This window comes from Podarcis bocagei (genome assembly GCF_964188305.1).
Source record: "Podarcis bocagei genome assembly, chromosome: W".
Classification (NCBI taxonomy): domain Eukaryota; kingdom Metazoa; phylum Chordata; class Lepidosauria; order Squamata; family Lacertidae; genus Podarcis; species Podarcis bocagei.
In genome coordinates this window covers 93,183,616-93,255,704 of record NC_138131.1, presented here as the reverse complement: position 1 = coordinate 93,255,704, position 72,089 = coordinate 93,183,616, and the positions used below count along the sequence as shown (strand labels likewise).

Below are 72,089 nucleotides of genomic sequence, written 5' to 3'. Positions count from 1 at the left end.
AATTTTCAAAATTGGTAACATAATAAATTTAAAGGTATAATAAGATGGGAAACAAGATAACAAATTGCTGAACTGGCTAGAACAATGAATGCAATGCCGAGAGGATGTGAGGAGGTCCAAAAGCGAATTGTTGAAGGACGTTATGAAAGTTTCTTAATTTTTTCTTCTTTTTCTCTACTTTTCTCTATATATAAAAAATGTTTCTTGCATGTTGCTATGTAAACAAATCTGTTAACCTATGGAAAGAAACGCAATAAAAATTTCTTATAAAAAAAAAAAAAGAAGAGTGGAAATCTGCCCAAAGACTTGCTCCGACCATAACGCTTTGAAAATGGAATTGAGACTTACTCCAGCCGGTTCCTTCAGATGGAAAATGAATGACAACCTACTAAGAGATCAAGAGATTGTAAAGAAGGCCCAAAAAACTTTAAAGGACTATTTTGAAATCAATTTGAACACCTCGGTGGAAAAGAGAACAATCGGGGACGCAAGTAAAGCTGTAATGAGAGGGTTTCTGATACAACAGAATACGATCAAGAAAAAACTCTGGAATGGAAAAAAGGATAAGATATTAGAGAAGATAAGAGACGGAGAGAAAAAATTGAGATTAAAACCAAAATCAAAAGAGATTCTAAGAGAAATTAAATTCCACCACCACCAGAAATTGACAAATCAAGAAGTGGAATGGAAAATTAAACAAATGAAACAAAGATCTTTTGAATCGGCAAATAAATGTGGGAAACTGCTAGCATGGCAGTTGAAAAAGAGACAAAAATTGAACTATGTTACCAATCTAGAGGGGGGACGCGGGTGGCGCTGTGGGCTAAAGCCTCAGCGCCTAGGGCTTGCCGATCGAAAGGTCGGCGGTTCGAATCCCCGCGGCGGGGTGCGCTCCCGCTGCTCGGTCCCAGCGCCTGCCAACCTAGCAGTTCGAAAGCACCCCCGGGTGCAAGTAGATAAATAGGTACCGCTTACCAGCGGGAAGGTAAACGGCGTTCCGTGTGCTGCGCTGGCTCGCCAGATGCAGCTTTGTCACGCTGGCCACGTGACCCGGAAGTGTCTCCGGACAGCGCTGGCCCCCGGCCAATAGATGTGAGATGGGCGCACAAACCCCAGAGTCTGTCAAGACTGGCCCGTTCGGGCAGGGGTACCTTTACCTTTACCTTTACCAATCTAGAGGTTGAAGGGAAAAACATTCAGAAACCAGATGAAATTAGAAAGTGTTTCCAGAAATATTTTAAAAAACTGTACACGCAAGGACCCGAGGAAGTGTTTGAGATGGATCAATTTTTAAAAGCAAATGGCCTACCAAAACTATCTCAGGAGAAGAGATCAATCTTGAACTATAGAATAACACAACAGGAAATTGAGGATGCCATTCAAAATATGCAGCTGGGCAAATCTCCAGGCCCAGATGGACTTACCTCCAAGTATTATAAGATATTAAAAAATTATTTGACACAACCACTAATGGAGGTTTGTAATCAGATCATGGAGGGAGGGAGGGCACCGGAAACGTGGAAAGAAGCTTTCATTACATTGATACCTAAAGTGGAAACTGAAAAGAATCAGCTTAAGAACTACCGTCCCATCTCACTCCTAAATGTGGATTACAAAATATTTGCAGACATTTTGGCGAGTAGATTTAAAAAGGTATTAAATGAAGTAATTCACAAGGACCAGGCAGGCTTTCTCCCAGGCAGACATTTGTTTGACAACACTAGGAATATTATTGACATTTTGGAACTTTTACAAACTAACATCAACACTAAAGCAGTGTTAATTTTTATTGATGCGGAGAAGGCCTTTGACAACATTTCCTGGAAGTTTATGAAGAAAAACTTGGAAGGGATGGGAGTGGGACGGGGGTTTGAAAATGGTTTAGAAGCAATTTATTCAGAACAAAAAGCTAAGTTAATAGTGAACAATGTGGTGACAGAAGAGTTCCAAATTGAAAAAGGAACACGGCAGGGGTGCCCTCTCTCCCCCCTATTATTTATTTCAGTCCTGGAGGTGCTCTTGAATATGATTAGGGAGGACCGGCTGGTACAAGGAGTACGGGTCGGAGCGAAACAATATAAACTGAAAGCTTTTGCAGATGATTTGGTTTTAACATTACAGGAGCCAGAATCTAGTACAAAAAGAGTTTTAGAACTGATTCAGGAGTTTGGTCGGGTGGCGGGATTTAAGTTGAATAAACAAAAAACCAAAGTTTTGGGAAAAAACTTGACATCTTCAGAAACAGATGGGTTTCAGAGGGAAACAGAGTTAAATGTGGTTAAAAAAGTGAAATACCTGGGGGTTAACTTGACTTCCAAAAATTTGAATTTATTTAAAGATAACTATGAAAAATGTTGGTCAGAAGTTAAAAAAGACCTAGAAACTTGGTCAAGACTGAAACTTTCCTTGTTGGGCCGAATCGCAGCTATAAAGATGAACGTATTGCCAAAGATGTTGTTTTTGTTTCAAACCCTACAGATCTTGGACAGAGTGGAATGTTTTGGAAAGTGGCAGAAGGATATCTCAAAGTTTGTTTGGCAGGGCAAAAAGCCCCGAATAAAATTTAAAATACTAACTGATGCAAAAGAAAGAGGGGGGTTTGCCCTGCCAGACTTAAGGTTATATTATGAAGCTGCAGCCTTCTGCTGGATGAAAGATTGGTTGCTTTTAGAGAACACTGATGTCCTAGATCTGGAAGGTTTTAATAACTCGTTAGGATGGCATGCGTATTTGTGGTATGACAAGGTAAAAACCCATAAAATGTTCAAAAACCATATTGTCAGAAAAGCAATATTTATGGTCTGGACAAAATATAAAGACTTACTAGAAAGTAAGACCCCGAGGTGGCTATCACCAGTGGAGGCTAAGGCCCGAAAAAACCCCAATATGGAGGCCGGTTGGCTGAAATATTGGGAAATAGTAGAAAAAATTGGAGATAATTGGAGGTTGCAGAGCTATGAAAAACTAAAGAATAAGGTGCAAGATTGGTTCCATTATGCTCAAATTCAAGAGGTTTTTAAGTTGGATAAAAAAATAGGATTCCAGGTGGAAAAATCGAAACTAGAGACAGAACTGTTAGAACCAAGGACCAAGGTATTATCGAGAATGTATAACTTGCTGCTTAAATGGAACACTCAGGATGAGACAGTTAAATCAGCCATGATAAAATGGGCTCAAGACATTGGGTACAACATTATGTTTGAAGACTGGGAAAGGTTATGGACCACCGGTATGAAGTTTACGGCATGTAATGCCTTGAAAGAAAACATTATGAAAATGATATACAGGTGGTACATGACCCCAGTCAAGCTTGCTAAGATATACCATTTGTCTGATAATAAATGCTGGAAATGCAAGGAGGCTGAAGGGACATTTTTTCACCTTTGGTGGACTTGTCCAAAAGTGAAGGCCTTCTGGGAAATGATCTACAATGAGTTAAAAAAGGTGTTTAAGTACACCTTTCCTAAGAAACCAGAGGCCTTCCTCCTGGGCATTGTCGGCCAAAAGGTGTTAAAGAAGGATAGAACGTTTTTTATGTATGCAACCACAGCAGCAAGAATTCTTATCGCCAAATATTGGAAGACTCAAGATTTGCCCACACTGGAAGAGTGGCAAACGCAATTGATGGACTATATGGAGCTGGCTGAGATGACTGCCAGGATCCGAGATTTGGGAGAAGAAGCAATGGAGGAGGATTGGCAAAAATTTAAGGACTATCTGCAAAAACTTTATAAGTTATATGAATTATAAGATTTCGCATGATTTTGAAAGGCTAGCTCCAGCAACGAGATTGGACGGTTTATGAAACTAAATTATATTAATGAAAGGACTAATGTTTAAAATAACATTTGTTTTTAGAGTAAATTGATAATAAGGAATTTAAACACAAAAAGCAACTATCTGAAAGTACAAAAGGAACGCATGAAACAAGGTTATAATTTGCTGATATTTTTATTGTTAAGAATGCATGGTGAGGGAGATGTGGGGAAGTCCGGTAGAAGATTGAAAAAAGTTCTGAAATGACGATTTTTTCTTTTTTCTTTTCTCTTTGTTCTTGTTTCTTTGTATAGCTGACTGTGTCTTTATCTGGAAAAAATTGCAATAAAAAATATTATATAAAAAAATATAATAATTTACACGCCTCCTCGCTGGTAGAACATATTAAAATGTTGTCTACATAGAGCAGATAGGTAGACCAGACAGATGTACATCCTGTAAATCCTGGTGTAATATTGCAGAAAATATAGCGGGTGATTCCGCATAACCCTGGGGTAGTCTGGTCCAGGTTAGTTAACTAGGTCCCCAGGTGAAGGCGAAGAGGAATTGACTCTCAGGGGCTAGAGGGAGACTGAAGAATGCAGAGCATAGATCTGCAGCGCTGTACCATGTAGTTCCTGCCAGGAAGGGAATTTAGAAGGGAATTTGGGTTGCCCACCACTGTCTCAGGTCCTGAACAAATTGTTCATTCACCCACAAATAGCAAAGCGAAGTGTAATAAGGCTAAACAAAGCAAAACAGGTTGTTTTGGGTTCCATCTACATAGAAAGAAGAATCCTCTGTGGGCCTGAGGTGTTTGAGATGGCCTGAGCATTGCTTGCACCTGAAGCAGCTTGCACCTGAAGCAGTCCAGGCAGCTCCGTGGGACACGATTCAAGAGAAGCTCCGCAACCACTACGCGCCAAAGCCATCCAAGATTGCTGCCCGCCATGCGTTTTACCACCGGAACCAGGCAGCGGGGGAGTCAATCAACAACTACACCACCACCCTGCGACAGGCTGCAATGCACTGCAAGTTCTGAGACTTAGACGATGCCCTGATGGATCGATTCGCCTGCGGGGTCTGGGACATCTGTCTGCAACGGTGTCTCCTCGCCAAACCAGACCTCACGCTGCAGAAAGCCATTGAGGAGGCCGTGGCCTCGGAAGCTGCTGATCCTCAAGCCAGCAGCCCACGTCTTGCTAGGAAGCCAGTTCCAGTGCATCATGAAGAGGCCAGCAGTGATGAGGCATCCTCCAGTGAAGACGATGACGTGCACCAGATAAAGCGGGAGCGCAGGAAGTTCCAACAGAAGTCCAAAGGTCAATCGGAATATGCCGGCTGCAGAGGCAACCATTCCCGTGCCAAGTGTCGATTCAGAGATGCCATCTGTCGGAAGTGTTCCAGAAGGGGCCACATTGCTAAGGTCTGCCGATTGGCTCCGTCCGGCACCCCCCCTTCACTGCCTCACAAGTCCAAGTCTTCACTCCAGTCCGCCAAGGAAAGCTGTTTCGCTCTCACCAACTGCCACTGCCCGTCTGGAACCACTATTGGCCAAACCGACTCGCCTACGCGACGCAAGCTAAACGTCACGGTGCTCATTGAAGGAGCTCCATGTGACATGGAGATTGACACTGGGTCTGCCCTGTCCAGATGTTAGGATATTTCCGTTCCACCTTAAAGGGAGCAGGCTTTGGGGAGTCACAGAGTCTGCGCATGTCCTGATCACAGGATGTTTTTGTTCTAATATTCCTTTCGTTTTTGTCAGTCGGCCAGATATGCTGACACAGAACGGTTACGTTTTCTTTTGTTCTGTTAAACGCTAATAAAGTCTGTAAATTATGCTCTTCTGTGATGCAAGCTTTTGACTGTGCTTTCTGCTGAAAGAGGGTGCACCAGCCTAGGAATGCAGCCTGGCTAGGAATTTCTAAGGCTTCGTGTCCCTAACTGTTGGATCTGCGTGACTACGGGAGGCCGATGGATGTCCAGAACTCCGGCTTGGGGGCTCAGATGGACGTTATCTCCCTGGCAGTTTCCCAACAACAAGGTTATGGGCCCAGATTCACGGCACCTACAGGAGAGTAAAGCTGCAACAGACTGCGTTTGAGAGGTATGAAGGGGGGAAAAGCGAAAGGGACGGACGCTTTTCTGTTTTACCTCGCAAGGAGTCTTTCATCTCCGGCAGATTAATTGGCCTGGGAGCCGAGCCAGAAAGGCTTCATGATAAATGAGCTGCCAAGATAACGAGTCTTTGAAGGCATAGGGCTCACGGCTCAAGTAAAAAGCTGAAATGGAGTTTTCCCAAGCTGATGGGGATACTCAGTGTCCTAAGTTACATGGGCAGAATTATGAAACTTGGGCAAAATGGTGTGAATCTTTGCTGCGTCAGTTTGGGGTGTGGCATGTTGTTTCTGAAGCCCCCCCAGTTCCTCTGACAGAGAGATGGAAATCGCAGAATTCGAAAGCGATTGACGTAATTGTCCTATCCGTATCTCTTGAGGAAATTAAGACGCTGGCTGGCAACACCACTGCACGTGGAATGTGGTCTGATTTGTTGAAAGCTCACAAGCCAATAATCCCAGCCCAGAGTTTGACTGCATCGGAGGTCCTAGCTGTTTCCCAGAATGCGATTGAGTCCAGGGATGCTGAGGGCACCGGTTGCAAGCTGCAGGGGGAGCTGACCGTCACGTCATCCCAGGCAGCATTCCAGCCTCCAGGGGGAGCCAAGGAGTCGGCAGCTGAGAGCTCTGGTTCTCGTGAGAACCAAGGCCATCGCCTTTGCAGACGCCGGAAAGGCAAAGGTAAACAGAGCCACAGGCAGACACCTGCAGATGGCCAGGAGCAGAGGGAGGGTGAAGAGCCCGCGTCAGAGAAAAACAAAGCATTGCTTGCTGGCACAGCTTCACCAAAGGCTAAAGGCACGTCTGGTGGCCAGGAGCAGCAGGGGGGCAAGCTGCAAAAGCCCACACCAGTGCAAAACAAGGGTTTGCTTGCTGTAAAGACTGCTCCAACAGCCAAAGGCAGCTTTGTTGTGGATTCAGGCTGTACGCGCCACATTTCGAAGGATCGGCATCTCTTTATCTCCTTCAAGCCTCAGGAAGGTGAGATCCACCTGGCTGATGGAAGGACGTTGCAAATTGCAGGAGAAGGGACTGTGAAACTTGCAAGTTTGCACACAACCATCAGCGGTGTACTGTATGTTCCAGGAGCTGCAAGCAACTTGTTGAGTGTCCCACAGCTTACTGGGCGTGGTTTTCAGATTTCCTTCAAGAGGAGCGTCTGTGTCATCAGTAAAGGCAAAGAGGACTATTTGCATGCAAAGTTTATGGATGGATTGTTCCATATAACTTATGATGACACTGCTGTTGTATCAAATGCTGATTCTTGTTGTGTTGCACAAACTAACAAAGTTCTTCATGCAGGTTGCATTCATGATGCACATCGAAGGTTTTGTCACCTCTCTTGGAAGGCACTGGCCAAGATGCCAGAGGTGGTTGAAGGTTTGAACATCAAACCCTGTAAATTTCACATGAAATGTGTATCTTGTGCAGAGAACAAGGTGAAGGTTGCTCCAAAAGGCAAGGAGTCTAGCAGGCAGGCTTCCAAACCCTACCAGCTAGTGCATGCGGACCTGGTTGGTCCACTTGCGCCCTCTATAGGAGGAGCAAGGTACTTCATGATTCTAATTGATTCCTTTTCCAGGTACATTCATGTGTATTTGCTCGAACAGAAATCACAAGCGTTTCCGAAGTTTAAGGAATTCTGTGCTTGGTTGGAAAATGTGCACGGTAAACGTATTTCTTGCTTGTTTACTGATCGGGGCGGGGAGTTTACTTCTCAGCAGTTTGAAGCTTTCCTGACTGAGAAGGGAATCCAGCATGACATGTCAACGCCCAGATCGCCATGGATGAATGGTCTTGCGGAGAGAGCAAATCAAACATTGCTGCAAGGAATAAAAACCTTGTTGCATGATGCCAATCTCCCTGATAAGTTTTGGGGGGAAGCTTTGGGGAATTTGGTTTACAGTTATAATCGCAGATTGTCATCACCCATTGGTTGTACCCCCTATGAGAAGATGTTTGGCAAGAAACCCAACACCAAACACATGAGAATTTTTGGTTCGGACATGTGGGTACGCACACAACAAACCAACAAGCTTGGGAAGCGTGGGGCACATGGTTTGTTCATGGGGTACGAAAAAGGTGCATACAGGGTATGGATGACTGACTCTAAGTCCATTAAGTTCACAAGGAGTGTTGAGTACAATCCTAAGTGGGGGGGAAATGTGGGAATTTTCCAGAGTTACCCAGAGGAGGATGAAGGTGATGTCAAGCAAGCAGCTAAAGATGAGAAAGCTGCTGCTGATGAGGATGAGGATGAGGATGATGATGATGATGATGATGATGAGGATGATGATGATCAGAGTTCGGATTCCAGTTCAGTGGGCGGCGCTGCTGCTGCTGCTGCTGCTGGTGTCAGTGACAGTGATGACACAGCAGACTACCAGAGTGCAAAGGCCTCAGTCAGACCATCTGATGCGTCTGACAATGAACTGGAAGAACCACTGTTCACCATTGGTCACTTTTCTCCTAAGAAAGAGGAGATGAGTCCAGAAGACTTGCGTCTAGTACGTAGGTCTGAAAGGGCGACCAAGGGCAGACCTCCAAAGAGGTATGCTGATGAGTTTGCTAAGACAGCAACTGCTGTTCTTAGTAGCTCAGAGAAGGTATGGGAACCTTCAAGCTTCAAAGAGGTTCAGGAGTTAACCTCTAAAGATGCTGAGCCTTGGCTTAATGCCATGAAGGCTGAAGTTGATTCCTTGAACAGGAACCAAACTTGGGAACTGGTACCGGTAGTCCCAGGAATGAGACTAGTTGGCAGCAAATGGGTCTTCAAGGCCAAGACAGACCAGAATGGCAAGGTAGTCAGACACAAAGCCAGATTGGTTGCCAGAGGTTTTTCACAGGTACCAGGACAGGATTACCACGAGACCTACTCTCCCACAGTCAAATATGAGAGCATTCGGCTGATGCTCAAGGTCGCTGCGGAGGAGAAACTGCATGTTTCCCACCACGACATTAATACAGCTTTTTTGTACGGGATTTTGAATGAACAGCTGTACATGCTTCCACCTGATGGGATGCAGATACAGAAGGGAATGGTCTGTAAACTGCGGAAATCCTTATATGGTCTTAAGCAGAGTGCCAGGTGTTGGAACACAAAACTCACTGAGACATTGCTTTCTCTAGGTTTTCACCAGGGCAAAGCTGATCCATGTGTGTTTGTCAAAGAGGAGGGGCAAAACAAACTGTATTGTTTATGTTTTGTTGATGATCTTCTGATGTTTTGGAAGAATCAGGCTTTTTATCAAAGCACCCTAGCTCAGCTGAAGGAGCACTTTGACACGAAGGATCTTGGTGAGGTATCCAACTATCTTTCTCTGCAGGTGGAGAAGGACCAAGCAGGCAATTTTCTGGTACACCAAACACAGAAAATTGCTGATGTGTTAACCAGGTTGAATTTGGTTGATGCAAACCCAGCAGACACACCGATGGTGACAGGTTACCAGGTAGACAGTACTGCTGAAGCGTTTTCTGACACAACGCTGTACAGATGCATTCTAGGCAAGCTGAATTTCATTGCCAGATGTTCAAGACCTGACATAGCTGTAAGCTGTAATCTGCTTAGCAGACATGCCAACAATCCTACAGTTCAGGATTGGAAAGCTCTGAAGCGCATAGCCCGCTATTTGAAAGGGACTATGCACTACAGGCTGAGGTTCACCAGTCAGAAGACTGGAGGTCTTGAAATCTTTGCTGATGCAAGTTTTGGAAGTGACACCACGGATGGTACAAGCACTTCTGGAGTATGCTACATGTACAACCACTGCCTGTTTGACTGGTTGTGCAAGAAGCAGACAACAGTGAGCCTAAGTTCCTGTGAAGCAGAACTCAATGCTCTGTCATTTTCACTCATGGATTGTGAATGGTTGATGCAACTGTTTAAGGACATCAGGGTGTCTGTGAAATGTCCTATACAAGTGTATCAAGACAATAGATCGTGTTTGGCTTTGCTGAACTCCGAGAGTTGCAAGCAGAGAACCAAGTACTTGCAGATTAAGCTACATCGTGCAAGAGAGTGTATTCAGAAAGGACTGATTCAGGTGTCCTACATGGCAGGAAATGAGATTCCTGCTGATCTGTTGTCTAAGGTTGTTAAGAAAGAACAACTTAAGGTTTATGTACAAAGGTTGCAATTGGGTGAACCACAGGTACAACAGGTTACACGGAAAGGGGGAGGATGTTAGGATATTTCCGTTCCACCTTAAAGGGAGCAGGCTTTGGGGAGTCACAGAGTCTGCGCATGTCCTGATCACAGGATGTTTTTGTTCTAATATTCCTTTCGTTTTTGTCAGTCGGCCAGATATGCTGACACAGAACGGTTACGTTTTCTTTTGTTCTGTTAAACGCTAATAAAGTCTGTAAATTATGCTCTTCTGTGATGCAAGCTTTTGACTGTGCTTTCTGCTGAAAGAGGGTGCACCAGCCTAGGAATGCAGCCTGGCTAGGAATTTCTAAGGCTTCGTGTCCCTAACTGTTGGATCTGCGTGACTACGGGAGGCCGATGGATGTCCAGAACTCCGGCTTGGGGGCTCAGATGGACGTTATCTCCCTGGCAGTTTCCCAACACCATCGTGTCTTGGAGCACCATCAAAAGACTGGTACCCAGAGTGTCTAAAAGGCAACTCGACTCTCACCGTGTACACCTGAGAGACTACCAGGGAAACAACATTCCCGTGGTAGGCGTTGGCCAGTTCCAGATCACCTTCAAGGATTTTTCAGGCCTGCTCTGACTGGTGGTGGTCGAAGGTCAGCGGCCAAGCCTCCTAGGGCTAGACTGGTTTGATGGAAGTCACCAGCATCAACTGCATCTCTAACGCAGAGACTGAGGATCTGGTCAAAGACTTTGCTGAGGTTTTTGACGGCACTTGGGGCAATATACAGGTACGCCCATCTCCTTTAGCCTTGATCCACAAGTCGCCCCCATCAAGCTAAAGCCACGCCGGGTTCCCTTTGCTCTCAAGGCTAAGGTGGATGAACAATTGGACAAGCTGATCGCCCAAGGAGTTTTGGAGCCAGTTGACCACGCCAAGTGGGAAACCCCCATCATCACGCCTGTCAAGCCGGATGGGTTGGTGAGAATCTGCGCCGACTACAAGTGCACAATCAACAAGGCACTTCAGCAGCACGCTTACCCGGTTCCTATTGTTCAACACCTGCTGCGTTCCTTGGATGAGGGTAAGGTCTTTGCTAAGCTGAACCTTGCCCAAGCCCATCAACAACTGCCCGTCGATGATGCCACCGCTGAAGCCCCGACAATCGTCACCCACCGAGGGGCATTCTGTTGCCGCCGTTTGTAGTTTGGAGTAAATGTGGCTCCTGGGATCTTCCAAAGCCTTATGGAGCGTCTCCTGCAAGGGCTTCCGGGCATGGTACCATATTTTGATGATGTCTTGGTGTCCGCAGACTCACACCAGCAGCTGTTCGAGCGCCTCCACACCGTACTGACCAGGTTCCAGGAGGCCGCGCTCAAGGTAAAGAGGGAGAAGTGCCAGATCGCCGTTCGCAGGGCAGCAGTTGAAGAAAGAGCAAAAAGGGTTTTCTTGTGTGTGTGTGTTTCTTTGTGGCTGATTAGCTGTTCTCCCTGTGCAAAGGTCAGAGGGGGCAGGGTTTCTGTTGAGGCAGGTGATTAGCTGTGGGAAGAGCTTATCAGAGCTTGCAGGGCAGCAGCGCGCGCAGTTTGATCCATCGTGTAGATTTAGGGGAGCTAGTCTCAAACGTTCGTTGGGGGAGACCTAGGGTTTTTTTATGGGAGGAGTTATTTGTCCTGTCTTCACGCTTTTTATGATGGAGGACCGCTGTAGCCACCCCCAATGACACATTCTCAAGATGGAGGGGGAGGGAACAGCTGCAGTCGCCTGCGGTTCCTGCGCAATGTTTGCCATCTTGCCAAAGGTTCAGGCAGCTTTACCTGTAGCAATTGCATGTTGATTGCCCTCTTAAAAGACAAAGTCCAGCAACTGGAAGAACGTGTAGCTACGCTCCAAAGAATTAGAGAGCTGGAGCTCTTCTTGGAAGCAACAGAGCACACCGTCTCCACCAAGGAGGAGACAGGGGACTCCCCTGAGAAGGAGGCTAGTTCACCAACACAGGAGCCAGATATATGGAGAAACATGACTCAAAGAAGTAGGAGGCCCAGGGTTCGCTCTGATTGTTTAGAAATACACAATCGCTTTGAGGTCCTCTCCCCTAGCATGGAAGACGAAGAGCAGACTCCATTTGAGGATCTCTCCCTCATTACAGTCGATCAGGTATATGAAGACGAGCAGCAAAGTCAGTCCTCAGGGAATGTGCAGGCGACCTTGGAACGGACAGCTCACGGAAGAACCCCGACCAAACCTAAGAGGAGGCGTGTAGTGGTGATAGGGGATTCCCTACTGAGGGGAACAGAAGCAGTGATCTGTGGGCCTGACAAGATGTCTCGGGAAGTGTGCTGACTCCCCGGGGCTAAGATCCAAGATGTAACTGAACGACTGCAAGGAATCATAAAACCCACTGACAAATACCCCTTCCTCTTGGTTCATGTGGGAACCAATGACACTGCAAGCAATAGCCTCCAGAAGATCAAAAGAGACTACGAGGCCCTCGGCAGGAAATTGAAGCAACTAAATGCACAAATTGTCATCTCATCTGTCCTCCCAGTTGAACGACGTGGCCCAGGGAGAGAGGGAAAAATAGTGGAAGTGAACAGCTGGCTTCGCAAATGGTGTAAACAGGAACGGTTTGGATTCTTAGATCACGGACTGCAGTTTCTTGAAGATGGACTTCTGGCAAGTGATGGGCTGCACCTCACAACGGTTGGGAGAAATGTTTTTGCCAAAAAGCTCAGAAACCTCATCAGGAGGGCTTTAAACTGACTAATGTGGGGGAGGGAGACAGTGCTCCTGAAGGTAGGAGTCTATCAATTGATGAAGATGATCATCCAAATGTCATAGACCAAATGGAGCAAACAGCACGCAGACCTAGTGGTGGGAGGAAAAAATCCTTAAATAAGAGACACGGGGGAATGATTAATGGACTTCAATGTCTGTACACTAATGCGCAAAGCATGGGAAATAAACAAGATGAGCTTGAGCTCTTGGTACAGCAAACTAAATATGACATAATAGGCATCACTGAAACCTGGTGGGATAAGTCCCACGATTGGAATGTAATAATGGGGGGATACAATCTATTTCAGAGAAACAGACCAGACAAGAAAGGAGGAGGAGTGGCGTTATATGTCAGGGATGTGTATACCTGTGAAGAGATCCAAGATTTAGAAGCTCAAAGCCAAAGTGAGAGCATTTGGGTCAAAATTAAGGAAGAGAAGAATAACAGGGACCTCATTGTGGGAGTTTACTATAAATCCCCAAGCCAAACGGAGGACATAGATGATGCCTTCCTGGAACAGATGGCCAAGCATGCAAAAGGAAGGGAGATAGTAGTAATGGGGGACTTCAATTACCCACATATTTGTTGGATGTCAAACTCAGCCAAGAGCATACGGTCAAACAGATTCCTCACTGGCCTTTTTGGGGCCTTTGCTTCCATCGGTGACAACCACCTTGGGGTTTTATTTTCAAGTAAATCTTTATATCTTATCCAGACATTAAACAATGCTCTTCTGACAATATGATTTTTAAATGCTTTATGTGCTTTAACCTTGTCATACCACAAGTATGCATGCCACCCAAAAACGTTATTAAAACCTTCTAAATCCAAAATGTCTGTGTTCTCAAGAAGCAGCCATTCTTTCAGCCAGCAAAATGCCGCTGATTCATAGTAGAGTTTAAAGTCTGGCAGGGCAAATCCACCTCTATCCTTTGCATCAGTTAATATTTTAAATTTTATTCTGGGCTTCTTGCCCTGCCAGACAAATCTAGAAATGTCTCTCTGCCACTTCTTGAAACAGTCCATTTTGTCCAAAATTTGCAATGATTGAAACAAAAATAACATTCTTGGCAATACATTCATCTTTATAACAGCAATTCGACCTAACAAGGAAAGCTTCAAGTTTGACCAAATTTCTAAATCTTTTTTAACTTCCGTCCAGCATTTTTCATAGTTATCTTTAAACAAATTTCCATTTTTAGCTGTCATATTAATCCCCAAGTATTTCACTTTCTTAACCACAGTCAAACCTGTTTCATTCTGGAACTTCTCTCTTTCCAATGATGTTAAGTTTTTCTCCAAAACCTTAGTTTTTAATTTGTTCAATTTAAATCCTGCCACCTGACCAAACTCTTGAATTAATTCTAATACTCTTTTGGTACTAGACTCTGGCTCCTGTAACGTCAAAACTAGGTTACCTGCAAATGCTCTCAATTTATATTGTTTAGCTCCGACCTGTATACCTTTAACCTGCCGGTCTCTTCTGATCATATTGAGCAGAACCTCCAGGACCGATATAAAAAGCAATGGGGAAATTGGGCACCCCTGTCGTGTTCCTTTTTCTATCTTAAATTGTTCCGTAACCACATTATTTACAATTAATTTAGCCTTTTGTTCAGAATATATTGCACCTATACCATTTTCAAAACCTTGGCCTACCCCCATACCCTGCAAGTTCTTTTTCATAAAACTCCAAGATATATTATCAAAGGCTTTCTCTGCATCCACGAATATCAAAACTGCTTTAGTGTTTATATTCACTTCTAACTTTTCCAAAATGTCAATTACGTTCCTCAGATTATCAGATAAATGTCTTCCCGGCAGAAAACCCGCTTGGTCCTTATGAATCTCTTCAATCAGTACTTTTTTCAGCCTCTTAGCCAAAATATCAGCAAAAATTTTGTAATCCACATTTAATAAGGATATGGGACGGTAGTTCTTAAGTTGAGTCTTTTCAGTCTCTGTTTTCGGTATAAGTGGTTCCTCTTCATCCTGGAGAAGAGTGACTAGTGGGGTGCCACAGGGTTCTGTCTTGGGCCCGGTCTTATTCAACATCTTTATCAACGACTTGGATGATGGACTCAAGGGCATCCTGATCAAATTTGCAGATGACACCAAACTGGGAGGGGTGGCTAACACCCCAGAGGACAGGATCACACTTCAAAACGACCTTGACAGATTAGAGAACTGGGCCAAAACAAACAAGATGAACTTTAACAGGGAGAAATGTAAAGTATTGCACTTGGGCAAAAAAAAATGAGAGGCACAAATACAAGATGGGGGACACCTGGCTTGAGAGCAGTACATGTGAAAAGGATCTAGGAGTCTTGGTTGACCACAAACTTGACATGAGCCAACAGTGTGACGCGACAGCTAAAAAAGCCAATGCAATTCTGGGCTGCATCAATAGGAGTATAGCATCTAGATCAAGGGAAGTAATAGTGCCACTGTATTCTGCTCTGGTCAGACCTCACCTGGAGTACTGTGTCCAGTTCTGGGCACCACAATTCAAGAAGGACACTGACAAACTGGAACGTGTCCAGAGGAGGGCAACCAAAATGGTCAAAGGCCTGGAAACGATGCCTTATGAGGAACGGCTAAGGGAGCTGGGCATGTTTAGCCTGGAGAAGAGGAGGTTAAGGGGTGATATGATAGCCATGTTCAAATATATAAAAGGATGTCACATAGAGGAGGAATAAAGGTTGTTTTCTGCTGCTCCAGAGAAGCGGACACGGAGCAATGGATCCAAACTACAAGAAAGAAGATTCCACCTAAACATTAGGAAGAACTTCCTGACAGTAAGAGCTGTTCGACAGTGGAATTTGCTGCCAAGGAGTGTGGTGGAGTCTCCTACTTTGGAGGTCTTTAAGCAGAGGCTTGACAACCATATGTCAGGAGTGCTCTGATGGTGTTTCCTGCTTGGCAGGGGGTTGGACTCAATGGCCCTTGTGGTCTCTTTCAACTCTATGATTCTATGATTCTATGAAATTTTGGTAGCAATTTCTCCTTTGCATATATCACCAAGCCTCTCTTTTTAACTTTGTCATACGAAATAAATTCTTGTCCCAATCTCTTATTAATAAGCATTTTCCTGTGTAGCCTCATTACATGTGTTTCTTTTAAACAAATCAAGTCCAATTGTTCTTTCCTTAATACATGAAAAACAGATTTCCTCTTCCGAGGGGAATTCAGTCCATTACAATTCCAGGTTAAAAGTTGCAGAGCCATGGTAAGTTACTTAGCTTTCCCTCCAACTGCACCGAGTTGTTGTTGTTCTTCTGTCGGTGGTGTGTCTTTCCCTGGGCCCGGGAATCCAAATGACAAGTTTGCTATGTCTAGAATTCCTTTTCCTGATGCAGTCAGCTCCTCTCCTGATTCCACTTCCTTCTGTAAGTCCTCCTCGTGATCTTTCAGAAACTTGTCTTTATCATTCACTGTCCTTATTCTTATTTTCCTTCCTTTGTATTTAAAAGATAAACCTTGGGGAAATTCCCACCTGAAGAGTATTTTATTTCTTCTAAGTAGGCCGACAAGATCTTTATAATAAGCCCTTATATCCAAAATGTGTTTAGGTATATCCTTGAAGGACTCAACAAATGAGCCTTCAATTTCCAAGGTTCTTTGGTAGTGCAGATTCAAGATTTTATCTCTTTCTTCTTTTGTTCTTAAGGTGATCAAACAATCTCTTGCTCTGTTCTTTCCTTGTCTTTTGCGGAGTCTAAATGCACTCACTATCTTGAATTCATCTTTCCCCAGGTCTTGTTGCCAAAAGTCTGTGAATTCCTTTGTAAGGAAGTCTATCAAGTTGTCTTTCTCACTTTCAGGTACTGCTCTAATTCTTAGGTTTCTCTCCTTTCTTTGTAATTCAATCATAGACAGTGTCAGGTCATGATCCTCTAATTTCTTATATACCGGTGGTATCTTCTCTTGAACAGCAGTTGCAATATCCTTAGCTTCCTCTGCAATCTGTCGAGTCGAGGCCGATTCCTCTAATAGTTTTTCAATGGACTGTGTATTGGAGTTCACCTTGTTCCCCAGTTCATTAATACTTGGAGTGTTCAAATCTATTTTTGCTGAGGCCCCAGCTACTTGTTTATTTGTCTCTGCAACCTGTTTGGCTAATTTTTCCAAAGATGCATCAATTTTGCCAAGTGCCTGAGCCAATAGCTCTTCAGATGACATAGCTTTTGATTTTACTTGCGAAGCAGCAGCTCCTACTGTGCCTGCCGCTCCAGATGTTGAGGCCCTTCTCTGAAAAGTAATATCAGTCTTGTATTGTCTGCCGGATCTGGTAGTTTTATCCTGTATGCCACTCACCAGCTCTATCTTCCCTTTCCCATCTGCCATAACAAGCCCAAGGTCAGTCACACGCTTGGTGAGTTTGTTTTGCAAAGTAATTTTCCAGAGCTTGGTAACTTGATGACAAAATAGTTGTTACAACGTAGTCTCCTCTAGGGGGACACCCTTCCAACTTCACTATGCAACTGTTAAAAACAAGTATAGTTCTTAAAAGTTCCAATATCCCTCAAAAGCCAGAGTTTCAATGCTTTTAGAAAAGTTTCAGTGTCTCTAAAAAGTTACTTTATAGTCAAAGGCAGATCTATAAACACTGTATCTTTCTCAAAGTGTCAATATTCTTTACCCTTAACATGCAGACAATTCTTCCCACTGGTCGACCTTCCCTGTCATAGGCAGTCCGTTCCCAGATTTCTGAGACAGCAGAAATATATTTACACCCTCTTTTCTTGCAGGTAAAATAATGCTCGGTTCTCCCCCCTCCACTCCTGCAAACCGGAGGGGAGTCGTCTTTTTTGGTGCTGGATTTGACCTTTAAAAGTCGTCTTTCAGGGTTACAGCTTTACAGTCTCTTTACTTTAATCTATTTACAAGTCGGAAGAGGCAGACTTCCTGTTTGTGCCTTTCCCGTTTCGGTGCCAAATTAACTAAATTTTTCTTCCAATTACTTGCTTACTCCTACTCACGGGTAGTTGCTTTAGCTTCCAATTGTCCAGAAAGAAATCAGCGCTCTCCGCGCCACACACTCCCTTTCCGTTCCGGAGCCTTTAAAAAGGGGGGCGCAAACGGAGCCCGCCGAGTCTCCAAGTTCTCAGGCTTCCCCGCCTGAGATTTCTTCGGGTCCCGCTTCGCCGCAGCGGTCAGACCCTGTCCCCGTGGAGCCGATTCCCTCCGGAGCTCAGAGGGAATCCGCCATTTGTCGCTGGTGCTGACCGGAAGTCTTTTGCAGGTTTCACCTGGGACTTGGTACGACTTTTGCCTGACGCTTCAGGCTTTGCAGAGTTCCCCTTAGCTCCTTTGTGTTGACATGGCTTCTTACAATTCCGCTGAAGATGCCTAGTCTGTCCACAATTGAAACAATGGACAACGTTCAAAGCAACAGCCTGTTCTTCACTAGCAATAGCAGTGGGGGTGTCAGAACTCCGAGCTTCTCTCCCCCTGTCTTTGACATCTATTGCAGCAAGGCGATCTTTCTCATTGAGAATCACGGCGCAGATTCTCTCCGTCGTGAGTTCTGCGGCAAGTAGAGAACCAAGCTGACTTGCAACCGTTTTATAATAATAATAATAATAATAATAATAATAATAATAATAATAATAATAATAATAATAATAATAAAATTTATTTATATCCCGCCCTTCCCCAGCCGAAGCCGGGCTCAGGGCGGCTAACAACAATCAAATAATCAAACAGTAAAATAGTTACACAATCTAAAAATATTTCATTATAAAAATTAATTAAATCAAATTGAAGGCAACCAATTAAGCAAAATTATGTGCAGGTTGCCAGAGGAGGGAGTCAGGCTGCGCCCTGACCAAAGGCCTGGTGGAACAACTCTGTCTTGCAGGCCCTGCGGAAAGATGTCAGGTCCCGCAGGGCCCTAGTCTCTTGTGACAGAGCATTCCACCAGATTGGGGCCACAGCCGAGAAGGCCCTGGCTCTAGTTGAGGCCAGCCTAACCTCTCTGAGGCCTGGGACCTTGAGGATGTTATTATTGGCAGACTTTAGGTTTCTCTGTGGGGCATACCAGGAGAGGCGGTCCCGTAGGTACGAGGGTCCTAGGCCGTATAGGGCTTTAAAGGTTAAAACCAGCACTCTATAAACACTGTATCTTTCTCCTGTACTCCACCGGGAGCCAGTGCAGCTGGTATAGTACCGGGTGAATGTGATCTCGCAGCGAAGACCCCATAAGGAGTCTCGCCACGGCATTCTGCACCCGCTGGAGTTTCTGGGTCAGTCTCAAGGGCAGCCCCACGTAGAGCGAGTTACAATAATCCAGTCTGGAGGTGACCGTCGCATGGATCACAGTGGCTAGGTCAGGGCGAGAGAGATAAAGGGCCAACTGCTTAGCTTGGCGGAGATGAAAAAATGCCGCCTTTGTTATAGCTGTAATCTGCACCTCCATGGAGAGGGAGGTGTCGAAGATTACACCCAAACTCTTAACGGACGATGCTGGCACTAATTGCACCCCCGCAAGAGATGGGAGTTGCCCCCTCAATCCCATATCGCCCCATCCCAGCCAGAGGACCTCTGTCTTCGAAGGATTTCACTTCAACCGGCTCCCACGTAACCATCCAGCCACAGCTTCCAAACATCTGGTCAGTGTGTCTGGGGCCGAGTCAGGATGGCCATCCATCAACAGATAGAGTTGGGTGTCATGAGCATACTGATGGCAACCCAACCCAAAACTCCGGACAAGCTGGGCGAGGGGGCGCATAAAGATGTTAAAAAGCATCGGGGAGAGAATTGCACCCTGAGGCACTCCACACACCAAGGAGTGGCGCGATGACAATTCCCCCCCAAGCGCCACCCTCTGTCCCCGACCAGAGAGAAACGAGCGCAGCCATTGAAGGACTGTGCCCTGGATCCCCACGTCGGCAAGGCGGTGGTCCAGGAGTTCGTGATCGACCATGTCAAAGGCTGCTGACAGATCTAGAAGAATCAGCAGCCCCGACCCGCCTCGATCCAGCTGCCTGCGGAGATCATCTGTTAGGGCGACCAGAGCCGTCTTGGTCCCATGACCAGCGCAGAAGCCGGACTGGAATGGATCCAAAGCAGATGTTTCATCCAGAAACCTACCAAGCTGTTCAGCAACCGCTCTCTCAATCACCTTACCCAGGAATGGAAGATTCGAAACCGGGCGGTAATTGGATAGATCTAAAGGATCTAATGATGTTTTCTTTAAGAGCAGACACACCACTGCCTCCTTCAGTTCCCCTGGGAATATCCCAGTGCCAAGGGACAAATTGATGATATCCCCCAGGGGGGCCCGCACCTCGTCTGGACACGCTCTAATCAGCCAGGACGGGCACGGGTCAAGAGGACAGGTGGTGGGCTTTCCAGCTCGGAGGAGTCTGTCCACATCGGCTGGGGATATCCGGTCAAAGTGGTCCAATACTGGACCCGAGGACAGTCGAGGGGCCTCCAGTTCCTTTATTGTATCCAAATTGGCAGGGAGGTCATGGCGGAGCAACAGGACCTTCTCCGCAAAAAAGCTCGCAAATGCCTCGCAGCTGTGTGTCGAATTGTTATTTAAATTTGGCTGGCCTTCAAGGGACAAAAAATAAAATAAAAATAAAAATAAAAAATAAAAAACCTAAAAGAAAAAGAGAAAGTGCTTTATCCACAAGAGGAGAGCTTTCCCACAGGCACCAGACCAGCGCATGAGGAGTAATAATAATTATTAACAACAGCAACAATAATTTATTATTTATACCCAGCCACTCTGGGCGGCTTCCAGCAAAAGATTAAAATACAGTAAGGAGGAGCTCTTTCAATCTATTTTCCCCATGGCTTTGGAAGCTCACCTGATGGCCTCCTTGTAGTGCATGAGGGCCTCCTGGAGCTTCCCCTGCTGTTGCAAAACACTGGCTAAATTTGAATGCGCAGCTGCAAACTCCGGGAAGACCTGCGGGGAAGAAGCTCACTCTTAGTTTCCCTGAGAAGCATTCTAAAGAGACGGAGGCCGCTCTTTGAGGCTCAAAGGTTGTGGGCGTGAAATAAATCCTCATTTGGATTGACTTGCAAAAATTAAGGAGGAGGAGGAACCTATGGACTGCCTTTTTAGCATGCATAGGAAATACTGTTGGGAGATCAGACTGTCAAATGACCAATGCCGTATTTTAAAGAGCCCCTCTTTGATGCTCAAATGTGGCAGGGGCTGGCTGCAAAATAAATCACCGTTTGGAATGATTTGTGGTAATGATAATAATAATAATAATAATAATAATAATAATAATAATAATAATAATAATAATAATGGGCCTATGAACTGCCTTTTTCGTACGCATAGGAAATACTGTTAGAAAATAAGACTGTCAGGGGATCAAGCTCAGCCGACACAGAGAACAGCATGTGCCCAGCTTTTATTTCAATTTCTGTACCGTTCCTTAACACCTTGCATTGTTCTTCTGATGAAAAAGCAGATTTTTGGTCATTCCAGGAGGCCTAGGAATATAAAAAGGGGGACAGACCCTCTTCCTTCCAAAAGGGACTTATCGGACCATGCTTTGTCGAGCCTCAAAATGCTACTTCACTTTCACTTCTTCACCATTATTTCCGTTATTGATCAAGAAAAATTTGATCGGCGATTTTTAAAAAGACCCAGACTAGGAGTCCAGGGTATGCATGCCTAACCCTTATATGTCAATTTAATTGTTGTAATTCTCCACGCACGTACCTCAAGAGCTTTCCGGTAGAGGCGGACAGCCTCCTCGATATTCCCTTGTTCTCGCTTGATGTTCGCCAGGTTATTAAGAGAATCCGCGTGAGTCGGACATAAACGGAGAGCTGTATTGTAGCATTCCTCGGCTTCGGCAACCTTCGAAACACAAAACAGAGTTTTTACACGAATATTAGTATGTCTTTCACAGGAGCCCAAAAGGCTGCTCTGTGATGTGATGGCTGGATTGAGGTTTGATACGGCCCCTCAGCTCCTGACGGTAACTTGGTATTAGAGCGGTTCATAAAAAACTCTTTTTTTGAAAATGCCTGCTCCAAAGTTCTTCTCTTACCAACAGTAGAGATTATATAGCTATATCTGGAATGGCATGCATATCAGTTAATATCTTTTATATATATATGCCAGCTGTCCTTTGTCAACAACCAATTGTTGCTGTTTTTTATATTGAATATATGCTATATGGTAACTGTTGCACCTCATAGGTAACTCAAGCCTTCTGCACGTCACAAAAGATGTATTTTATCAAAGTCATTGTTGAACTGAAATACAATTAAGAAGTATATTAATAGTGAAATGCAATTAAGAAGAAGCATATTAACAGTAAAACCCCACAATTGTTGAGCCTTTTTTAAGGATTTGACCCCAGAGGTGCTGACCTTTTTTTAGGATTAAAGTTCTTGAGCTTTTTGGGGGGAAGTTTTGCCCTAGTAAATAAACCGCCACGAGGGCCGGATTAAATCGACCAGAGGGCCAGATTAGGCCCCTGAACTGGACTTTGGACATGCCTGGTCTAAAAGAACATTGGGAAAATTTAAAACAATTTATTGAATGTACAGCACTAATTAAAAATTTAACGAAGGTGACGTATAGGTGGTATTTGACGCCGACTAAACTTGCTAAAATATATATAACTCAAGATAAGGCACGCTGTAGCACCCTGCTTGTGGTTAACGCTTAGCTGGAATGAAATATTCAACGCAGCAACAGAGAAATTAAAATAATAATTTATTTGTCAGACAAATAAATGAGAGGCACAGTGGTATATGGTTACCAAGCTCTGGCCTGGCCTCCTGCCATTATGGCCAGCACTTATATTCCCTTAATCCAGCCCCCTTTGCTCCTCCTGTGGCTGCCTCTGTTCAATCAGCCTGGTTGAATTTCCTATTGGCTGATTGCTATAACCAATTCTAAAAGATACACCCATATCCTCCTGTCCTTATATGTCCTTATATGTCCTTATATGGAACACAAAGAGCTATATATTGTTACATCTATAAATGACAAATAAGTAGTAATATATCTTACATGTGTCTCAACAAGGAATCTTAATTACCAGCTCACCTCTTGCCTTCCTTGCCCTCCAAAACAGATGGTTAATAATTTTAAATTTTTATCTTGAACAGATGTCAGAGACCTTGGGTTCATATTCTCATGCATCATCAATGAAATATCTCCTTTTGGAGGTCTTTAAACAAAGGCCTGACAGCCATTTGTCATGAGTGCTCGATTGGCGTCTCCTGTCTGGCAGGGGGCTAGGCTGGTGGCTGACTTAATTTCAGGATAAATACAACTCTTACAACTATATGAAATAAGAATCTAGCATTTCTTAAATCTTTTGCATAATTACATTTAAGCCAGCATATTTCATACATTATCATAGATAGCTTTTTAGAAGGATAAACTTCCTCAAAGTAAAAAGGAAGGAACAGTTTACAGCCTCAAAATAAAATAGGAAAAAAGCCTCTTCCCCTGTTTACACTCCCCCCCTTCTCCAGCCAGTTGCTTTGTTTTCCATGTGCTCTTGGCCTTTTGTCCTGTGGCTCAAGTTTAACGGTTTTATTTTACTATTTACCCATTCCTAATTATGTTTGGTCTATGTAACCTTGTTCTTAACCTGTAATTCCCTTTTTACGACTTTGAGAATTGTTTTCTGCTATAAATCAAGGGGCCCCTTGTCTAGGAGGAAAACATTGCCAAGGTTCTCTAAACAGCTGGCATGAAACATTTGAAAATCTAAGCCCATTTAATTTAGGAACCTGATCAAGATATAAGCCAATATATGCCTTGATTAAAAATGCAGTCTATATTCAGATGCCACAACGCTAGAAGTGCAAGGAGAAGGAAGGGAATTTCGTCCATAGGTGGTGGATGTGCACTAAAGTCAAAGTCTACTGGGATATGATTTACAAAGAATTGAAAAAGATCTTTAAATATACTGTTATTAAAAAAACCAGAGGCTATTCTATTGGGTATTGTGGGAGAAGAAATTCCAAAAGTAGACTTATGTATGCTACCATAGCTGTAAGGACATTTTTAGCCCAGAAATGCAAGCGGCAGGAACTTCCAATTTTGGAAGAATGGCAGACAAAAACAATTGAATATGCAGAACTGGCAAAGCTGGCAGTGAAAATCCGAAATCGGCGCGACAAACTGTTTGAAAAGGACTGGAGTAAATTTATAAAAGATGTGAAAGAACATCTGAGAATGTTTGCTGGTTTGATTTAAAATATTTTGTCATGATAATTTTTGAAAGTGATTTACAAATGCTAAAGTAAATTGTTTTAAGTAGAGTAAGAAGGTAAATAGGGCGATATATGTTCAGGTAGGCAGCTGTGGTGGTCTAACGCAATTGAAATATATAAAAAATATATAAATTGTCCAGTAGCACATTGCAGACCAACTCAGTTTGGTCTTGGTAGAAGCTTTTGTATCTGAAGAAGTGGACCTGCATACAAAAAATTATACCAAGAAGAAGCCAAGTTTAGCAAGCCCTGTTTAGGGAAGCTTTTAATGTTTGACGGACTATTGTATTTTAATATTTTGTCGCCAAGAGTGGCTGGGGAAACCCAGCCAGATAGGCGGGGTATAAATTTATTATTATTATTATTATTATTATTATTATTATTATTATTATTATTATTATTATTATTATTATTATCATCATCATCAGGTGCTACTGGACAATTTTTAAAGGGTGATATAGAAATGCTAAGAGGATCGTGACTGCTTAAGAAAGCCAGGGAGTGGGAGCGGGGGAGGGGGGAGGGGAGTCGACGCTTGGTATGAGCAAAGTTGTATGTGACGATATGACAAAGGAAAAAATAAAAGAGGACTTCTTCTAGGTTCTGTACCCCAAATCCCCCCCCCAAAGAGCCCAATTTCGAGGTCACCATCATCCGGAAGGCTTTTTTCAGCAAACCCTCTGACATACAGAAAGCAAAAGGGACCGGTTTCATTTTCTTTTTTTAATTTTTATTTTATTTATAACATAGTCCACAACAACTCATACATACAAACAGACCCACCACCATTGACTAATTATCAAAATTAAACTCCTATCCCCTTACACAAAGAAAACATAACATAAAAATAAAAGACTTTATTCTGTTAAATGGCCGCCTTATTTACCTCTTGTATACTATTTCTTTTGTATGGGATTATTACAATTTTTCCTAATTATGACTTAAACCACAAAGTCTCCTGTAGAAATTAATTGAAACAAGTCCAAGTGTATATTTTGGGGCACTGTTTGGTAAAGTATTCTCTGCATTTTCCCCATTCCTTTTGGAATTCTTGTCTGGGTTGTGCCCTAATTGTCTCTGTTAATCTGGCCAATTCAGCATGGGGTAAAAGCCTAAGAAAAAGCTAAACAACTTCAATCCTAAAAAAAGTTCAACAATTTAAACCCTAAGAAAAGAGCTCAACAACTTCAATCCTTAAAAAAAGTAAACAACTTTGGTCGGCCCTTATGGCCCTTCACTTCATCAAATCTGGCCCTCTTTGAAAAAAGTTTGGACACCACTGCCTAATAGGAAAGTTTCTGTATTTTTTTTTCACAGGCCCACCAGAAATGTATAAGTGTCCCTTCTTCTTTACTGCACCTCCAGCACAGTTTTTTTGTTTTATACATTTTAGCTATTTTGGCAGGTGTTAAGTACCATCTATAAAACATCTTTTATATAGATGTTCCCCCCACCCCAAGGCAAAAGGGACCAGTTTCTTACGCTGCCTTTCTCTTTCAGCGCGTTGGCCAGGTTGCAGTAGGCGTCAGGGAAGTGGGGCTGGAGCTCAATGGCCCTCTTGTAGGTATCGATTGCCAGATCGATCAGCCCCTGTTCGTAATACACACATGCCAGGTTGCCGTGGACAACAGCGTGGTTGGGACTCAGGCTCAGGGCCCGTAGGTAGGCTGCAACGGCTCTGAAATGAGATCAAGGACTGGTTCAGTTTCATTGTCACCAGGGTGGATAAAAATCTGTTTTTTAAAAAATAAAATGCTTTGGGAGGACGATTAAGAGGATCGAGGCGGGCCGGGACTGCTGATTCTTTTAGATTTGTTAGCGGCCTTCGACATGGTCGATCACAAACTTTTGGACCACCGCCTTGCCAACGTGGGGATTCAGGGCACAGTCAGACAATGGCTGTGCTCCTTTATCTCAGGTCGGGGACAGAGGGTGGCGCTAGGGAGGGAGTTGTCGCTGCGGCACTCCTTGTTGTGTGGAGTGCCGCAGGGCACAATCCTTTCCCAGATGCTTTTCAATATCTTTATGCGCCCCCTTGCCCAGATTGTCCGGAGTTTAGGGCTGAGTTGTCGTCAATATGCTGATGACACCCAACTTTATCTGTCAATGGACTCGGCCCCAGACACACTGACCAGATGCTTGGAAGCCGTGGCTGGGTGGCTGCGTGGGAGCCAGTTGAAGTTAAATCCTTCGAAGACAGAGGTCCTCTGGCTGGGTCAGGACAACATGGGGTTGGGGGGCCAACTCCCATCTCTTGTGGGGGCGCAATTAGTGCCAGAGCCTTCTGTCAAGAGCTTGGGTGTAACCTTCGATGCCTCTCTTTCCATGGAGGCACAGGTTGCAGCCACAGCAAAGGTGGCATTTTTCCACCTCCGCCGTATTAAGGAATTGGTTCCTTACCTTTCTCGCCCTGATCTGGCCAGTGATCCATGCGATGGTCACCTCCAGGCTTGATTATTTTAACTCGCTCTATGCTTAGACTCACTCTGACACCCTATATGGGATTTGGTATATAAATTTTCCCGTGGCTTTTTTGCTGGCCCATGTAGCACCAGCATGGATAGCTGGCTTGGGTGAATAGCTGATGTTTCCTCCCTTTGTAGTCTTGATGAGGCTGCATTTTAAGCTGTATTTTAATTAACTGGGGTTTTTTTCTATTCTATTTTATTGTAATTTATATTTGGTGTTAGCCGCCCTGAGCCCGGCCCTGGCCAGTGAGAGCGGGGTAGAAATAAATAAATAAATAAATAATTCGGGGAAGAATTATTTGTTTTAAGTTTTTCATGTGTGCGAAAACTCAGTCCAAGTTTTTCTTGGGGAAAAAATGTTTCAGCACATCAGTTAAGCAACATGGATACATATGCTACCATGTTACTGTTTTAGTGAAATAAATTGCTTAAATTGTTATGAAGGAAATGTTTCTTTTCTCCTTCCAATCAAGTGCAGCAGAAAAGTTGTTCAAATAAAAAGTGTTCACTTATTAAAACTCACCATCATTTCGTCACAATCGGGCTGTATATAGCAGAACCAAATCATTTTGATATAACTGTAGAAAAGACTCTGAAGTTAGGATTCCAAAAAGGAAACCTGCCTCCGTTTGTCAATATTAAGAGGATGCCAGCAAGGCTGAACCTTCCGGTAAAAGGGGGATTTAAATCAAGTCTTATGGATTTGGGATTTAAATCAATTTGCTTTAAATAAAATCAACCCTCTAGGCATCAATGGGAGTTAGTTTGGGTATGGGTGCAACCACTAAACTGAGAATATAAGACGTAATGTGATTATACGCAAAACCAATAAAAAACATTTATATAAAAAAGAGAATATAAGCTCTATGCCTATTTGCTTACCTGTCAAATATACGCGCCTCCTTCAAGACGTTCCCCAGATTAATGTAAGCATCCAGGAAGTTGGGGTCCAGGGTCACCGCCTGAAAATATTTAAGATAATAGATTTTTGTTACTAATACAGTCATACCTCAGGTTGAAGTAGCTGCGGGTTAAGCATTTTCGGGTTGTGCTCCGTGGCGACCTAGAAGTAACAGAGCCCGTTACTTCCGGGTTCTGCAGCTTGCGCACGTGCAGACACTCAAAATGATGCCACACGCATCTACGGAAGCAGCAAATTGTGACCCGAGCATGTTCGCTTCAGGATGCGAACGGGGCCCCGGAACGGATCCCGTTCGCATCCAGAGGTACCACTGTATAACAGCATGGTTACTTTTAAATAAGTGGGTCAACTTTGACCTAGGCTGCCTCCTACCTACCTTCCTACCTTATCGATCTACCGACTTTATCTTATTATCTATCTACTTGCCTACCTATCTTATCTATCTATCTATCTATCTATCTATCTATCTATCTATCTATCTACCTACCCTATCTATCAAATCTATCTACCTACCTACCATCTAATCCAGGTGTGGCCCAACTTGGTCCTCCAACCCCCATCATCCCTACCTAACAGGACCAGTGGTCAGGGACAATGTGAGTTGTAGTCCCAAAACAGCTGGAGGGCCAGGTTTGGCCATGCCTGAATCTATCTACCTACTCAATCAATCAATCTAACTAATCTATCTATCCATCTACCAACCTTTCTTATATATGTATCTATCTAATCTACCTACCTAATCTATCTATCTAATCTAATCTAATCTAATCTAATCTAACTATCTATCATCTATCTAATCCAGTGTTTCCCAACCTTTTTTGGGCAAAGGCACACTTGTTTGATGAAAAAAATCTCGAGGCACACCACCATTACAGCCCCGTGACGTCAGCGCGCAGCGTCACTTGAGCTCCTTCTCCTGCTCGTTCAGGGCCGCAGTGGCGTAGCGTGGGTTGTCAGCACCCGGGACAATGCAAGTAATTTGCGCCCCCTAACCCGTGGATTTGCGCCCCCTAACACTAACCCCCAGATGTTGCGCCCGGTGTGGCCGGCCCCCCCTGCACCCCCCACGCTAGGCCACTGATCCATAGCTAAAAGCAGAAGTCGACAAATGTGTCCTGTTTTTTGCTCTTCAAAATGTGGCAACCCGAAGACCCCCAGGGACCGTCCAACCAGCCTAGGAAGTGTGCTCTGGTCGCGGGGGAGGAGACACGAGGCATTGCCATCCACACCTGGAATTGAGGAGGAGCTGGAAAGGTCCTTTGGTTTCACACCCAGGACCCATTTTTTCTCTCTTCTTTTGAGAAAGGGGTGGGAAACGGGATTTGGAGGGCGCATGTGTGCGTGTAGCTGAGCTCCAGTTGCTCTGGGCATTTCTGGACGGGGCCGGTAGCGTCTCTCCTAACCCCTCCCCACCCCGGTCTCCAGCCCCCCCCCCCGCCCAAAGGCTTCCCCCTACCTGGCCAAAGTTCCACCCGAAGCTGGAGATGCGGTTCGCGCTGCCCACGAAGAGGACGCCGAACTCGGAGAGGACGTATTCCTTGCGCTCAGCGCAGCGGCGCAGCTAGCCGCTCAGGGGCCCGGGGCGGCGCGCGCGTCCTGCAGCCAGGGGCGAGTGCCATGGGGGCGAGCCATGGCAGGGCGCGCTGCGTGGAGCCTCGCTGCAGCCTCCCCCTCAGCTGTAGGGAGGCTGAGGCGGTGGGCAGAGGCCAGAGCGGAGCTTGCGGGCAGTTCGCCCGCAGACGCATGGCTCAGGCACGCTGCAGGCACCGAGGTGTGGCGCCCAGTGCCCCCCGCCTCGCCTAGCTACCAGTGGCATAGGAAGGGGTCTGCGGTGGGTGCGGGGCTGAAAGGACAGACAAGGCTCCAGCAACCACCCCCACCGCCAAGTCCGCCGGTCCTGCAATCCCTTGCACGCTGACTTGGAAGTACAGTGGTACCTCGGGTTACATACGCTTCAGGTTACAGACTCCGCTAACCCAGAAATAGTACCTCGGGAGGGGCAGAGAGCTGCGAGTGCGCCCCCCGCAGATGTTGCGCCCAGTGCGGCCGGCCCCCCCTGCACCCCCCACGCTACGCCACTGCAGGGCCGGGTCGCCGCCGTGAGGGAAGGGCGCCGGGGCGCTGCTGCTGCTGCTGCTGCCGCCGCCGCTCCCGGCAGGCATGGGCCCAGCTGAGGCGGCGGCGGCTGTTGTGGTGGTGGCGGCGATAGCGGGCGGAGGAGGGAGCGGCGGCGGGGCCGAGGTAGCCGGCGGCGGCGGGGGAGGCGGCGGCGGTGGAGCAGGAGGGCGGCCGAGGCCGGTGAGGGAGTAGGGTTGCCCGGGGCTTGAGGAGCAGTCGCCGGGAGTTGCTGCTGCTGTTGCTGCTGCTGCCCGGACATGCCGGCCACCTCCTTGTCCGCTGTCTCGCGCTCCTCCCTTTTGCGCGCGCTGCCCCACCGCTGCCCCATTGGCCGGGTCCTGTCAGCTGATCCTGTGTTATTTCCTATGTGTGTGTGTGAGGGGAGAATGGAGAGAGAAACCTCGGCACCACCACCGCGGAGCCGCCCCCGGCTCGACGCGGATCCTCGCCGCCGCCGCCCCGCCTCTCGCCGCCCGACTCGCCCGCCTCCCTCCCACGGCACACCAGGCAATCTCTCGCGGCACACTAGTGTGCCGCGGAACACCGGTTGGGAAACACTGATCTAATCTATCTATGCAAGGAATATCAACTGTACGAGAAATGGTACCAACTAATGGTACTAACAGGACACCGGAGGCCCATTGCAGCTGAAAAAATGCCTCCAGTTTTAATATAAAAAAGAATGGGAAACGTTTATTGCATATTGACAAAAGCAGTGCACACAGGTTAATACATTAGCAGGATTAATTTTTTTAAAAAACCCCACCTGTAATGGTTAAATTTAAAGTAGAATCATAGAATCATACAGCTGGAATAGACCACAAGGGCCATCGAGTCCAACCCTCTGCCAAGCAGGAAACACCATCAGAGCACTCCTGACATATGGTTGTCAAGCCTCTGCTAACTGGGACTTTTCTCTTGCTTTTCTTTTGTGCAAATACCCCCTTCCCCCTGTACCTACCTACCTCTCGACCCTCCCAAGGCCTGCTACCTGAAAGCCATCGAGACCCAACCCAACTTTGCTGTGGCATGGAGTAACCTCGGCTGTGTGTTCAATGCGCAAGGGGAAATCTGGCTGGCGATTCATCACTTTGAGAAGGTAACTGTTACAGAGTTTCTGGGCTCTAGATGGGAAGGCCTGGAAAAATAATGATAATGATAACAATCCAATATAAGCCCCATTAATTGGGCTAGTAGCGTTCTCTCTTCTTCTGTTAAATAATGTTTTATTAATTTTTCATTAATCACAATCCATTAGAAGCCCCATTAATTGGGTTAGTAGCGTTCTCTCTTCTTCTTTTAAAGAATTTATTATTTTCATTCATAGCAATCTGATTTAAGCCCTATTAATTGGGCAAGTGGCATTCTCTTTGTAAATTATTTTTTCATTAATTTTTTCATTAATAACAATCCCATATGAGCCCCATTAATTGGGCTAGTGACATTCTCTTTTTAAATTATTTTTTATTAATTTTTTTATTAATAACAATCAAATATAAGCCACATTAATTGGGCTAGTAGCATTCTCTCTTCTTTTAAATATTTTTTTATCATTTCTTTCATGAATAACCTGATCTAAGCCCCATTAATTGGGCAAGTAGCATTCTCTTTTGAAATATTTTTTTACTAATTTTTTTCATTCATAACAATCCAATTTAAGCCCCATTGGGCTAGTTGCATTCTTGCTGCCGTCGTTGCAGACATAAGAAGTCTTATACCTAGTGAGAAGGCTTCTGGCTTTTTTGACAAATGTATTTTCAAACATTTTCTTTAAATTCATCATATATTATTTCCCAGAAAGCCTTGACCAATGTCACATAATAACAGATGCATATTAGTATATCGCTGCTTCGCAAGATGTTGCAGGGCTGAATGAAGTGGTTTGTAATAACACTGTCAAAATTGGATGCAATTTTTAAATATATACAGTGGTACCTCGTTTTACATAGACTTCAGGTTATACACTCCGCTAACCCAGAAATCGTGCTTCAGGTTAAGAACTTTGCTTCAGGATGAGAACAGAAATCGTGCTCTGGCGGCTCAATGGTAGCAGGAGGCCCCATTAGCTAAAGTTCAGGTTAAGAACAATTTCAGGTTAGCAAAGAAGGAAAACTACCCAAGACTTTCTTTTCAATGACGAAAAACTGTAATCTAATTGATGTTTGGAGACTTAGACATCCACTGGAGAAACAGTTTACATTTTATTCGGAACCAAATCAGTCAATGTCAAGAATAGATCAAATTTGGGTCTCGAATGAACTAACTCCAAGAATTCGGCAAATTGAAATTCAGCCAAGAGTAATTTCAGACCACAGTCCAATAAAATTGGAAATTAAAGGTTATGAAGAAAGATCATTTAGATGGAGAATTAACGATTACCTCTTGGGTGATCAAAAAATCATACAAGAGGCGCAAAAGAAGTTGATGGAATATTTTATGGACAATGCCAATAAGTCAGGTAAATGGCTCGCGTGGCAAATTAAGAAAAGAAAGGAACAAAACATAATCAACAAAATTATTGTGGATGGAGAAGAGATTGAGAACCCGAAAGGCATTAGAAAAGGATTCTTGGACTTTTATAATCATTTGTACAGCAACAGAGAAAAGAACAATTTGAAGAGAATAGAAAGATATTTAAAAGAAAAAAAGGTGCAAAAGATCCCGACAGAAAAGAAAGACAGACTGAATGCCCCAATTGAGAATGAGGAAATAATAGAGGTCATAAAAGAATTGAAAAAAGGAAAGGCTCCAGGACCAGATGGATTTACAGCCAGTTATTACAAAGAATTGAGGCACACCCTGACGGTACCACTGAAAGAAGTTATGAATAATATTTTGAAGGAAAAAGATATTCTGGAAACTTGGAAAGAAGCCTTCATCATACTTATTCCCAAGCAAGATTCTGATTTAACACACGATCTCATTGTTAAACACAGACTATAAGATTTTTGCTGGAATATTAGCAAAAAGATTAAAAAAGGTATTGAGAGAATTTATTCACGATGATCAAGCAGGGTTTCTTCCAGGCAGGCAGATGAAACATAATGTGAGAAATATAATAAATGTTTTGTAATATCTGTCTGCTAGGAATGAGAAACAAGCTATACTAATGTTTGTAGATGCGGAGAAGGCATTTGATAATACAGTGGTGCCTCGCAAGACGAAATTAATTCATTCCGCAAGTTTTTTCTTCTTGCGAGTTTTTCGTCTTGCGAAGCACCGTTTCCCATAGGAATGCATTGAAAATCAATTAATGCGTTCCTATGGAAACCGCTTTCAAGGCTGGCGGTGCGGAGAAGGGCTTTTCTCCCCACCGCAAGCCTTCAGGACAGATACGGGAACAGAGGGGAAGGGGCGCAGCGCTTCTCCTCTGTTCCCGGGGCTTGCGGTGGGAGGAGGGTTTTTCCTCCCCACCGCCAACATTCAGAACAGCATTCTGAATGTTGGCGGTGGGAAGGAAAACCCTCCTCCCACCGCAAGTCTTCAGGACAGCCACCCGAAGGCTGGCGCGGGGAGAAGGTCTCTCCGCCCCACCGCCAGCCTTCGGAGAGCCTTCCGAAGCCTGGCGGCGGGAGGAGGTCTCTCCGCCCCACCGCCAGGCTTCGGAGCAGCCTTCTGAAGGCTGGCGGTGGGGCGGAGAGACCTTCTCCCGCCGCCAGGCTTCGGAGCAGCCTTCTGAAGGCTGGCGGTGGGGCAGAGAGACCTCCTCCCGCCGCCAGGCTTCGGAGCATCCTTCCGAAGCCTGGCGGCGGGAGGAGGTTTCTCCACCCCACCGCCAGGCTTCAGAGCAGCCTTCCAAAGGCTGGCGGCGGGAGGAGGTCTCCACACCACCGCCAGCCTTCGGAGGAGGTCCGAGGACAGTGGGGAAGACGTGCTGCGCTTCCCCGCTGTCCCGGAGATTTCCCTATGGGCTTTCGTCTTGCGAAGGAAGCCCATAGGGAAATTCGTTTTGCGAAGCGCCTCCAAAACGGAAAACCCTTTCGTCTAGCGGGTTTTCCGTCTTGCGAGGCATTCGTCTTGCGAGGCACCACTGTATATCATGGGAATTTGTGTTAAAAAATTTAGAATTTATGGAAGTGGGGAACGATTTCTATAATGGAATAAGGGCGATTTATACAGAGCAAAGAGCTAAATTGATTGTGAATAATGTAATAACAGAAGAAGTGAAGATATGGAAGGGTATAAGACAGGGTTGTCCTCTCTCGCCACTGTTATTCATAATGGTTCTGGAAGTCCTCTTGAGTGCAATTAGACGAAATGAATTAATAAAAGGGGTGACAGTAGGTCAAAACGAATATAAAGTTAAAGCCTTTGCTGATGACCTGGTAATAACGATAGAAGATCCTTTAAAGAGTTTAAATGTGGAGATGGAATTTGGCAAGGTGGCCGGGTTTATATTAAATGTGGGAACCAGTTGACGGAAACCAGCCGTCATTTTGGGGTGCAAGGCAAAGAAAAAACACACACAAAGGCAAATGTCTCCATGGACGGAGGGCAAAAAAGCTCCTTCCTCTCTCTCCTCCGATTTTATTATCCTTTGTTCTCTCCAGCCGCATGGCAGCATTCCAATGTCTCACGTTACCTCATCCGGTCAAGCTTTAACCCACCCACAAACCATATAGGGTTACAGTGCCCAGAGGGGAGAACCTAACTCCTTATAGGGTCAATACATTCTAATACATTGTAAGCTCAGAGTGCTGGTCACCGAGGTCAGCAAGGCACCAGGTGGCACTACAAGCCTTTTCCATGACTTCCTGGCTCCCACATGCCCTCTTTCTTTATTTATTTAATCAGAGTCATATATGTCAGTACCAATACGGTTATATCGAGCGCGATAGGCGACTCTTGTGAGACCGGAAGCGGGCCGCGGACTGGAGAACCATGCAGTACATACAGAAATTAAAGAAGGAATACATTGTATACAGCAACACAAAATAATGCAAATAACTACTATAATGATCACTAAAATCAATAAATGTCGAAGCCAACTTCCATCCGGAAGCCAAGAATATAACCATGCCCATGGATCAACGGAAGGAGGGGGGGCAAACGGATTGTGGGCTACCATGGTTTCCATATGGTCGATTGTCGCAGATATGCTGACATTATTATCAGGAATAAACATGCAACAGTGAGAATGAACAAGCGCACAAACTCCTCCTTTTGAAGCTAAAATCACATTCAAAGTATAACGATTCTGTAAAACCACTTCTCTCATTGCAGACACCTCCTGGTTGAGTTCCTTCAAAGCTTTTATGGTATCATTGAATAATCCTTCAGTCCAATTTGCTAGCCGATGGAGGTCCCTATAGTTCATTGCTGCACCCACCGAGGGCAGCAAGGCCCGAGAGACCTGGGTACCGATATATTGATTTATGGGTGAATTTACCTCCCGACGATTTCGTAGTCTAAGAGAAGATGGTAACTTATCAACCTTATACAACAACGGAACCACGAGACCCAATGTACATGTGCCTGTGAGGTTTCGAGGAATGGCTTTGTATGCTTTTTCGCCACAAAGCAACCATAACTCTCTTTGGAGTAAATAGCTGATATTACTACTCTGTTGGGACCAATTAAAGGCTTCAGTAAATAAGGAACTGATATGAAATTGCTCATCTGTGGCATTTGCTAAGCCAGGGATAGAAGAATTCAGACTCCAATTTGCATGGTAGGTTTCTTTCCTAGTTTTTAGCCATGCACTGCTATCGCTTCTAAAGCACTGAGATTGGTCACTGTATGTTCCTGTAAGAGAACAAGAGCTATTAAACATGAATTTCAATGTATATTGACAGTTTGGATATATGCCCCATGATTCTTTCCCCTCTTTAATTTGAAAACAAATGGGGGCAGGCTCATGGAGGGTCAATTGTACTGGAGGCCAAAAAGTTTGCTTAGGGGATATAATATCAGTAAATTGAAAAGATCCATTGACAGGCACGCCATGAAGCATTATGCCTGAATGACTGGCAAAGGGCGGCATGTGCATACATAACCAACATTTAGAAGCATGCAATAAACTGGTAAACTTAATCATATCTTGTACAAAAATATTATTCCTCCATATCTTATGATAATTTTCTCCCCTAAAAGTCTTATTCAACAATGCTGTTCTTATAGTTCGAGAGTGGCTGAGCCGTGGATACTGCCAGCCAGAGTAGGATTCAGGCGACAGCTGCTTGCCAGCCGATAAGGTGAAATATGGTGGCTGCAACTGGATTGTGTCGTCTGCTTCTCATCCTTGTATAATGATGCAGCAAAAGATGGCAAGGCAAATGGTTAGGAAGGCACTTCTGTAGTTGAAGGGACTCGCCATGGCCGCACGCATCGAGCTGGAACCCACAAAGGCTTGTCCTCGACGTCCACTGCCACGTACCCTCGTCCCCACGTGATCAGCGGAACAGGTCCATGCCACGCGGGATCAGGCAAGCGTCGGTACACCACCAAGGGGCGGGGGAGTGCCTCCTCCTTCCTAAAATGCAATTCCGCGGGAGTATGGGTCCTATTATGTGGATATAAAAGATGGTTAAGTACAAAAAGAACTTGGTGAACAGCCGAAGGGATATCTGCCGTTGGTATGCTTCGGCCGCCAAGCTGTTTAAGCAATAGTGTTTTGAACGTCAGGTGTGCTCTTTCCACTATAGCTTGACCTGTGGAGTTAAAGGGTATGCCATGAGTTAATTTCACATTCCACAACATACAAAATTCCGAAAATGTTTTAGAAATATATGCTGGACCATTATCAGTTTTGATACGCGCAGGTTTACCCATGACTGAGAAACAGCGGATAGTGTGCTGAATGACATGCCGAGCTGTTTCCCCCCTCATGGGCGTAGCCCATATGAATCCAGAGTGGGTGTCCACCGTGAGGTGAACCTTGGAGAGTGGAGCCAACACAGGTGTGTGTGTGACATCCATCTGCCAACACGCCAATGCAGACGTGCCCCTAGGATTGACAGCATCAAAAGGAATGGCCAGCTGAGATTTAGAACAAGAAGCACATTGGGAAACTATATCCCTTGCTTGGGCCAAAGGAATAGAAAAATGCTTTGCCAATGCTTTCGCAGGAAGGTGAAAGGTGTTATGACCTAGTATAGGGTCAGAAAAGAGAGAAAAGGTAGAAATGTCCCTCAGAGCCACATCTGCTCTTGCATTGCCCTCTGCTAAATACCCTGGGTGTGATGTGTGGGAGCGAAGATGTGCAACATAATAAGATAACTCTCTGTGCTGAAGTAAGGCCTGCAGGCCAAGAAACAAGGAAAACAAGTCAGAATCCAAGGAAGGAGTTATATAAGATATTGGTAAACTAGCAAAAAGGCGATATACATACTGAGTATCCACAATAAGATTGAAAGGTTGAGTAGGAAAGGATTGAAAGGCAAGAATCACAGCTGCTAGCTCAGCTCACTGGGCAGAAGACTGTGGAGGGGTATATAAACATTTCCATTTTCCTCCCTCCTCCCATGTCACCACCCCCCTACTTCTTGTTCTATCCATGAAGAGGGTTAGTGCAGAGGGGAGAGGTGTGAGAGACAAGGGGGTAGCCAAACATAGGTGACCTGTGTCAGAAATGTCAAACGGTCATCCTTTGGAGGGTTAAAAATGATGACACCTATAAAATCAGCTAAAGCAATTTGCACGTGAACGTCCTTTGATAACAATGTCTGATGTGGATTCAATTACTGAATAAATGTTCTTCGGTGGGGTATGTGGTAGATGTAACCATTCTATAATGCAGATAGTCTTCTTCTTGTTCCGCCTGAGCATATAAAATTCCTGTTGGCAACGATGTAGCAAATACGGCCAGGTGCAGCTCGTGTGCAGCACCTCTAGGTGGCGCATGTGGAAAGGTTTCAATGCTTCACCCACAAAATGTTGACAAAGTGTAGGGGAGTTCCGCATGCCTTGAGGACAATCCACTGATAACGTTGCGAATCGTGATATACTGGCAATGTAAAAGCAAACTGTTCCTTGTCTGCTGGAGCCAGTGGGATGAAGATGGTTCAATGTGGCCGAAAGTCAATTGTTCAGAGATAAGCTGTTCAGAAACAGGATGGTGCCATTGCTGCGGATTTTTCTTTTGGTGGAGGCCACCGTTCTACCCACATTGAGGTATCGGTGATCCTGGTTCGCCACGCTGGAAACGTTGTATCGGTGGCTACAGGCTGGTTTTCATTGAGCGCTGCTGCTAGCAGATGAATCTTGTGGGTGGCTGTATCACCAGACTGACAAATGCGAAGCATGGCTGCTGTGTCTGTGGCAGGATTGTGTATTATCGGTCTTAACGCAACCTTACAATCCTCTTTGGCATATTCAAAGGCCAATTGTTTGATAATTATTTGTTTGGCTTCAGGATTTTCAATTTGTCTACTCACTGCTGTAATCAGCCTGTCCATAAAGGAAGAATATGATTCTCTTGCCTCTTGCCTGATTGAACCCCACCTTGATTGAATACTGGTGGGTTCTGGGATTTTTCTCATTGCTTGTTGAGCAGCAAGAGCAGTATCCCTCAATAAAATCTGCAGCAGTGTGGCTTGTACTGAAGCCTGAGCAAAGGGCCCACGGCCCATCATAGCATCCATCACATCTGCGAGGGTAATATTAGGATTATTCCCTCTTGCTTGTTGCAGTAAGGCAGGAGCATAACCATGACAGGCGATTTCCCATTCATGAGCAAATAATACACCAGCTGATGGAGGTAAAACTGTACGTGCCAAAAGCTTGATGTCATCTGGAACCAACAGCTGGGCTAATGTGGCTTCCAAAAGAGCCTGTGTGAATGGTGCTTGCAGTCCATTTGTCCTGACTGACAATTGGAGCTCTTTCAAGATTTTAAAGTCAAAAGGTTGGTGCTGGGCTTGAGTTCCTGCTGGAGCACCAGCAGGGGGCACAATAACAGGGAATGCCATGGTATCCTGAGATAAGGAACAGGCAAGGGCTGCACGTTGAAAGGGGGTAGCTGGTTCTGCTGCTGAAAGAGCAGGGTCATTTCCAGCCAGACCACGATATTTTTGCAGGATTGGGTCCTCTAGTGAGGAACTATAATCTGGAGGCTTGGGTTCTGGAGCTGCTGGCAGGGCAAGGATTGGAACAAACTCTAACACAGCAGACTGGATTAAAGAAGCTGGAGGTTGTGATGGCAATGCAGCCAGGGAGATATTTTTTGGTGATAAAGAGCCCATAGCGTAATGAACCTTGCACCATGCATTTAAAATCCGAGTACTGATGCTGGGGAGCTCATGAAAATGTTCACCAATCTTGTCCCAAAGTTTCAGTTCCCAAGTCCCATTTGCAATTACACCCAAGTCCCAGGGAGAATGTTCATCAATGGCCAGAATGAGCTGTATCAAATCACCCTCGGGAACTTCCAGTTTGTTGGAGGAGAGGAGAAATTTTAAGTCTTTTAAAAATTTCTGTTGGGGAGTAGTCAAAGAGCTGCCCATTTTTCAAAAATCAATATAATAGAAGGGATCGAACTCACCGGGATCTTTTTTAAAGATGTAGAGCGCTTTGCAATCCTTGCCGGACGTAGTGAGTCGATGATAACCACTGCTTGGATCAAAAATCCTCTCAGTTTCTTTTAAAATCCTCTTAGTCTGCCTCAGACTGTTTGCTTCCAGTTGCTTCTTTTTTCCCTTTTAAAAACCTCAGCCGTATCCTTTTATTCTGCCTCAGAGAGGGCACCACTTGTGGGAACCAGTTGACGGAAACCAGCCGTCATTTTGGGGTGCAAGGCAAAGAAAAAACACACACAAAGGCAAATGTCTCCATGGACGGAGGGCAAAAAAGCTCCTTCCTCTCTCTCCTCCGATTTTATTATCCTTTGTTCTCTCCAGCCGCATGGCTGCATTCCAATGTCTCACGTTACCTCATCCGGTCAAGCTTTAACCCACCCACAAACCATATAGGGTTACAGTGCCCAGAGGGGGGAACCTAACTCCTTATAGGGTCAATACATTCTAATACATTGTAAGCTCAGAGTGCTGGTCACCGAGGTCAGCAAGGCACCAGGTGGCACTACAAGCCTTTTCCATGACTTCCTGGCTCCCACAATTAAATAAGAAAAAAACCAAAGTAATGATTAAGAATATGGACCAAAGTGCAATAGAAGTAATGCAACGAGAATCAGGGATTGAAGTGGCGAAGAAGGTAAAATATCTGGGAATATGGTTAACTCCAAGAAATATTGATTTATTTCAAAACAACTATATACCGGTGTGGAACAGAATCAAAAAAGTTTTGTAAGTTTGGGGAAGGATGAAACTTTCTTTTTGGGGTAGAATCTCAACGATCAAAATGAGTGTGCTTCCAAAGATGTTATTTTTGTTCCAAATGATTCCTATAATTAGGGGGACAACGACTTTCAAAGAGTGGCAAATTCAAGATATATCTGGCAGGGCAAAAAGCCAAGAATACAATGTAAGTTATTGACAGATGCAAAGGAAAGAGGAGGCTTTGCGCTGCCAGATTTGAAATTATATTATGAAGCGTCTTGTCTCTGCTGGTTAAGGGAATGGATAAAATTAAAAAACAATAAACTGTTAGAGTTAGAAGGATTTGATAATAGATTTGGGTGGCACGTGTATTTGTGGTTGGAGAAGAAGAAAAGTCACAAGGGTTTTGAGAATCACATTTTCAGGAGCTCCATAATAGAAATATGGGATAGGTGTAAAAATATATTAGAACCCAAAGTTCCACACTGGTTGTCTCCATTAGAGGTTATGAGTGTAAAGAAAATCAATATGAGAGGGAATTGGATCACTTACGGAGAGCTAATAATTAAAGAAGGGGGGAAATGGAAAATGAAGCCATATGAACAAGTAAAAGAACATGTGTTTGATTGGTTGCATTATTTTCAGGTAAATGAAATGTTTAAAAAGGATTTAAAAGAGTGGATATACGGAAAAAGAATCGAAATTTCAAATAGAGATGATAAACAATGATTATAAGATATTGTCAAAAATGTATAAAATGTTGTTGGATTGGCAAACGATGGACGAGGAGGTAAAGTCGGTTATGATACATTGGGCCAGAGACTTTGGTTATAATATACAATTGGCTGACTGGGAAAAATATTATGAAAATGGAAAAAGGAAAATATTATGAAAATGGTATATAGATGGTACATAACACCGGTTAAGTTAGCAAAAATGTTCAAAACATGTAATAAGTGTTGGAAATGTAAAGAAAAAGAAGGATCTTTTTTCCATATGTGGTGGGAATGTAAGAAGGTAAAGGGTTTCTGGGAAATGATATATAATGAGTTGAAGAAGATGCTTAAATACACATTTGTAAGGAAACCAGAAGCCTTTTTGTTAGGAATAACTGGAAGAGAGATAAATAGAAAGGATTACAAACTTTTCCAATACGCAGTAACAGCGGCAAGAATATTAATGGCCCAAAAATGGAAACAAGAGGAGCTACCGACCCTTGAAGAGTGGAGAATGAAACTTATGGACTATGCAGAACTGGATAAACTGACTGGGAAGATTAGATATCAATGGGATCACAAGTTCATCGAGGACTCGGGAAAGTTTACAGATTATCGGAAAAGCATATGTGACGAACAGACAACGCTAGTGGGATTTAAAGAGGCTTTGTGAAAGTTAAAGATGTATTGTAAAAAAGAAATAGAACTGAAAGGATAATATTAAATGGCAATATAAATTTAGAGAATGCATAAAAATAGAAAATATGGATTGGTGGAAAAGCTTGTGGAAGTCCAAAAAGTTGAAATTTGTGAATACTGTTTGGGATGGCGAATTTGTAAATAGGAAAATTTAATAAAAATTATTATTATTATTTAAAAAAAGAACAATTTCAGGTTAAGAACAGACCTCCGGAACGAATTAAGTACTTAACCCAAGCTACCACTGTATAATATTTTTTTAGTTTTCACAAAAAACCAAATCATTAAATTAAATAATATTTTTTAAAAAAACAACTGTATACACAATCAATGTTAATCCCACATTATGGGATTATTTGACTTGCCTCCCCTGGTTCCTTTGTATTATCATCATTCATTATCATCACTGGAGAGCCAGTGTGGTGTAGTGGTTAAGAGCGGTAGACTCATAATCTGGGGAACCGGGTTCGCGTCTCCACTCCTCCACATGCAGCTGCTGGGTGACCTTGGGCCAGTCACACTTCTCTGACGTCTCTCAGCCCCACTCACCTCACAGAGTGTTTGTTGTGGGGAAGGAAGGGAAAGGAGAATGTTAGCCGCTTTGAGATTCCTTAAAGGGAGTGAAAGGCGGGATATCAAATCCAAACTCTTCTTCTTCTTCAATAAAATCATCATCACTAATTTAAGGTTATCAGATTTTTTTTCAATGAGTCCGGGGATACTTTTCAACTTAAATGGATTTTGTATGGGGACTGATTTGTAAATCCGGGGACTGTCCTTACTCCAGAGGAGGGCAACCAAAATGGTCAAAGGCCTGGAAACGATGCCTTATGAGGAACGGCTAAGGGAGCTGGGCATGTTTAGCCTGGAGAAGAGGAGGTTAAGGGGTGATATGATAGCCATGTTCAAATATAGAAAAGTATGTCACATAGAGGAGGGAGAAAGGTTGTTTTCTGCTGCTCCAGAGAAGCGGACACGGAGCAATGGATCCAAACTACAAGAAAGAAGATTCCACCTAAACATTAGGAAGAACTTCCTGACAGTAAGAGCTGTTTGACAGTGGAATTTGCTGCCAAGGAGTGTGGTGGAGTCTCCTACTTTGGAGGTCTTTAAGCAGAGGCTTGACAACCATATGTCAGGAGTGCTCTGATGGTGTTTCCTGCTTGGCAGGGGGTTGGACTCGATGGCCCTTGTGGTCTATTCCAGCTGTATGATTCTATGATTCTACTTTAAATTTAACCATTACAGGTGGGTTTTTTTAAAAAAATTAATCCTGCTAATGTATTAACCTGTGTGCACTGCTTTTGTCAATATGCAATAAACGTTTCCCATTCTTTTTTATATTAAAACTGGAGGCATTTTTTCAGCTGCAATGGGCCTCCGGTGTCCTGTTAGTACATTAGTTGGTACCATTTCTCGTACAGTTGATATTCCTTGCATAGATAGATTAGATAGATGATAGATAGTTAGATTAGATTAGATTAGATTAGATTAGATTAGATTAGATAGATTAGGTAGGTAGATTAGATAGATACATATATAAGAAAGGTTGGTAGATGGATAGATAGATTAGTTAGATTGATTGATTGAGTAGGTAGATAGATTCAGGCATGGCCAAACCTGGCCCTCCAGCTGTTTTGGGACTACAACTCACATTGTCCCTGACCACTGGTCCTGTTAGGTAGGGATGATGGGGGTTGGAGGGCCAAGTTGGGCCACACCTGGATTAGATGGTAGGTAGGTAGATAGATTTGATAGATAGGGTAGGTAGATAGATAGATAGATAGATAGATAGATAGATAAGATAGGTAGGCAAGTAGATAGATAATAAGATAAAGTCGGTAGATCGATAAGGTAGGAAGGTAGGTAGGAGGCAGCCTAGGTCAAAGTTGACCCACTTATTTAAAAGTAACCATGCTGTTATACAGTGGTACCTCTGGATGCGAACGGGATCCGTTCCGGGGCCCCGTTCGCATCCTGAAGCGAACATGCTCGGGTCACAATTTGCTGCTTCCGTAGATGCGTGTGGCATCATTTTGAGTGTCTGCACGTGCGCAAGCTGCAGAACCCGGAAGTAACGGGCTCTGTTACTTCTAGGTCGCCACGGAGCACAACCCGAAAATGCTTAACCCGCAGCTACTTCAACCTGAGGTATGACTGTATTAGTAACAAAAATCTATTATCTTAAATATTTTCAGGCGGTGACCCTGGACCCCAACTTCCTGGATGCTTACATTAATCTGGGGAACGTCTTGAAGGAGGCGCGTATATTTGACAGGTAAGCAAATAGGCATAGAGCTTATATTCTCTTTTTTATATAAATGTTTTTTATTGGTTTTGCGTATAATCACATTACGTCTTATATTCTCAGTTTAGTGGTTGCACCCATACCCAAACTAACTCCCATTGTTGCCTAGAGGGTTGATTTTATTTAAAGCAAACTGATTTAAATCCCAAATCCATAAGACTTGATTTAAATCCCCCTTTTACCGCAAGGTTCAGCCTTGCTGGCATCCTCTTAATATTGACAATCGGAGGCAGGTTTCCTTTTTGGAATCCTAACTTCAGAGTCTTTTCTACAGTTATATCAAAATGATTTGGTTCTGCTATATACAGCCCGATTGTGACGAAATGATGGTGAGTTTTAATAAGTGAACACTTTTTATTTGAACAACTTTTCTGCTGTACTTGATTGGAAGGAGAAAAGAAACATTTCCTTCATAACAATTTAAGCAATTTATTTCACTAAAACAGTAAAATGGTAGCATATGTGTCAGGGGTTCGGAAGCAGAGACGCAGAGAAGGGAGGAGACAGAGAGCGAGGGGGAGGAATACGAAGGAAAGATGAGTGGGGATGACGAACCGAGATCGCCGAGCTTATCCAGTGAGTCCGAGGATTCCCAGAAGGGAGCGCCAGCAGTCAGAGCAAGGGGGGAAAGCAGGGGGACACCCCAGGAAGAAGGGTCCAGAGAGGAATCAGAGAGCAGCAGTTGGAGATCGGGACCCACGTACCCAGCCGGGAGCAGCGGGGAGAAAGGGGACCAGATATCGGGTTCCGGAGGCTTTCAGAAGGAGGGAGGGCATGAGTCAGGAGTAGTCACGCCCACCTCGGGGAGCGACGAAACGATCAAGAGGAAGGTTGAGAGTTGGGCGCGCGCGCCAAGTTCAAATGTAGCGGAAGCTGGCGCAGTAAGCAGCCCAGAGAGTGAACCAGGTCCCAAAGCCCGCCGCAAGGAGGCGGAAGGGTCAGGGGGGTCCGCGTCAGAAGAGAGTAGGAAAGAAGAGACCCCGGGGGGCAGAAGGACCCAGAGACGGAAGGAAAGGCGCAGGAGGTGGAGCAAGGCTAGGGTATTAAGCTGGTGTGCTAGAGGCGGAGACTCAGACGGGTCTTCGCCGGTCTGACCTAGAAGAAGTAGGGCTGCATATTGCAGTTTGGAAATGGAAGCTGTAATCCAATAAAGACTCTTTTAACCTGAACGCTGGCTAACGTGGTCCTATGTGAGCTGGGACTGAGTGGCAGCCCTGACAGTAAGACCCGTCACTTTTAAGCTTCGGACACCTGATACCTCGCAGAGGAGGCAGAAGCAGCGAGAGGAGGAAATTGGTGTTTGGGAGCGAGCTCACAACGGTTGGCAGAGATGACGGAAGCAGAGAAAATTTCAGCGCTGCAACAGGCAGTGACCCAATTGAACGCGGAGGTACAGGCATCCAAGAAAAGGGAGGAGGATGCGGCAGCCGCCTACAGAGATCTCCACGCCAGGTTTGAAGCATTGGTTAAGCATGGGCAGCCAGGACCCAGACCGGAGGGGGTTGGGTTGGCACGGAGAGCAGGAGGGCTTGTGGCTCACTTCGATGGGAATTTACAACAGTACCCCAATTTTCGAGCAGACGTAATGTGCGCACTGCAACTGCTGGCGAAAGACTTTAGGGATGAGGAAGAGAAAGTGGGGTTTATACTATCCCATTTGCATGGGGATGCTAAAGCGTGGCTACGCAATTTGTGGAGGGATAAAGATCCGGCGCTTCAGAATGCAGATGCCTTTATCAAAGCGATGGATGCGTGCTTTTTATCTACCATTGACGTGGATCTTGCCCGACGGGAGATTCATGGACTGAAACAAGGGAGGGCGAGCGTACGCCAGTATCACGCCCGCTTTTTTGCGCTGGTCAGTGCCTTGGAATGGGACCGGGATTCGCCCCCAGTCAGAGACCTCTTCTGGGAGGGATTAAGCAGTGCTGTTAAAGACGAAATTGCGAGGGGGGAGAGGCCCCGGAGCACGCAGGAGGTGGTCCAAAGGGCGCTGACTGTGGGGGTGAGGCTGGAAGAACGTCCATGGTGCAGAGACGAAGGACGTGGAGGGCGCGAAGCAGCGAGAAGTTTCTCTTTCGTTCCCAGGGACGCTACGCGTGCGCAATCTACACCTCCGCCAGGAGGGGGAGTGGAACCTATGGAGGTGGGAGGAGCCAGGGCTCAGTCAGCTACCAGAGCCCCTGCACCGGCGGCAGTCAAGACTAAACCTCCTAGAGGGACCAGGAAGTGTTATATATGCGACAGCTCTCAACACTTGGCGAAAGAGTGTCCCCAGAGGAGCTCCAAGCACACTGCAGCCTCCGCAACGGTGAAAGCGGCCACGCAACACAGCGAACACCAGCAGGGAAACGACGATGTCTGGCTGGAGACAGAGGCACTGGGGCCCAGCCAGACGCATCACTGAAGCAGTCCCCAGCGATCTTGCAACCCACAGACCCCCTCCCACCCAAACCAGTAGTGCAACTCACAGCATCTCTCCAGCTGCCCGATGGCGTCACTATCGAAGTCCCGCTTTCTGTGGATTCTGGAAGCAACGCAGACTTTATAGCACAGGATTTTGTGGAGCAGCACGCTATACAGCTATTGCCGGCCACTCTGCCCCTGCAAGTCGTCACAGTGGATGGCAGAGAGTTGCTGGGGGGGCAGGTGGTGAAGCAAACGCCGCCAATGGTGATGCGCCTTGGCAACCACAGGGAAGTCATCAGTTTTAACGTCACACGACTGTCGGACACACCCATTGTGTTGGGCATGAGTTGGCTGGACAGGCACAGTCCGACACTGGCTTGGTACCAGCGACAGCTGATCTTCGGCTCCTCTTACTGCGCAGAACACTGCATCCTGCCCGGACAGGAGGGAGAGGAGGAGGAATCACAACTGCAGTTGGGAACGTTGCAAGCAGTCCCCCACAAATACGCGGACTTTCTGGAGGTCTTCTGCGAGAAGGAGGCAGACAAGTTACCACCGCACAGGCAATATGACTGCAAGATTGACCTCCTACCAGGGGCGACGCTACCGAAGGGGAGGCTGTATTCCATGTCTGAGGATGAACTACAGGAACTCAAACAGTTCATAGATCACAATTTGGAGCGCGGTTTCATCCGGGAGTCCAGGGCAGTAGGGGGCAGTCCTGTTTTCTTTGTGAAGAAGAAGGACACGCCCCAAAAGAGGCTGGTGGTGGATTTTCGCCTCTTGAACAAGATGACCAAGCCCTCTGATTTCCCCATGCCCAGGATTGACGACCTACTGGCGACGGTGCGCAAGGGACGCGTGTTTACCAAGTTGGACCTGCGAGGGGCGTACAATCTCATCCGCATGAGGGAGGGCGATGAGTGGAAGACAGCCATGTTCACGCCTCTGGGCACCTACGAGTACAGAGTGATGCCGTTTGGATTGCAAAACGGTTCTCACTGTTTTCAAGCTTTCATGCATCATGTGTTGGCGGGACTCCTCTACAAGAAGTGCGTCTGCTTTCTGGATGACATCCTGATATTCTCCGAGTCGCAGCAAGCGCATGACCAAGACGTTCGGGAGGTGCTGGAGAGGTTGCAGCAGCATAGACTGTACGCCAAACTGGAGAAGTGCCAGTTCGACACGACGGAGGTGGATTTCTTGGGTTACAAGTTGTCGGACAAGGGGCTAGCCATGGACAGCACCAAGGTGCGAGCGGTGTTGGATTGGAAGAGCCCGCGCAACCGGAAGGAGGTGCAGCGGTTTGTCGGCTTCGCCAACTTCTATCGCAAGTTTATCAAAGGGTTCGCGATGCAGACGGCGGCTATTACGGACACGCTAAGCTCCAAGAAAAAGAAATTCATCTGGACGGAGCAGGCAGAGCAGTCTTTTCAGGCACTCAAGCGTCTCTTCGCGTCGGAAGAGCAACTGCTGCATATCGACCCCAGCAGACCGATGCGGGTAGAGACAGACGCGTCCGATAGAGCAGTGGGAGCTGTCCTGCTGCAGAGGGACCCACAGGGGGTCTGGAGACCGGGAGCGTTCTACTCCAGAAAGCTCAGCAAGTCGGAGCAGAACTACACCATCTGGGACAGGGAGTTGCTTGCCATTCATGCAGCATTCAAAGCATGGAGGCACTTCCTGATCGGCGCCAAGCACACGGTGCAGGTCTGCACGGACCACAAGAATCTGGAGCACTGGCGCACGGCGAAGTTCCTGAACCAGAGGCAGATACGTTGGGCGGAGTTCTTTGCTGACTTCGATTTCCGAATAGAGTACGTCCCAGGCGACACCAACATCATGGCGGATGCACTGTCCCGAAAACCGCAATACCTCGAAGAGGCGACGCCAGCGGCAGCCATGCACATCTTCGCGCCAACAGCGTGGGCGTGCGCTTCAGCCACAGTAGACCTGGAGGCGGTGCGGCGGGCGTTGCAGGACGACTCATTCGCGCAGGCGAAGATGGCCGAGGTGCACAAGGGCACGGCGAAGAGCGACGAGTTCCAGATACGGGACGGCTTGCTCTTACGTAAAGGGGCCATCTACGTGCCTGGAGATGACCTTCGCGCCAAGGTACTGCAGCAGTTGCACGACGCACCCACGGCCGGGCACTTTGGCACGGAAAAAACGGTGGAATTAGTCGCAAGGGACTTTTGGTGGCCCAGACTGAGAGGGGAAGTCGCGGACTACGTCGCGAGGTGCGACACCTGCCAGAGGGCCAAGCCGGTGCACAAACCACCGGCGGGACTGCTCGAACCGCTGCAAACGCCGTTTGAACCGTGGGAGAGGGTGGCCCTGGACTTTGTCACGGATCTACCCAGCTCGAGAGGCAAGACGGCTGTACTAGTGGTGGTGGACTTGTTCACCAAGATGGCACACTTCATACCGTGTGCGAAGGTGGCCACGGCAGAACAAACAGCCAAACTGTTCATAGATCACGTGTTCAAAGTGCACGGGCTGCCGCGGTCTATACTGTCCGACCGCGGTCGCCAGTTCATCTCGAATTTCTGGCAGAAGCTGATGGGCTTCCTGAACGTCAAAATCAACCTGACATCAGCGAGACACCCGCAGACCAACGGGCAAGCGGAGAGGGTCAATGCCATCATGCAGCAGTACCTGAGATGCTATGCCAATCAACAGCCTGCGACGTGGGTGGATTACCTGCCGCTCGCCGAGTTCGCCTACAACAACACGAAGCACGTGTCCACAGGGGTGACACCGTTCTTCGCCAACAATGGGAGGAATCCCAGAACCTTCCCGGGACTGGACAGAGTGGGGGAAGGGGAACCGCAGACGGCGGACGCTTTCGCGTCTGAGTTGCAGGAGGTCCACGATCAACTCCGACGGCAGCTGGAGCTAGCGAAGCACGCATACAAGGTGCAAGCGGACAAGCACAGGCGGGTTGGCGAAGAGATCCGAGTGGGAGACTGGGTCTGGTTGGCAGCCCACGCAGTGCCGACCAGATCGTTAGCCAAAAAGAAGTTGGGGCACAAGCAACTTGGTCCATACCAAGTCGAAGCGCAGATCAACCCAGTAGCTTTCAGGCTGGTGCTCCCGGAGGGTTCCAGGATGCATCCGGTGTTCCACAGGTCGGTGCTCACTCCCTACAGGACACCTCACAGGTTCCAGGAACCAGGAACAGCACCGAGTCCGTCTCAGGAGCGGTCGGAGGCGGGAAGATTGCCACAGCAGGACCCCATCAACGAAGTCACGGAGATTTTGGACTCCAGATGGGGGGAAGACGGAGTGGAATACCTCCTAGCCAGAGAGGGCACCCGGGCTAGTGCTAATAGCTGGGTGCCAGACTACGCTTTGGAGGAACCCCTGCTCAAGGACGAGTTTCATGCCCTTTTCCCACACAGACCCATGCCAGCAGGCTTCTTCGACGACTGGTTGTTCACGCCCACACTTTCCTCCAGCACGTTCCATGGCTTCGACTCGGACGGGGAGCCCGCACAGCGCACACATTCCCCAGAGGGGTCACCGGAGGGTTCGGCGTCCGACACCTCGTATTGGTGGGACGATCGGCCAGAGGAGCAGTGGCGCCGGAGGTGGCTGGAGATGCCAGGTCAAGCGACCGACGCAGAGACTGACATGGACGTGTGCGGGGAGGATCTCGGTTTCGAGCACGGCGGCACTGAAATGGAGGCGGAGCAGCTCACCGTTGACGAACGCGAGGAGGAAGACTCGGAGGTCTTCAGTTGGCGGCCAGCAACGAGGAGCGAACTGTATCCGGCATTCACTCCTGTGATGATGGAGCACCCTGCAACCACCCTTGAAAGTGGGGAGGGGGGAAGGGGGGGCTTCGAGGGGGGGATGGATGTCAGGGGTTCAGAAGCAGAGACGCAGAGAAGGGAGGAGACAGAGAGCGAGGGGGAGGAATACGAAGGAAAGATGAGTGGGGATGACGAACCGAGATCGCCGAGCTTATCCAGTGAGTCCGAGGATTCCCAGAAGGGAGCGCCAGCAGTCAGAGCAAGGGGGGAAAGCAGGGGGACACCCCAGGAAGAAGGGTCCAGAGAGGAATCAGAGAGCAGCAGTTGGAGATCGGGACCCACGTACCCAGCCGGGAGCAGCGGGGAGAAAGGGGACCAGATATCGGGTTCCGGAGGCTTTCAGAAGGAGGGAGGGCATGAGTCAGGAGTAGTCACGCCCACCTCGGGGAGCGACGAAACGATCAAGAGGAAGGTTGAGAGTTGGGCGCGCGCGCCAAGTTCAAATGTAGCGGAAGCTGGCGCAGTAAGCAGCCCAGAGAGTGAACCAGGTCCCAAAGCCCGCCGCAAGGAGGCGGAAGGGTCAGGGGGGTCCGCGTCAGAAGAGAGTAGGAAAGAAGAGACCCCGGGGGGCAGAAGGACCCAGAGACGGAAGGAAAGGCGCAGGAGGTGGAGCAAGGCTAGGGTATTAAGCTGGTGTGCTAGAGGCGGAGACTCAGACGGGTCTTCGCCGGTCTGACCTAGAAGAAGTAGGGCTGCATATTGCAGTTTGGAAATGGAAGCTGTAATCCAATAAAGACTCTTTTAACCTGAACGCTGGCTAACGTGGTCCTATGTGAGCTGGGACTGAGTGGCAGCCCTGACAATATGTATCCATGTTGCTTAACTGATGTGCTGAAACATTTTTTCCCCAAGAAAAACTTGGACTGAGTTTTCGCACACATGAAAAACTTAAAACAAATAATTCTTCCCCGAATTATTTATTTATTTATTTATTTCTACCCCGCTCTCACTGGCCAGGGCCTGGCTCAGGGCGGCTAACACCAAATATAAATTACAATAAAATAGAATAGAAAAAAACCCCAGTTAATTAAAATACAGCTTAAAATGCAGCCTCATCAAGACTACAAAGGGAGGAAACATCAGCTATTCACCCAAGCCAGCTATCCATGCTGGTGCTACATGGGCCAGCAAAAAAGCCACGGGAAAATTTATATACCAAATCCCATATAGGGTGTCAGAGTGAGTCTAAGCATAGAGCGAGTTAAAATAATCAAGCCTGGAGGTGACCATCGCATGGATCACTGGCCAGATCAGGGCGAGAAAGGTAAGGAACCAATTCCTTAATACGGCGGAGGTGGAAAAATGCCACCTTTGCTGTGGCTGCAACCTGTGCCTCCATGGAAAGAGAGGCATCGAAGGTTACACCCAAGCTCTTGACAGAAGGCTCTGGCACTAATTGCGCCCCCACAAGAGATGGGAGTTGGCCCCCCAACCCCATGTTGTCCTGACCCAGCCAGAGGACCTCTGTCTTCGAAGGATTTAACTTCAACTGGCTCCCACGCAGCCACCCAGCCACGGCTTCCAAGCATCTGGTCAGTGTGTCTGGGGCCGAGTCCATTGACAGATAAAGTTGGGTGTCATCAGCATATTGACGACAACTCAGCCCTAAACTCCGGACAATCTGGGCAAGGGGGTGCATAAAGATATTGAAAAGCATCTGGGAAAGGATTGTGCCCTGCGGCACTCCACACAACAAGGAGTGCCGCAGCGACAACTCCCTCCCTAGCGCCACCCTCTGTCCCCGACCTGAGATAAAGGAGCACAGCCATTGTCTGACTGTGCCCTGAATCCCCACGTTGGCAAGGCGGTGGTCCAAAAGTTTGTGATCGACCATGTCGAAGGCCGCTAACAAATCTAAAAGAATCAGCAGTCCCGGCCCGCCTCGATCCTCTTAATCGTCCTCCCAAAGCATTTTATTTTTTAAAAAACAGATTTTTATCCACCCTGGTGACAATGAAACTGAACCAGTCCTTGATCTCATTTCAGAGCCGTTGCAGCCTACCTACGGGCCCTGAGCCTGAGTCCCAACCACGCTGTTGTCCACGGCAACCTGGCATGTGTGTATTACGAACAGGGGCTGATCGATCTGGCAATCGATACCTACAAGAGGGCCATTGAGCTCCAGCCCCACTTCCCTGACGCCTACTGCAACCTGGCCAACGCGCTGAAAGAGAAAGGCAGCGTAAGAAACTGGTCCCTTTTGCCTTGGGGTGGGGGGAACATCTATATAAAAGATGTTTTATAGATGGTACTTAACACCTGCCAAAATAGCTAAAATGTATAAAACAAAAAAACTGTGCTGGAGGTGCAGTAAAGAAGAAGGGACACTTATACATTTCTGGTGGGCCTGTGAAAAAAAAATACAGAAACTTTCCTATTAGGCAGTGGTGTCCAAACTTTTTTCAAAGAGGGCCAGATTTGATGAAGTGAAGGGCCATAAGGGCCGACCAAAGTTGTTTACTTTTTTTAAGGATTGAAGTTGTTGAGCTCTTTTCTTAGGGTTTAAATTGTTGAACTTTTTTTAGGATTGAAGTTGTTTAGCTTTTTCTTAGGCTTTTACCCCATGCTGAATTGGCCAGATTAACAGAGACAATTAGGGCACAACCCAGACAAGAATTCCAAAAGGAATGGGGAAAATGCAGAGAATACTTTACCAAACAGTGCCCCAAAATATACACTTGGACTTGTTTCAATTAATTTCTACAGGAGACTTTGTGGTTTAAGTCATAATTAGGAAAAATTGTAATAATCCCATACAAAAGAAATAGTATACAAGAGGTAAATAAGGCGGCCATTTAACAGAATAAAGTCTTTTATTTTTATGTTATGTTTTCTTTGTGTAAGGGGATAGGAGTTTAATTTTGATAATTAGTCAATGGTGGTGGGTCTGTTTGTATGTATGAGTTGTTGTGGACTATGTTATAAATAAAATAAAAATTAAAAAAAGAAAATGAAACCGGTCCCTTTTGCTTTCTGTATGTCAGAGGGTTTGCTGAAAAAAGCCTTCCGGATGATGGTGACCTCGAAATTGGGCTCTTTGGGGGGGGATTTGGGGTACAGAACCTAGAAGAAGTCCTCTTTTATTTTTTCCTTTGTCATATCGTCACATACAACTTTGCTCATACCAAGCGTCGACTCCCCTCCCCCTTCCCCCGCTCCCACTCCCTGGCTTTCTTAAGCAGTCACGATCCTCTTAGCATTTCTATATCACCCTTTAAAAATTGTCCAGTAGCACCTGATAATAATAATAATAATAATAATAATAATAATAATAATAATAATAATAATAATAATAATTATACCCCGCCTATCTGGCTGGGTTTCCCCAGCCACTCTTGGCGACAAAATATTAAAATACAATAGTCCGTCAAACATTAAAAGAAGAAGAAGAAGAAGAGTTTGGATTTGATATCCCGCCTTTCACTCCCCTTCAGGAGTCTCAAAGCGGCTAACAATCTCCTTTCCCTTCCTCCCCCACAACAAACACTCTGTGAGGTGAGTGGGGCTGAGAGACTTCAGAGAAGTGTGACTAGCCCAAGGTCACCCAGCAGCTGCAGGTGGAGGAGCGGAGACACGAACCCGGTTACCCAGATTACGTGACTACCGCTCTTAACCACTACACCACACTGGCTTCCCTAAACAGGGCTTGCTAAACTTGGCTTCTTCTTGGTATAATTTTTTGTATGCAGGTCCACTTCTTCAGATACAAAAGCTTCTACCAAGACCAAACTGAGTTGGTCTGCAATGTGCTACTGGACAATTTATATATTTTTTATATATTTCAACTGCGTTAGACCACCACAGCTGCCTACCTGAACATATATCGCCCTATTTACCTTCTTACTCTACTTAAAACAATTTACTTTAGCATTTGTAAATCACTTTCAAAAATTAGCCTCTGGTTTTTTTAATAACAGTATATTTAAAGATCTTTTTCAATTCTTTGTAAATCATATCCCAGTAGACTTTGACTTTAGTGCACATCCACCACCTATGGACGAAATTCCCTTCCTTCTCCTTGCATTTCTAGCGTGCCTTATCTTGAGTTATATATATTTTAGCAAGTTTAGTCGGCGTCAAATACCACCTATACGTCACCTTCATTAAATTTTTAATTAGTGCTGTACATTCAATAAATTGTTTTTGCCCATAATCTTTCCCACTTATCTAATTCAATGTTATGACCAAAATCTTGAGCCCATTTAATCATAACCGACTTAACTTCTTCATCCTTTGTATGCCATTCTTATACGTTTTTGGCAATGATTTTCTTTTACTATCTAGCAACTCTGTCTCTTAATTTTGATTTAGTATGACCAAAACCATTTCCCTTACTGTCTTCCTTAAATACATCTTGCAAAAGACGGTAAGTGTGCGGGAAAGAGAGTTTGAATCGGATTAGTCTGCTCTTGTATTTATGTTCCCCTAAACCAAGCATGTCCAAAGTCCACTTTGGGGGCCTTCCACCCATCTCTCCTAGATCTCAAAATGCATTGGTTTTGTCATATTTCCTGCTATCCTGCCAAAGAATTTAAATTTTCCCAATGTTCTTTTAGACCAGGCATGTCCAAAGTCCAGTTCAGGGGCCTAATCTGGCCCTCTGGTCGATTTAATCCGGCCCTCGTGGCGGTTTATTTACTAGGGCAAAACTTCCCCCCAAAAAGCTCAAGAACTTTAATCCTAAAAAAAGGTCAGCACCTCTGGGGTCAAATCCTTAAAAAAGGCTCAACAATTGTGGGGTTTTACTGTTAATATGCTTCTTCTTAATTGCATTTCACTATTAATATACTTCTTAATTGTATTTCAGTTCAACAATGACTTTGATAAAATACATCTTTTGTGACGTGCAGAAGGCTTGAGTTACCTATGAGGTGCAACAGTTACCATATAGCATATATTCAATATAAAAAACAGCAACAATTGGTTGTTGACAAAGGACAGCTGGCATATATATATAAAAGATATTAACTGATATGCATGCCATTCCAGATATAGCTATATAATCTCTACTGTTGGTAAGAGAAGAACTTTGGAGCAGGCATTTTCAAAAAAAGAGTTTTTTATGAACCGCTCTAATACCAAGTTACCGTCAGGAGCTGAGGGGCCGTATCAAACCTCAATCCAGCCATCACATCACAGAGCAGCCTTTTGGGCTCCTGTGAAAGACATACTAATATTCGTGTAAAAACTCTGTTTTGTGTTTCGAAGGTTGCCGAAGCCGAGGAATGCTACAATACAGCTCTCCGTTTATGTCCGACTCACGCGGATTCTCTTAATAACCTGGCGAACATCAAGCGAGAACAAGGGAATATCGAGGAGGCTGTCCGCCTCTACCGGAAAGCTCTTGAGGTACGTGCGTGGAGAATTACAACAATTAAATTGACATATAAGGGTTAGGCATGCGTACCCTGGACTCCTAGTCTGGGTCTTTTTAAAAATCGCCGATCAAATTTTTCTTGATCAATAACGGAAATAATGGTGAAGAAGTGAAAGTGAAGTAGCATTTTGAGGCTCGACAAAGCATGGTCCGATAAGTCCCTTTTGGAAGGAAGAGGGTCTGTCCCCCTTTTTATATTCCTAGGCCTCCTGGAATGACCAAAAATCTGCTTTTTCATCAGAAGAACAATGCAAGGTGTTAAGGAACGGTACAGAAATTGAAATAAAAGCTGGGCACATGCTGTTCTCTGTGTCGGCTGAGCTTGATCCCCTGACAGTCTTATTTTCTAACAGTATTTCCTATGCGTACGAAAAAGGCAGTTCATAGGCCCATTATTATTATTATTATTATTATTATTATTATTATTATTATTATTATTATTATTATTATCATTACCACAAATCATTCCAAACGGTGATTTATTTTGCAGCCAGCCCCTGCCACATTTGAGCATCAAAGAGGGGCTCTTTAAAATATGGCATTGGTCATTTGACAGTCTGATCTCCCAACAGTATTTCCTATGCATGCTAAAAAGGCAGTCCATAGGTTCCTCCTCCTCCTTAATTTTTGCAAGTCAATCCAAATGAGGATTTATTTCACGCCCACAACCTTTGAGCCTCAAAGAGCAGCCTCCGTCTCTTTAGAATGCTTCTCAGGGAAACTAAGAGTGAGCTTCTTCCCCGCAGGTCTTCCCGGAGTTTGCAGCTGCGCATTCAAATTTAGCCAGTGTTTTGCAACAGCAGGGGAAGCTCCAGGAGGCCCTCATGCACTACAAGGAGGCCATCAGGTGAGCTTCCAAAGCCATGGGGAAAATAGATTGAAAGAGCTCCTCCTTACTGTATTTTAATCTTTTGCTGGAAGCCGCCCAGAGTGGCTGGGTATAAATAATAAATTATTGTTGCTGTTGTTAATAATTATTATTACTCCTCATGCGCTGGTCTGGTGCCTGTGGGAAAGCTCTCCTCTTGTGGATAAAGCACTTTCTCTTTTTCTTTTAGGTTTTTTTATTTTTTATTTTTATTTTTATTTTATTTTTTGTCCCTTGAAGGACAGCCAAATTTAAATAACAATTCGACACACAGCTGCGAGGCATTTGCGAGCTTTTTTGCGGAGAAGGTCCTGTTGCTCCGCCATGACCTCCCTGCCAATTTGGATACAATAAAGGAACTGGAGGCCCCTCGACTGTCCTCGGGTCCAGTATTGGACCACTTTGACCGGATATCCCCAGCCGATGTGGACAGACTCCTCCGAGCTGGAAAGCCCACCACCTGTCCTCTTGACCTGTGCCCGTCCTGGCTGATTAGAGCGTGCCCAGACGAGGTGTGGGCCCCCCTGGGGGATATCATCAATTTGTCCCTTGGCACTGGGATATTCCCAGGGGAACTGAAGGAGGCAGTGGTGTGTCTGCTCTTAAAGAAAACATCATTAGATCCTTTAGATCTATCCAATTACCGCCCGGTTTCGAATCTTCCATTCCTGGGTAAGGTGATTGAGAGAGCGGTTGCTGAACAGCTTGGTAGGTTTCTGGATGAAACATCTGCTCTCGATCCATTCCAGTCCGGCTTCCGCGCTGGTCATGGGACCGAGACGGCTCTGGTCGCCCTAACAGATGATCTCCGCAGGCAGCTGGATCGAGGCGGGTCGGGGCTGCTGATTCTTCTAGACCTGTCAGCAGCCTTCGACATGGTCGATCACGAACTTCTGGACCACTGCCTTGCCGACGTGGGGATCCAGGGCACAGTCCTTCAATGGCTGCGCTCGTTTCTCTCCGGTCGGGGACAGAGGGTGGCGCTTGGGGGGGGGGAATTGTCATCGCGCCACTCCTTGGTGTGTGGAGTGCCTCAGAGTGCGATACTCTCCCCGATGCTTTTTAACATCTTTATGCGCCCCCTCGCCCAGCTTGTCCGGAGTTTTTGGCTGGGTTGCCATCAGTATGCCGATGACACCCAACTCTATCTGTTGATGGATGGCCATCCTTACTCGGCCCCAGATACACTGACCAGATGTCTGGAAGCTGTGGCTGGATGGTTACGTGGGAGCCGGTTGAAGTTAAATCCTTCGAAGACAGAGGTCCTCTGGCTGGGACGGAGCGATATGGGATTGAGGGGGCAACTCCCATCTCTTGCATGGGTGCAATTAGTGCCAGCATCGTCCGTTAAGAGTTTGGGTGTAATCTTCGACACCTCCCTTTCCATGGAGGCGCAGATTACAGCTATAACAAAGGCGGCATTTTTTCATCTCCGCCAAGCTAAGCAGTTGGCTCCTTATCTCTCTCACCCTGACCTAGCCACTGTGATCCACGCGACGGTCACCTCCAGACTGGATTATTGTAACTCGCTCTACGTGGGGCTGCCCTTGAGACTGACCCAGAAACTCCAGCGGGTGCAGAATGCCGCGGCGAGACTCCTTACGGGGTCTTTGCTGCGAGATCATATCCATCCGGTGCTGTACCAGCTGCACTGGCTCCCGGTGGAGTACAGGATCAGGTTTAAGGTGCTGGTTTTAACCTTTAAAGCCCTATACGGCCTAGGACCCTCGTACCTATGGGACTGCCTCTCCTGGTATGTCCCACAGAGAAATTTACGGTCTGCAAATAAAAACACCCTAAAGATCCCAGGTCACAGAGAGGTTAGGTTGGCCTCAACTAGAGCCAGGGCTTTCTCGGCTGCGGCTCCAATCTGGTGGAACGCTCTGTCACAAGAGACTAGGGCCCTGTGGGACCTGACATCCTTCCGTAGGGCCTGCAAGACAGAGCTGTTCCACCAGGCCTTTGGTCAGGGCGCAGACTGACTCCCTCCTCTGGCAACCTGCACAGAATTTTGCTTGATGGTTGCCATTAATTTGATTTTAATTTGATTTAATTAATTTTATAATGAATGTTTTAAAATGTTGGACTATTTTGATTGTTGTTAGCCGCCCTGAGCCCGGCTTCGGCTGGGGAGGGCAGGATATAAATATTATTATTATTATTATTATTATTATTATTATTATTATTATTATTATTATTATTATTATTATTCAGTTTTTTTATTTTATCATTTTATTTCCATACACTCCAAACATTTTCAATATATACAATACTGGGATTATACAAACCCCTTGGACTCTCCCCCACCCCCCACCCCCCGTTTCCATATTTTGCCATCTTTTCTTGCATGTAATTACAATGATTCGTTCTATTCCATTTCCTTATTTGCTACTTTGGCTTCATCAATGTTATATCAATCCTGCCTGTGGAAAACCATCTAATTCGATTTTAATTTGATCCTGATTTGTTTTTAGGAGGTAATTTAATTATTGTTTGATTTTATACTAATGTTATATATTTGATGTTAGCTGCCCTAAGACCGGTTTCGGCCAGGGAGGGCGGGATACAATTATTATTATTATTATTATTATTATTATTATTATTATTATTATTATTATTATTATTATTATTATCTAAATATGTATCTTTAAGGTATTCAATAAATTTTTCCCATTCTTGTTTAATTTTTTTATATATATAAATAGTTTTTATTAAGTTTTAGCATTTTATATTCAACACAAACATCATTCTTGCAGACAGCATAGATGAATCCCAATCTCCCCCAGCTTCCCTCTTCTGGTTTTTTAAATATTTACTTCTCCTGCCTATCTCATTCTCCCTTAATTTTGCCATCTTTGAACTAACGATGGTTATATCCTTAAGGTTTTTGCACCATGCTTTTTCACATTTCATCTTCATTATTTTCCCCATTTTGTCCTTTTAACTTTTTTCTTTGCTTAAATTTCCTATCATCTTGATGTCTGATCTTCACAGTCATTTTGATAATCCACTCTTCTTTTGTTGGGACCTTCTCTTCCTTCCACATCCGGGCTAAGAACATTCTGGCATAAATAGAATACACTGTCTTTTTAGGTCTCTTGGTATTTCTTCACCCGTTAAACCTATTAGAAAGGCTTCTGGTTTTTACACAAATGTTCTCTCCCCCCCCCCCCAGTTAATTATACAGTGGTACCTTGGTTCTCAAACTGAATGTGTTCCAAAACCAAGGTGCATTTTCCCATAGAAAGTCATGCAAAACGGATTAATCCGTACCAGACTTTGAAAAACAATCCCTAAAACAGCCATTTAACATGAATTTTACTATCTAACGAGACCACTGATCCCTAAAATGAAAGCAGTCATCCATGTACTGTACTCTAAAATAAATACAACAGTCTTGTAAATGATAAAAATGAAAATTATTTTTTTTCCTCACCTGCACTGATGATAGTCATTGTTCGGATGGGGACCGGGGCTTCTATCCGTTTCTGCAATCACACAATCAATCAATCAATCAATCAATCAATCAGTAACTAAACTGGGATCCGCACAGTCGCAAAAACAAATGAACCAAAAAAGCCTCCGAAACAAAAACACCACATAAATTGCAAAAACCAAAGCACCAAACTTAATCTGTTCCCGAAGTCTGTTTGATTGGTGCAGGCGCCCCAGAAAGAATAGCTGACAGCCAAATTTGATGTTTGGCTTCCGAAAAACGCCTGGAAACTGGAACACTTTTTCTGGGTTTTCGGCATTTGGGAACCAAAGCGTTTGAGTAGTAGTAATAATAATAATAATAATTTGTTTTTGTTTGTATCCCACCCTCGCCGGCCAAGGCTGGGCTCAGAGCAGCTAACATCATAAAAACAACACAACGAGCCTAAAAGCAGACATCAAGTAATTCAAATAAAAATTAATTCAGACAAGTTAAAATCCGGGCAGGTGGCAATTATTAGGGTGGAATTGAGAGTGATTAATAATTGCCAGAATTGAGGAGCATGGAATTTCCCAAAAGGAAAGTGCTGCTTGTCCGTATGAAGAGGATGCCACAATGCTGAACCTTTCTGTATAAAAAACCTTCTGTATAAAGAAACCTGTATAAAAAACATTTGAGAACCAAGGTCTCACTGTCTCACATGACCACTAGGGTGGTTCATAAAAAAACACTTTTTTGAAGATGCCTGCTCCCAAGGTCTTATCTTACTACACTAGGGATTATATAGCTATATCTGAAATTTTGTGCATATCAGTTAATATCTCAACCCTCCATGAAAATAGCTGTTTTCTTGGACGTTTTCCTATTTTGTGAAGGCTTTGGAGAAGGCATTTTTAAAAAAAGTTTTTTTAATGAACTGCCCTAAAGACCACCGTATAGGATAGAAAGAGCCTTCTTGACCCTTACATTTCCAGCGTAACTTCAGAGTATTTTTGTACCAAAATGGCACTTTTTCTCTCCCCCTCCATGTCAGAATCAGCCCCACTTTTGCAGACGCCTATTCCAACATGGGGAACACCTTGAAGGAAATGCAAGACGTCCAGGGAGCTCTGCAATGCTACACAAGAGCAATCCAGATAAATCCTGCGTTTGCCGATGCCCACAGCAACCTCGCTTCCATCCATAAGGTAAGCTTTGTGTCTCTGCTAAATCTATTTAAAAAAAACAACTGGGGGGGGGGCAGCAGGGGAATCTTAGTTTTTACAAAAGGAAAACAACTGGCAAAAGCCGTCCCAAACCGAGATGGGGCACAAAAAGAAAAAGGGGAGAATTGGAATTTATGCTGGAAGTGTGAGGAGGCAGAGGGCACACCGATACGTTTATGGTGGGGCTACAGAAACGTTAAAAAATTCATGAGGAAATAAAAAAGATGATCAGAATTAATTTAGAGGGGAAAACCAGAGGCATATTTACTGAGTATAAGAGGTAAAGAAATACCACAAGATGGGAAGATATTATTCTTATACGCGACAGCTGCAGCAAGGCTACTCCTTGCACAAAACTGGAACAGGAAATATATACCCACAAAGGATGACTGGATAAAGAAACTAATTGAATTTATAGAACTGGCAAGGTCAAGTGCAGTAATAAGGTACCAATCAAACTGGAAAATAAAAATATAATGGAAATGGTTTGAAGATTATGTGTTCAAGTACTGCTCAAAAACTAACATGTTGATATGTTTGGTTTAATGTTTGTAAATCTGGTTTATAATAATAATAAATAGTAAGTTAAAAGAGTTAAGAAATATAAATTTAGATAAAAATTGCAATGTGAATGTGAGTGAAGGAAGTCACGTGGGTATTTGGGTAAATGCTGAGTTGTGTATAGGGTTAGATGTGGGGAATCCATATATGTAATGTATAGTGTTGAAAATGTACGGCAACTAGCATGTAAAATGAAATCAAAAATAAATAAATAAATAAATAGGGGGGAAATAAAAATGGCAATGTGAAATATTATATAGGAGGGTGAGGGGCGGTGGAGGGAAGCCACAAGGGTGGTTTTAATGTCTGAAATTTTGGGTGGTAGGGTAATACGAATTTTGTTTTGTGTCTATGTGTTTGTTTGTAAATAATTTTTTTAAAAGGAAAATGAAAAAATTGCTATTTTTACTTTGAAATAAAAATGGGGGGGAGGTCTTATACGGGTGATTGGGTGGGTGAATGGCTCATTTTCTTAAATTTGAGCCCCCCCAAATAGAGGGTGGCTTATATAGACGGAAAGTATGGTGGAGTTCCACACCCAAAAATCTCATTGTGACTTCCAATCACCCCTACGTCACATTTCCGATGGCGCCCTTTTGCTCGTCTCTCCTAGATCTCAAAATGCATTGGTTTTGTCATATTTCCTGCTGTCCTTTGTCAATCCACACCTGCCAAAGAATTTAAATTTTCCCAACATTTTTTTTTAGACCACACATGTCCAGCGTGTGGCCGGGGAGCGTAACCTGGTTTACTTACTGGGGCAACCCCCCCCCCCCAAATGCTCAACAACTTCAATCCTAAAAAGAGCTCAACAACCTTGGGGTTAAATCCTAAAACAGCTCAACAAATTTGCCCCGCCCTCATGTCAAATCTGGCCCTCTTTGGGAAAATTTGGGCACCCCTGTAAATTTAGACAATACAGTCCTATCTCGGGTTAAATATGCTTCAGGATGAATATTTTTGGGTTGCGCTCCGCAGTGACCCAGAAGTAACGGAGCACGTTACTTGCGGGTTTCGCCGCATGCACAGACCCTCAAAATGATGTCATGCGCAGAAGCGGCGAATTGCGACGTGCAGATGCGGGTTGCATTCGCTTCAGGATGCGAACGGGGCTCCGGAACGGATCCCATTCACATCCAGAGGTACCACTGTACTCTGCAAGTGTCCTGTTCTCTATGAAATGTTTCTTCCAAAACCTCTCGTAATTCTGCCTGTATTATAATCTTGCTAATTCTGCGTATTTTAGCCTTTTTGCTAGCTACGCCAACTTAGTAGGGATGGGATTCTCCTTTCCATCCTTTGTCTGTTAAGATTCTCGCTGCGGCTATTGTAGACACTGTGACTTGCCATTGTTTTATAACCATTTATTGTAACATTTATTCTATGATCAATTACAATAATCATTCATTGTAATATTCATTTATTGTACGATTAATTACAATTTATTGTAATTGTTAAGAGTAGGTTTCTATTGAATTTTTACATGCTGATACTCAATATTATTCTATAGCATGGGGAGGCAAACTACGGCCCCATGGCCTTCTCAATCTAGCCGGGAGTCGGCATGTTTTGACACAAGTATAATGTGTCCTTTTATTTAAAATGCACCTCTGGGTTATTTGTGGGACATAGGAATGCGTTCCTTTTTCCCCCTCCCCAAAATCTAGTCTGGCCCCCACAAGGTCTAAGGGACAGTGGACGGCCCCCTGCTGAAAAAGTTTGCCGACCCCTGTTCTATTCCAATGATTGTTGAATGTTACTTTATAAGTCTACCAGGTGTGGATCATCGTGCCTTCTGTCTGTTCTTCATCTTTGGTTTTGATGGTTGAGAAAAAAAGCTAGTGGCAATTGCTGAAATATCCCTCCCTTTCTAGGATTCCGGAAACATCCCAGAGGCAATTGCTTCGTATCGCACCGCCTTGAAACTGAAGCCGGATTTTCCTGACGCTTACTGCAACCTGGCGCACTGTTTGCAGGTGAGGCAGAGTTTTAAGGGCCAACACTCCCAGGGTTTCCGGCATTTGGGAACCGAGGCGTTTGAGTCCCAAGGTACCACGGTAATGGTAAAAGCGTCACCTAATTCAGGAATTGTCCAATGTCACTTTAGAGACCAACTCAGTTTGTTCTGTGTCTAAGCTTTCATGTGCAGGCAGACTTATTCAGATACACTGAAGCGGAAGTCCCCACACCCTGATATTTAGAGGGAGGGTGGGGCGGGGTATTTCTCTGAACGGTAGTAGGACTCAATCGGTATGGTCAACCTGTGGACGACTGTGTCTCATTACATATCCTAAAACTATTTCAGGTCATCTGTGTACCATCCCTTGTTTTTTCAGTCATTCACAGTTGCCAGCAGGTGGACCATACCCATTGACTCCTACTACCCTTCGGAGAAAAACCCCAACTCACCCTCCCACTATATATCAGGGTCTGGGGGCTTCTCCTTACTCTTATATAGCAGGGTCTGGGGACTTCTCCCTCTGTATATCAGGGTCTGGGGACTTCCGCTTCAGTGTATCTGAAGAAGTGTGCATGCACACAAAAGCTTATATCAGGCATCCCCAACCTGCGCCCCCCCCCCGATGTTTTGGCCTACAACTCCCATGATCCCTAGCTAACAGGACCAGTGGTCGGGGATGATGGGAATTGTAGTCTAAAACATCTGGAGGGCCGAAGGCTTGGGGTGCCTGGCTTATACCAAGAACAAACTTTGTTGGTCTCTAAGGCACTACTGGACAATTTTAATATATTTTGACTTCATCAGACCAATACGGCTACCTACCTGAATCTAGAACCCTGGTTTTCTTTGCCCCCTTTCAGATCGTCTGTGATTGGACCGATTATGACGAGAGAATGAAGAAGCTTGTCAGTATTGTGGCTGACCAGCTGGAGAAGAACCGGCTCCCTTCGGTGCACCCGCATCACAGCATGCTGTATCCACTGTCTCACGGCTTCCGAAAGGCTATTGCCGAGAGACATGGGAACCTTTGCCTGGACAAGGTGGGTCTATGCTGTGAAGAGGTGTGCGCCGCTCCGTTCCGTCAGAGTTTGAATGCTTTCATGTTGGCTTTGGATATATAATAATATATAATAATTTATTATTTCTACCCTGCCCATCTGTCTGGGTATCCTCAGCCACTCTGGGTGGCTGCCAACCAAATATTAAAAACACAAGACAGCATTAAATATTTAAAAACTTCCCTAAACAGGGCTGCCTTCAGATGTCTTTTAAAAGTGAGATAATTGCTTATTTCTTTGACATCTGATGGAAGGGCGTTCCACAGGGCGGCCGTCACCACGAGAAGGCCCTCTGCCTGCTTCCCTGTAACTTGGCTTCTTGCAGGGAGGGAAGCGCCAGAAGGCCCTCGGGAGAGGGACCCCGGTGTCCGGGGTGGAGATGCTCCTTCAGGTCTACTGGGCCGAGGCCATTGAGGGCTTTCAAGGTCAGCACCGACACTATGAATTGTGCTTGGAAACGTACTGGGAGCCAAAGCAGATCTCTTGGGACCGGTGGTATGTGGTCTCAGTCAGACTGGATTTAAATCCTTTATTTTACAGAAAGGTTTGATCTTGCTGGCATCCTCTTAATATTGACAACCAGAGGAAAGTTTCATCTGCTGGGCTGTTTAGGGCTTTCAAGGTCAGCACCAACACTTTGAATTGTGCCCGGAAACGTACTGGGAGTCAATGCAGGTCTTTCAAGACTGGTGTTATGTGGTCTCTGCGGCTGTTCACGGCCCCCAGTCTGGCTACCACATTCTGGATTAATTGCAGTAAGGTAGCCCCACATAGAGCGCATTGCAGTCGTCCAAGCTGGAGATAACAAGAGCATGCGTGTCAGGGCTGCCACTCAGTCCCAGCTCACATAGGACCACGTTAGCCAGCGTTCAGGTTAAAAGAGTCTTTATTGGATTACAGCTTCCATTTCCAAACTGCAATGTGCAGCCCTACTTCTTCTAGGTCAGACCGGCGAAGACCCGTCTGAGTCTCCGCCTCTAGCACACCAGCTTAATACCCTAGCCTTGCTCCACCTCCTGCGCCTTTCCTTCCGTCTCTGGGTCCTTCTGCCCCCCGGGGTCTCTTCTTTCCTACTCTCTTCTGACGCGGACCCCCCTGACCCTTCCGCCTCCTTGCGGCGGGCTTTGGGACCTGGCTCACTCTCTGGGCTGCTTACTGCGCCAGCTTCCGCTACATTTGAACTTGGCGCGCGCGCCCAACTCTCTACCTTCCTCTTGATCGTTTCGTCGCTCCCCGAGGTGGGCGTGACTACTCCTGACTCATGCCCTCCCTCCTTCTGAAAGCTTCCGGAACCCGATATCTGGTCCCCTTTCTCCCTGCTGCTCCCGGCTGGGTACGTGGGTCCCGATCTCCAACTGCTGCTCTCTGATCCCTCTCTGGACCCTTCTTCCTGGGGTGTCCCCCTGCTTTCCCCCCTTGCTCTGACCGCTGGCGCTCCCTTCTGGGAATCCTCGGACTCACTGGACAGGCTCGGTGATCTCGGTTCGTCATCCCCACTCATCTTTCCTTCGTATTCCTCCCCCTCGCTCTCTGTCTCCTCCCTTCTCTGCGTCTCTGCTCCTGAACCCCTGACAATGCGCCACTCTGGCAAGAGAGTCCGTGGGCAGGGAGGGTCTTATCCTGCATCCCAGATAGAGCTGCCCTGGACACAGAACAGACCTGTGCCTCCATGGGTCCAAAATGACCCCCAGACTGTGCAGCTGGTCCTTCAGGGGCACAGTTGCCCCGTTCAGGACCAGGGAGTCCCCCCCACCCGCCCACACACCACAGAACTTCAGTCTTGTCAGGATTCAACCTCAACCAGTTAGCTGCCATCCATCCTCCAACCGCCTCGAGGCACCCGCGCAGGAACTCCACCGCCTTTGCCGGCTCTGATTTGAAAGAGAGGTAGAGCTCTCTATCAGGCTTCCTCAACCTTGGCCCTCCTGATGCTTTTGGCCTACAGCTCCATGGTCCCTAGCTAGCAGGTCTAGTGGTCAGGGATGATGGGCACTGTAGTTTGAAAACAGCTGGAGGGCCAAGGTTTAGGAAGCCTGCTCTGTATTGGCGCCAATGGCTGTTAAGCGAAAAAATTCCAGGGTGAGTGACTCCTTGACAGCCTAGCTCACCGGGGCACTTGTCCCCCATGGGTCCATGCTGTCAGTAAAAGGAGGAAGTCCCAGCCCGGTAATTTGGAGCAAAACAGTGGTCAGTAGACCATGATTCTTACTGTTGCACCACAGGTCTGCCCAGGAGTAAGAACCCCGAGCATGGGGCAATGTCAACTTTTAAAACTTCCTTCTTCCCCCCAGAATACACTTCAAGCAGCATCGTTGATACATCATCACTACATCACTAGCACATCACAAATGAGGAGGGGTATACAAGGGTTATGCATTCACTATGAGGTCCCTTTATCAGACCCCTTAAATCTCCATCACTGAAAGAACAATAAAACTCTTGACACGTCCTTTCCCACTGGACTTGTCTGGAGATGGGCATTCAGAACACCTGCCTTGCTAAACTGCCTTGGCAGATGTCTATGGTTGCCCCCTTGGTCCCTCCCTCGGTGGGGTGCCGTGTATGTGCTCTCAGGCTTGGGGAATTCTGGCGGGATGCCCTGTTCCTGCTGCCTACATGACTTCCTGCTTCTTGGCTCATGGAGGGAGGTGGAGCCCAAATTCGTTCAAATGGCGGAATGAGGAGAGTCGGTTAAAGCATAGATTTTCTGCGTGTCTTTCTTGGGCTGTCAAGTCAAAGGTATGTATATTTGTAACATTGGAACAACTTCAAAGATGTGGCCTCATGTCCCCCACCCCCATGTCATTTCCGTAACCCGGCTTTCTTGAATCCCCTTGCTAGATCAACGTGCTCCACAAGCCGCCTTACGAGCACCCCAAGGACCTGAAAGGCAGTGAGGGCCGGCTCCGCGTTGACTACCTGAGCTCTGACTTTGGGAACCACCCCACCTCCCATCTCATGCAGTGAATCCCAGGCATGCACAATTCGGACAAATTTGAGGTGAGGTGCACAAGAGGGCAGCTGTGTGAGTAGCTCAGGCGGCAGAGCGCTGAGACTCTGAATCTTGGGGTCATGGGTACGAGCCCCACGTTGGGCCAAACGAATGAATACAGCCTAGGACCGCCTCTCCACGGAGGATCTAACAGTCTGCAAATAAAAAAAATGTTAGAGGTCCTGGGCTTCAGGGAGATTAGGCTGGCCTCGACCAGGGCCAGGGCCTTTTCAGCCTTGGCCCCGGCCTGGTGGAACTCTCTGCCACAAGAGATCAGAACCCTGTGGGATCTGACATCTTTCTGCAGGGCCTGTAAGATGGAGTTGTTCCGCCGGGCCTTTGGTTCAACCTGACTCCCCTTCTCTTTTTGTGTAAGGACTAGTATGAAAGAGGCCTCCCAGTGTTCTCACAGGCCCATATAAGAGTTGGGCCTGATGAGCGTTTACTGTTCCCAACCCTAATCCTGCGGAAAGCCATCTAATTGGATTTGAATTTGATCCTGGCTTGTTTTCAGGAGGTAATTTCGTTATTGCTTGATTTTATACCAGTGTTACATATTTGGTGTTAGCCTCCTTGAGCCCGGTTTCGGACGGGGAGGGCAGGATACAAATAAAAGTTTTTTTTATTTTTTATTTATTATTATTATTATTATTATTATTATTATTATTATTATTATTATTATTATTATTATTATCATCATCATCATCATTCTCATTATCCTCTTAATTTGCATCAGCCCTTGGTTGTAGCAATAAAACAACGAGATGATCTGCAAGGAATAGAAATGAAAAATCAATGATATCAAATACATTTGAGGGTTTTGAATCGAGAGTGGACCTTATTCTGACTGCCCCAGCTCAAAACCCGGCCGCCTTTGCCGTCACCTGCTCCTCTTGATCTGCCAAGAGAGGACTCTGGGGTAGTGGTTGGGCAACCCGGAACAGGCAATAAAGGAGGGGTAATCATCTCACGACAAACCTAGACAGCATCTTAAAAAGCAGAGACACCACCTTGCCAACAAGGTCAGTATAGTAAAAGCTATGTTTTCCCAGTAGTGATGTATGGAAGTGAGAGCTGGACCATAAAGAAGGCTGATCGCCGAAGAATTGATGCTTTTGAATTATGATGCTGGAGGAGACTCTTGAGAGTCCCATGGACTGCAAGAAGATCAAACCTATCCATTCTGAAGGAAATCAGCCCAGAGTGCTCACTGGAAGGACACATCCTGAAGCTGAGGCTCCAAGACTTTGGCCACCTCATGAGAAGAGAATCATAGAATCATAGAGTTGGAATAGACCACAAGGGCCATCGAGTCCAACCCCCTGCCAAGCAGGAAACACCATCAGAGCACTCCTGACATATGGTTGTCAAGCCTCTGCTTAAAGACCTCCAAAGTAGGAGACTCCACCACACTCCTTGGCAGCAAATTCCACTGTCAAACAGCTCTTACTGTCAGGAAGTTCTTCCTAATGTTTAGGTGGAATCTTCTTTCTTGTAGTTTGGATCCATTGCTCCGTGTCCGCTTCTCTGGAGCAGCAGAAAACAACCTTTCTCCCTCCTCTATGTGACATCCTTTTATATATTTGAACATGGCTATCATATCACCCCTTAACCTCCTCTTCTCCAGGCTAAACATTCCTCATAAGGCATCGTTTCCAGGCCTTTGACCATTTTGGTTGCCCTCCTCTGGACACGTTCCAGTTTGTCAGTGTCCTTCTTGAATTGTGGTGCCCAGAACTGGACACAATACTCTAGGTGAGGTCTGACCAGAGCAGAATACAGTGGCACTATTACTTCCCTTGATCTAGATGCTATACTCCTATTGATGCAGCCCAGAATTGCATTGGCTTTTTTAGCTGCTGCGTCACACTGTTGGCTCATGTCAAGTTTATGGTCAACCAAGACTCCTAGATCCTTTTCACATGTACTGCTCTCAAGCCAGGTGTCCCCCATCTTGTTTTTGTGCCTCTCATTTTTTTTGCCCAAGTGTAATACTTTACATTTCTCCCTGTTAAAATTCATCTTGTTTGTTTTTGCCCAGTTCTCTAATCTGTCAAGGTCGTTTTGAAGTGTGATCCTGTCCTCTGGGGTGTTAGCCACCCCTCCCACTTTGGTGTCATCTGCAAATTTGATCAGGATGCCCTTGAATCCATCATCCAAGTCGTTGATAAAGATGTTGAATAAGACCGGGCCCAAGACAGAACCCTGTGGCACCCCACTAGTCGCTCTTCTCCAGGATGAAGAGGAACCATTGATGAGAATCCTTTGGGTTCGGTCAGTCAGCCAGTTACAAATCCACTGAGTGGTAGCATAGTCAAGACCGCATTTTACCAGCTTCTTTACAAGAATATCATGGGGCACCTTGTCAAATGCCTTGCTGAAATCAAGGTAGGCTACATCCACTGCGTTCCCTTCATCTACCAGGCTTGTAATTCTGTCAAAAAAGGAGATCAGGTTAGTCTGACATGACTTATTTTTCAGAAATCCATGCTGACTATTGGTATCACAGCATTCCTTTCTAGGTGCTCACAGACTGTTTGCTTAATGATCTGCTCCAGAATCTTCCCTGGTATTGATGTCAGACTGACTGGGCGGTAATTATTTGGGTCCTCTCTTTTCCCCTTTTTGAAAATAGGGACAACATTTTCCCTCCTCCAGTCTGCCGGGACTTCGCCTGTTCTCCAGGAATTCTCAAAGATGACTGCCAGTGGTTCTGAGATCACATCTGCCAGTTCTTTTAATACTCTTGGATGCAGTTCATCTGGCCCTGGAGACTTGAATACATCTAAACTAGCCAAGTATTCTTGTACTATCTCCTTAGTTATTCTGGGCTGTGTTTCCTTTGCTGAATCATTTGCTCCAAATTCTTCAGGTCGGGCATTGTTTTCTTTATCGGAGAAGACTGAGGCAAAGAAGGCATTGAGGAGTTCAGCCCTTTCTGTGTCCCCTGTTTGCATTTCACCATCTTCTCCTCTGAGTGACCCCACTGTTTCTTTGTTCTTCCTTTTGCTACGAACATACCCATAAAAGCCTTTTTTGTTGCTTTTAACCTCTCTAGCCAGCCTGAGTTCATTCTGTGCTTTAGCTTTTCTGACTTTGTGTCTACACGTGCTGGCTATTTGTTTGAATTCCTCTTTGGTGGTTTCCCCCCTTTTCCAGTTTTTGTACACATCCTTTTTTAATCTTAACTCAGTTAAAAGTTCTTTAGATAGCCACCCTGGCTTCTTTAGGCACCTTCCATGTTTCAGTCTCATTGGTATTGCCTGACGTTGTGCTTTTACTATCTCCCTCTTAACAAACTCCCAGCCATCATGAACTCCCTTTCCTTTTAGTATTACTGTCCATGGGATCTCACCCAGCATTTCCTGGATTTCCTGGAAAAGACCCTGGTGTTGGGAAAGATGGAGGGCACAAGGAGAAGGGGACAACGGAGGACGAGATGGTGGGACAGTGTTCTCGAAGCTACCAGCATGAGTTGGACCAAACTGCGGGAGGCAGTGGAAGACAGAAGTGCCTGGCATGCTCTGGTCCAGGGGGTCACGAAGAGTTGGACACGACTAAACAACAACACAATCATCTCCTCAAGGCTTTTTATAAAGCACATGCACTACTGATTTGGTGCTACATGGGACATGAGCGTTTCCCATGTGGAATCTGTCGGAATCGTCCCTCGAGTCCAGTCCAGGGCGAGACATTTGATCTTGCAAGGTTCAAAGCTGTCGGCATTTTGGGATTGCTTGGTGATGCAGATCAGGTGCTGGAGAGTCGAAATGGGACGGTGGGAAATTTCCTGATAGCAGTCAAGTTGTTCTGACACTTGAGATCATTTAGGCACTGACAGATTAGACCAGGCATCCCCAGCCGTCGGCCCTTCAGATGTTTTGGACTACAATTCCCATCATCCCTGACCACTGGTCCTGTGAGGTAGGGATCATGGGAGTTGTAGGACAAAAACATCTGGAGGGCCGCAGGTTGGGAATGCCTGGATTAGACTGTTTGCTTGACTAAAACCCAAAGTCAGTATCTGTTGTGGGGATAAGCCACAAGAGGGAAGCTCTTTGGCAAAGATTCCCACATTGCAGGGGGTAAGCCTAGATGAGCCTCGTGGCCCTTTCAAACTCCCTAGTTCTATGATTATATATTAGCAATTGCTTCATCATTGAGGAAAGCTGTGATGGTTCATGCGCTTCGTAAATTCTGGCCTTTTCCTGCGATGTTTGGGAAAGATGGGCTTTGTCTACTGTTTATCGGCCTGTGTTTTGCTGCGCCTCACGTGCTTCCTGCTCAAGTGACCCTCAAATGTATTTTATACAATGGACTTTTTATTTCCATTCTTGATTGATATTTATTACGGCCATTGGCCCGTCACACGACAGTTTCCCACCAACATATATATACTTAAACCTCCAAATTTAAAACAGCTAAAAACTTACAAGAACAGACAAGAACCAAAGCAAAATAAGCAAAAGACCCAACAACATACATTACAATAAATTTGCAACATAGACATCGTCTTCTGCTCATAAATTAATAAAAGACATCAGTGGTGATATCACCTAGTTACATCCTAAAACATATATCATGGTTTAAAAGGGTCATCTGAGCCGCACAGGAGTCCGTTTTTCTTCTTTAGGGATAGGACGCTGATCAAGAATCTGGCAACCGTGAGTGATCTTAGGGGATCTTCATCATTTAGTAGATATCTCAGTTTGGCTTCATTCCAATCATCGGCGATTCCCTTTAGATATGGATCAAGAAACTTGCTCCTGGCCGATGAGTGAGAAGCACAATCAAAGATTATGTGATGCAACGATTCCGGTGCCCCACAATTACAATCACATAAGAGCGATATCTGTCCATTGGAAAATCTATTTCTCAGCATGTTCGATGGGATGGCGTTGAATCTTGCCTTTATAAAGGCATATCTATGAGTTGAAGAAGTTAAGGAATTCAAATAGTTTGGGAGCCTTAAGAGGGGTAATAAACCAAGG

The 72,089-nt window shown here is 45.6% G+C and overlaps 1 protein-coding gene and 1 long non-coding RNA gene across 2 annotated transcripts in view; one reads left to right on the top strand and one right to left on the bottom strand.

The window, feature by feature from the left end:
- Positions 1 to 20,572: 20,572 nt before the first annotated feature.
- Positions 20,573 to 27,401, bottom strand: LOC308577957. Its single transcript, XR_014003787.1, has 4 exons — positions 27,320 to 27,401; positions 25,452 to 25,647; positions 21,445 to 21,585; positions 20,573 to 20,673 (listed from the first exon to the last, which is right to left on the bottom strand). It is a non-coding gene; the product is annotated as an uncharacterized lncRNA (long non-coding RNA).
- A 28,397-nt stretch (positions 27,402 to 55,798) lies between these two features.
- LOC308578172 (uncharacterized protein) overlaps positions 55,799 to 72,089 on the top strand; it is a gene marked incomplete at its 3' end in the record, with an annotated part of 130,874 nt that continues 114,583 nt past the window's right edge. Inside the window, exons 1-4 of the mRNA XM_081178429.1 lie at positions 55,799 to 55,865; positions 60,356 to 60,509; positions 62,963 to 63,064; positions 63,909 to 64,088. Of these exons, the coding sequence (XP_081034555.1) occupies positions 55,843 to 55,865; positions 60,356 to 60,509; positions 62,963 to 63,064; positions 63,909 to 64,088 (459 nt within the window). The 5' untranslated portion in view covers positions 55,799 to 55,842. The remainder of the gene's footprint in view (positions 55,866 to 60,355; positions 60,510 to 62,962; positions 63,065 to 63,908; positions 64,089 to 72,089) is intronic.